Source organism: Pollachius pollachius (assembly GCF_949987615.1).
Source record: "Pollachius pollachius genome assembly, chromosome: 17".
NCBI lineage: Eukaryota > Metazoa > Chordata > Actinopteri > Gadiformes > Gadidae > Pollachius > Pollachius pollachius.
In genome coordinates this window covers 3,190,708-3,262,556 of record NC_136950.1, presented here as the reverse complement: position 1 = coordinate 3,262,556, position 71,849 = coordinate 3,190,708, and the positions used below count along the sequence as shown (strand labels likewise).

General features: G+C 42.2%; 4 protein-coding genes across 7 annotated transcripts in view; 2 read left to right on the top strand and 2 right to left on the bottom strand.

Moving 5' to 3' along the window:
* Nucleotides 1–5,768, bottom strand: part of arhgap29a (Rho GTPase activating protein 29a) — a 44,521-nt gene extending 38,753 nt beyond the window's left edge. For 2 of the 3 annotated variants that reach the window (XM_079754857.1, XM_079754859.1), the window contains exons 1-2: nt 5,639–5,768; nt 4,648–5,109 (exon numbers count right to left, since the gene is read on the bottom strand). In XM_079754857.1, coding sequence (XP_079610983.1) covers nt 4,648–5,008 — 361 coding nt within the window. In that variant the 5' untranslated portion in view covers nt 5,009–5,109; nt 5,639–5,768. Of the gene's footprint in view, nt 1–4,647; nt 5,110–5,634 lie in introns of all 3 variants that reach the window. The other variant, XM_079754858.1, reaches the window with a different exon arrangement.
* Nucleotides 5,769–17,038: 11,270 nt separating this feature from the next.
* On the top strand, nt 17,039–33,977 carry LOC307089065 (ATP-binding cassette sub-family D member 3-like). Its single transcript, XM_079755157.1, has 23 exons — nt 17,039–17,164; nt 17,698–17,731; nt 17,847–17,945; nt 19,732–19,820; nt 20,953–21,022; nt 21,416–21,513; nt 21,698–21,821; nt 23,921–23,977; nt 24,073–24,215; nt 24,663–24,732; nt 24,829–24,898; nt 25,000–25,097; nt 25,181–25,272; nt 28,825–28,916; nt 31,177–31,252; nt 31,335–31,398; nt 31,709–31,786; nt 31,914–31,979; nt 32,148–32,237; nt 32,359–32,478; nt 32,712–32,816; nt 32,988–33,044; nt 33,185–33,977. The coding sequence occupies exons 1-23, from the start codon at nt 17,055–17,057 to the stop codon at nt 33,260–33,262; spliced, it is 1,980 nt and encodes a 659-aa protein (XP_079611283.1). The 5' UTR covers nt 17,039–17,054; the 3' UTR covers nt 33,263–33,977.
* Nucleotides 33,978–34,635: 658 nt separating this feature from the next.
* LOC307088508 (tartrate-resistant acid phosphatase type 5-like) lies at nt 34,636–41,591 on the top strand. The gene is made up of 6 exons (XM_079754428.1): nt 34,636–34,843; nt 35,036–35,226; nt 36,291–36,418; nt 36,759–36,950; nt 39,891–40,038; nt 40,588–41,591. The coding sequence occupies exons 1-6, from the start codon at nt 34,744–34,746 to the stop codon at nt 40,825–40,827; spliced, it is 999 nt and encodes a 332-aa protein (XP_079610554.1). The 5' UTR covers nt 34,636–34,743; the 3' UTR covers nt 40,828–41,591.
* On the bottom strand, nt 41,448–48,315 carry f3a (coagulation factor III, tissue factor a). Of its 2 annotated transcripts, none has more exons than XM_079754429.1 (6): nt 48,035–48,315; nt 47,624–47,738; nt 46,786–46,979; nt 45,185–45,366; nt 44,570–44,735; nt 41,448–42,384 (listed from the first exon to the last, which is right to left on the bottom strand). In XM_079754429.1, exons 1-6 carry the CDS (start codon nt 48,108–48,110, stop codon nt 42,248–42,250), a joined length of 870 nt encoding a protein of 289 aa, XP_079610555.1. In that variant the 5' UTR covers nt 48,111–48,315; the 3' UTR covers nt 41,448–42,247. The 2 variants fall into 2 exon arrangements, with proteins under 2 accessions (XP_079610555.1, XP_079610556.1); XM_079754430.1 differs by having other exon boundaries at nt 47,624–47,735; nt 48,035–48,312.
* Nucleotides 48,316–71,849: the final 23,534 nt, after the last annotated feature.

Sequence of the window (71,849 nt, the reverse complement as noted above, 5' to 3'; positions counted from 1 at the left end):
TTCTTCTACTGTCACAAACGTTAACCTATCTGAGTTATGGGATTCATAGTCTTTGAGCTTTTCAGCGTTAGTCATTACTTTGAGTCATGCTCCCCATACTTGTGGAATGTTCAGATTCCATCTAGACGCAGTTTGTAATTGCATTTTGTACTACTGGTTGTTTATACTACAGTCTACAAATAAATAAACTAATATTATTAATTTGAACTTGATCATAGCATGTATAGTTTACCCGGCTCTTCTTTACCACTACATCCCTGCAGGGCTCCATTTGCTAAACTTAACAAATCTGCATATTGTGGTCAGAAACCGCCCCAGCCATAAGTCCCCTGACCCCAGGCATGCAGCTTTGCACCATCATAAAATTACGAGGGGGCCTTAAGAAATCACAAGTTATAGACCAGGTCAGGACATGGGAGACCCAAGCTAGATTTGATCTTGTAAATTCATGTTTGAGGTTATAATGCCTGGTTGTTCTGCAGCCAGGCACATTGACAATGGCTACACTGGTTGTGGCGACCATAAAAGGAGCTTTTTTTGGAGGAAGGAAGGTTCTTAATGCTTTATGTTTGATAGCAGACCCAGAGGGACTGGCCATCTAAACAGAGTGCGGTCTCAGTCATTGAGAAAGCCTTGAAATGGGCACTGAAAAGGAATAAGTGGAGCTAATTTTAGGCTGCCAATTCACAAGGGGTGATTTAGACCACAAATCACAAATACAGCGTTTAGGTTTCCCTAGGTTTCCCACGGCTTTCGCTTTCCCACAAAGCTTTGGTATTATGGAGAAGTGCCCCTCCCAGCGCTTGAAAACCATATATGTCCTCGAATCTTACTTCATAATTAGTTTGAAGTATTTATCATACTTAAGTAAATATCTAATTATAAGAAAACATTGTTTAATTAATTTAGAGTTATCAAGAATTGGGAAATAAAAACAAAAGTAAGTGAAAACAACTGCTAGCGAACTGCTTAGGAATGGCCAACATTCCCACAAGTCCCTTCACAGTGCAGCATTATACATTACACAACATCTGTACGGTCATACAGACCAGTTAGTGTGGAAGCGGAAGAAGCTCTCACATGAGGTCATCAACACTCCCAAGGTGTCACGGCTCTCCTAAACAAGATAAATGTGCGTTGTCCTTGCGCTCCGAGCAGCTGACGCGACGGAAGGGAGGGGGGCGTGTGTATGAGTCATATTGTGGCAGCATGGGTATCAGTTAAAGTGTGACTAATGGTGACCAGTTGAGCAAACCTTCTCTGGTTTAACAATGCGATGCGGAATGCAGGGTCGTAAAAACCGGACTGTGTTCGAATGGACAATCGTCATAAACTGCTTTCATTATATTGGAAACTACGAAGCCGGCATATTTGAATTATTCCAAAACTTAAAACATATTCAGAGCCCAGTGGACAACTTACATGAATGAAAAAAAAACTAAATAAATACTTAGAGGAAGGTTGGAACTCGTGGAATAACCACCAGTACCACCACCAACCCTCCCCAAACACACCCACAACCAACCGACCTCACACTACAGGCCAGCATTATCAGAAGATACATGGCACTCTGGTCCCCTGGCAGACAGCCTAATAATACTGAGCGGCCAATGATACCGCGTATTGCTCAGTGTCCCTACACACTGCACTCTTGGTGTTAAAAGAAAGTCAGCCGCAAAGGAAGACACCAGAGAAACAAATGGGTGTTTGTTCCGTAGGAATGCGGAGTATGTAAGGCAAAGGGGGTAGAGGGAGATAGTGGTAGAGGAGGGGTATCAAAGTAGTCTGGCTTTGGGGCGCTAGCCCCTCACCAACCAGAATGATGAAGACTATCAAAACTATTTGCTTAGCAAACGGTGGACATATTTAGGTTGTGTCACAGAACCGGCCAGCTTCTTTTCCTTTGGTCTATTTTACTAATCTATCGTCAGAAATTATGAAGACAGATGACAGATATTTATTTTCTCCCATCTTACGGTCCTATCTCGCTGCGGACAGTTTTAATGTTTAAATCTCCAGCTCTGCTTCCCTGAGCTAACAGCGCCGGTGTTGTTGTCATTGTTAAATGGCTGACGCACAAAAGCCATCATTTTCTGCTTGGTGGAATAGAAGCAGGATATTACCACTGGTCACACACACACACACACACACAGACAAACATAGACAGACACATAGACACACATACATGCACACAGACTCAAACACACACACACACACAGCTCTGTATGTTGCAAAACAACATGGGACAAAAGGTTTTGCTTTTGTTTTCGTGTTCCCCCTCCCCCCCCCTCAAATTAAGACATACTAGGAGACATATTAGATATAATGGTTTTTTGTCATGCTAATCCACCACGAGCATGAGATGTTTTCCAAGAGAACCCATCCACCGCCTCTGAGTCTTACCGTCCACAACAAAGGAGCTGATCCCCGAGCCCTTTAGGTCACCAGGCGTCCTCCGTGACCGCGTCTGCACAGCGACCCCGTCCAACGCCTGACACGGTGCCTCAGCACCCCCACTGGCCCACCAGCCTACTCACATCACTATAGCCCACGGTCACTTGTCGACCAACACACATAACAACAGTTTAGAGGCAACAGTTGCTTAATACAGGAAAACAAACAGAGAAATCTTCCTGCCCCGGAGTTTACTCCACCAGAGACCGGCCAGAGATGAGGGCCATCGGCTACGGAGAAACAATCGCAAGTTTATGTGAAAAAGGAAAAAAAAATCGTAGTAATAAACAAACAACCGTTAATGGGAATGGCCAAGAGGACCCCCCTCCAGTCCACCAACCCCTGGGAACAATCCCCCAGTGGATGTGGCTATTCTTAACATGGGAAAATAGCATTGTGGCCAAGAGCGAGCGGCCTGTACGTCTGAAGATGCCTCCCATACAATGGGTGTCAGACTAACACGGGTCACCGCAGACACCGTGCCGGCGGGAACCCACCCCCGACCCCCCAGGACAGAGACGATATGGTCATAAGTGTGTGTGTGTGTGTGTGTGTGTGTGTGTGTGTGTGTGTGTGTGTGTGTGTGTGTGTGTGTGTGTGTGTGTGTGTGTGTGTGTGTGTGTGTGTGTGTGTGTGTGTAATCTGTATTTTGTCTATCACCCTCCTGCCTGCAGCCCTATGAAGATAAGCAGTGAACCAGAGCCCTAACTGGCTCAATATGATCAGCCTCATCATGGGGGCGATTAACTGATGTGCACTTCCACTGTTTACTGCAAGGAAATAACAATAATTTTGCAAATGAGCGCTTTCCTGTAGTTAGCCTCAATAATCTGCAGTCACATGGAGTAGATTGGAGCGGGCAGAGAGGGAAAGCCAGACCATCATGTTTTCAATCCAGTATGTTATATTGGTTATATTTTGCCTTGAATAATGGGATGAACAATATCCACGGGGTGGTGTCTTCTAGGCTGCTGTACTACCAACACCCTGCTATTCAAAGTGTTAGTTTGAACCATGTCGTGAACCTGTTTGACTCTGACAAGAAATACAAAGCACTGCAAGAGCAACACTTCTACTATGCCAGCTATGCAGACCAGTGTGCATCATAACAAAACATTAGCCACTATTATAATACGATCAGAGATATAATTAGTTATAATAGTTATAGTTATAAGGAATAGTTATGATTAGATATTGAATGACAATGTATTTCTCAGAGTCCTAACCAGAACTTGAGATTACACTATGCATGCAGCTTTCACATTTGAGTCATGTTTGCATTCCATCATTGTACAACCACAAAGAAACAATCCCTGCAGAAGTCACCTATATGCACTTCTGATCAACTCCTTTTAATAGAACCAGAAGTATGCCACCCGCCGGAATGAATGAGTGCACAAATAAAAAAGAATGCCATTCCACAAGAGACCTAGAGATGACATACAGCACTTGATCTGTATGGATGATGGAGACAGAGAGACACTCAAAAGTCCCTTACGCATGAAACAGCCAGACCTGTTCAAACCCTGGTGGAACAGCCAGACCTGTTCAAACCCTGGTGGAACAGCCAGACCTGTTCAAACCCTGGTGGAACAGCCAGACCTGTTCAAACCCTGGTTGAACAGCCAGTCCAGGTCAAGCCCTGGTTGAACAGTCAGTCCAGGTCAAGCAGACATGGCCCTCTCTAACCTCCAGGGACAAAGCCTCCTCAGGATTGCTTCATGGTCTGAGGGTGTTGGAATCCAGAGTGTTGTAGCACTAATAGGAGGCGAAACCAAGCTAATACCTTTCCATCTCACACAGGAACACATGCATTTGTTCACTGGTATATTGACCTGCGTATCACGTAGCAGGTGTAGCTCACACGATCTTTGCTTTTGCTCTATCTAGACAAAGGGATCTATGACTATTGAATTATAATCTATTACACATTACAATGGATGTGTTAGTCAGATCCTCACATGTCCCTCATACATAAAGATCAAAACTGATCTATTTTTCTTTTTTCACTCTCTCTCTCTCGCTCTCACTCCCGCTCTGTCGCTCTCACTCTCGCTCAGTCTCTCATGCACACACAGACAGATAAGGTTGGTTGACTGACCGTTCAGCCAAGGCCAGAACTGTACAAAACAGGTAGAGGGTCTGGGAGGGGGAGGGTAAATCCTCAACACTATATTTGTTGTTGTCCCTTACCTTCAGAGGAGAACACTTCCTTTAGATGCAAGAGAACGTCAGCAAACTTGCGCACGTCGCTCACCAGCTGCATGATATAGTCGGGGTTAGCAGTGGCTGGTACTTCCGAGCCCTCAGAGCCATGGTTCGCAGTGCTCGGGGCCCGGGCCTTGGACCCTCTGCCCGGTGGGCCAGACCCCAAGGGGCCCGCACTCGACACAGACCCAGCCACGGTGGTTGTACCAATGCTCGCAGAGTTTGGGAAGAAGTGTGTGTTGGAGAAGCGGGGTATGGACAGGGAGAGCTTTGCTGCTCCCCCACCACCCATTCCTTCTCCTCCTCCACCGCCTCCACTGCTCTGCCGCAGCATGGCCGCCAGCATGTCCGGCGGTCTGGGTTGACCCCAAAGCTTGACCTGTGTCCGAGACCTCCAACTGGCTCAGGCCCGATGGTGTACCGGAGTAAGGATGTGTAGACCTATACCTTCCAAAACATAAGTAAAGAGAGAACAACAATTTCTCTTAGATCCAATGTTTTAGTGGAAATGCCATTTTCTGTCCGATATGGAAATATCGTTTGTCCGCTTTCTTAGCTTTAGGCCTACGATTAAAGGTGCTGTACATAAGCAGGTGGCCCACGTTAATCAGAGCCAAGAGAGGAGCATCTCTACATGAGAACCATATGTATAGTGGCAAGATACGTTTATCGGAGTCAGGGATCCCGTATAGATGAGCACTGCACTGTATCATACCTGATCACTTTTAATCAAACATTACAATCAGTGCGACATCTCAGACAGACCTTCTAGACACAAACGAAATCAGATCAACCCTTAAAATATATGAAAACGATGTAGCAACATACTGATTTAACGAACAACACATTTGTATGCATGAGAGTTGTTTTAAACAACTGGCTGTACGCTGACCACCAACAAATCAAACCCAAGTTGTTTAACGTATACATATATGTATATTTTATATACGTGTTTGGATCGTTGTAATGTACAGACCTGCTGTTGAATCCTGAAACATTGCAACAGGAAGAGTCTTATTGGGGTAACAGTGAGTCCGTCTGAAAGGGAGACGCGGCTTAATCCAGCTGTATTAGCGGTACCCCTCACCGGTCAGTCGGCTCCGGATCAACACCACTGGCTGTGCGGACTTTAGCAGCACCGCCGGCCGGTAAACTGAACTCTAGAGTGGATGGAGCTCCTCGGCTAACCACGTGATTTAGACAATAACTTGTGATTTGCGGAGGGAGGAGAAATGGGGGCGGGGATTAGTGTGTCCCTCCCATCACAACAGGTGTCTTATTTGGTACAGCAGTCTTTCCTTCTTCAATACAGTTGAATTCAAAGTTATTGCAGTTTGATTTTATGCAATTATTAGGCGCAGGGTATTACATTCGTTACGTAATCTACACCCTAACCCTATTAAAATGTAAGTTTCTAGTTTTAAATCATTCCAGGTCATCCCGAAAGCATATATTGAGGAATGTATTGAGGGTTTCTGTGTAGGCTTACCTATTAGAAGAGAAAATATGAATACAATAAATGTGGTCATTGCCTATCCTATATACAAAATGCTGCCTGGTCTGCTAGCTTACATTACTATAGAATGTAGGCCTACAAGTTGAACAGAACACCGTCTAGGCGTATTGCCCTCATAATATAGGCTGAACAGAGACATAGAAAGTCGATTATCTGGTACTTCAGGGGCCTTTCACCGAGGAAACATGGCACAGCCTCGATGTATTTATCTCAATATAAACAGACAAATACAATTAGGTAACTACTTTAGCATTCTTCGAAAATGCGATTTATTTACATAATTTTTTTGTGGTATTTATCGGATAAAATGTGTCATTGCCAGGCCTATAGGAGGGCTATTTATATAGGCTCACAAGTCAGGACCTATAACCCAAGTAAGGCATCGAACTATTGTATTTTAGTCAGCTGCAGACCGCCAACTGTTGTCAGGAAAGTGGGCCTCAGTCGGACAGGGTTAGGAGCCCCGGCCCTGGCGCGGCGAAAGGAAATTAGGTTGAAAGTGCATTTTCCTTGTATATGGCTCCCTCATGTGTTCTTTTAAGGTAACGATTCTAGGGAGTGGCGAAGGAGCTGATTATCTGAAGGGGCATGGGCAGAACAGGAGGTGAATGTCTGCAGGGGGAGAGGGAGTAGGTGAGTGTCTATCTCCTTCTATGTGGAGTTTGTATGTTGTCTCCAAATGCCACAGGGTACCCTGGGCCTTTGAAAGCATGTCAGGTCTAAACAGAAGCGGCCATGAAGTTCCTGACAGAATTGACAGAGAAGGCTGATCTAATGGCGTTGTTTCCAGAACGGGACTATTAACTTCAGATGATGGGAACAAAAAAGGAAACAGGTGCCCATTGCATTATGTGATTTGCGGCCCAGGCTCTCTGCTGTTTCCACCAAGAAGTTCTGCTAAAGAATAGAAGCACGGCTGGATCTGAGATAACATTTTATGTGCCATTGATAGGTTTCCAAAATCACATAATTCTATCAGGCTTCCATGTTGACCACTTTCTGGGGGGGGGGGGGGGGGGGGGGGGGTTGAAACGTCTGTAGATCTGTAGGTCTGTCTGTAGGTTTGTAGGTCTGTCTGTAGGTATGTGTGTCAGGGCCAGCAGACACTCAGGTTTGGTCTCCTGCCTAACTGAGCGTTGTCTGAAGCCACTGATGGACCAAGTGGTCGGTTGACCCCAGGGTTCACCACCTCACCATGACCTGAAGTGAAGTGTGACAGACAGGCTTATAGAATTGGGAACATTTTGGGTACATTTTTATATTTGTTCCAAAATTAGTCCCCTATTACGGTGGAGCTGAGCATTCACCAAATACAAAAAAGTTCCACACCTTATCTAGCCGTTAGCACACCAGGATCTCGTTATTACGACATCAGTATCACGTAATTCCGAGAAAAGATCGGCTACATAAGGTGTGAAACTTTTTTTTTTTTGGTGAATGCTCAGCGCCACCGTAACCTATAAGGTGACAACTTATTGTTTAAACACATATAAACCCATACAAACACCCTCCCCCCCCCACCGACATACACACACAAACATATACACACGCACACACCTACACAAACACACACATATACACACACACACGTACATACACAAAATACACAGTGATTCACAGAATAGATTGTGGCTCTATGGTGTCATAAGGCCATTTCAGCAGCCTGTAGGATGAGTGTTCCAGCAGGCATTTCAAGTTCGACGAGCAAAGAGATAGCACAATAATAATTCAGCAGTGAACTATTATTTTAGATATCTCGAGATAACTTGAACCCTTCTCCGAGGGCAAAGAGAGCATGTTCTGCTGGCCGTGTTCGGCGTAAGGTACGTAATCAGAGCGCCAGAGAAGAACATCACAAGATGACCTTCAATGTAAGAATCCAACGGATTGCTGTCTAAGATAATGTGTGAATGCTTCTACTGATGTTCAAGTGTCAAGTTCAAGTTCAAAATACTTTATTGTCCCCCAATGGGGCAATTTGTTGTGCAGTAGATGGTATACAAATCCAAGTCACACACAATAAAAAACACTATACAATCAATAAATGAGGAATTTATGGGACAAACTTGTGTTCCTTCTTCTGTCAACAGAAAAACGTTCATCCTGAAGCAGTTGAGGATGACCCTACAAGTTGCCAGCAGGAGAGGGACCACCACGTATTTCTTCACCTTGAGTCTATCTATGTGCTTCACAGTGCACTTATAGGGGGACTCGTTCAATATTTTCTATATTACTCACCATGACTATTACATACTATATTATCTATATTACTAACCATGACAGTTACGTCACAGGAGAAGTACACACAATTTAGTGTACTGAGCCAGGCACCAAAGCCAACTCAAGTGACACACACACACAGGCACGGACCTTCAGAGCTTTGTGTATGATTTTGTGTATGATATTATTGCATAAATGATCACTGACGATTGTATGATTGATTATTAATGAATGATTATTGAATTATTGATTATCAATGATTGATTATTGATGATTGAATGATTGGACATTGATGATCGTATGATGTCCATCTTTGAACCCACCCCAGGGACATTACATCAGTGAGGGGGGCCTATAAGGAAGAGGCCAGCGGCCTGAAGGACCAATGGCTGTGCTACAACGACTTACAGGTGTCACAGACCACTGGCCGTCTGTCGCCGGCGGCAACGCAGCGCCTACCTGCTTTTCTACAAGCGACAGGTAGGAGGATGATTTGCATTCACATTCACCACCGCGATCAACACTGTGTAGGCCTGCCAAAATATACACTTCCCATTCTGAGAGCTTCATCACTTGCGCTAATTAGTTTCTCTTAGTTAGAATATCTCGTAACAAACCAGGAAAGGATCTCTAAAAGTTCTGCTGTAACATAGAGGACTGCTGGATCCAGGATGAGATCCAATGTAGTAATGTGGGACACCTATCTGCTGCATTCTACAACACCTGTTGTTTTCTCTGTGTCCCCAGCAGTAGAAGAGTCTGAAGACAGGGGGCACAGGGACCTCAGGTATTGGGGGGCTGAGCAGACCATCCAGAAACCCAGAGCACCCCGAGGACGCCCTGAGTCCCCCGCCCCACAGACAGCAGCTCTCATGGCAGCCAATATGACCTGCAGGATGAGTAGTTATGCCCCCCGAGGTTGAGGTTGAACTCCAAAAGAAGGCGAGCTCATCATGGAGTATTTAGTCATCGCTATGGATAATGCAAAGCTGGTCTGGAGATCTATGATTTCAGCCTTTCGTGAGCCTGGCCACTATGGCCCAGGCTTGAAGCCACTCCTCCACTGCACTGGTGGCAGACATTTTGGGCTCATTAGCCTCTGGAGACACTGCCATGTGGAGCGTCAGCTACACATCCCTCCCCAGCAGCACAGCTCTCCTCGGGGCTGGGCCAGCCGGCAGCACACAGACTATTGTTCAAATGGCCAGGGTGCAGTTAGTTTCGCAGACAATGTCAACAGGGCTGGAGAGCGGTGTTGGGGAACTCTGTAGACTGACAAACACAAAAAGAAAAAATGTTCTCACAATTTTACTCTTTGTATCGTACGGTAAAATAATTTGAAAATTCTTATATGCACAACTTTCTTACCTCAAGGACGTGAAGCATAGCCTCACTAGCATGTCCTAACCTCTTGGGTGAAACTACAGGTGATGGGAACATGTCTGGCAAAGCCTTCAGCATGGTGAGTGACTGCATTACTGTTAAAAACAAAAATAGTCTCAGTGTTTTCCTGCAGCCAGTTATTAAACAAACATTAATACTTTTATGGAATTATCCATTATCAGTCGATATTAATTTAACCTTTATTTATACTCGAGAGATCAAATGAGGGGTGACCCTCATTTGTAATACTTGTACATTGCACTTATTCAAGGTACTTAATTGTGTAGCATCTACAGTAGCTGCTATCATTGCTTTACACGGGGCATGGGTTAGCCTAGCGATTGTAATACTTGCACTTGGTTCTATGAACATCTTTTCTGTACCGACAGCGATATATTGTTTCACTTCTTATGACAAATGTACTTATTGTAACAAATGCACTTATTGTAAGTCGCTTTGGATAAAAGCGTCTTCTAAATGCCCTAAATGTAAATGTAAATGTAAATGCAATAACGTCGAGTCATTCACCTTTGTCCAGCAGTGGAGGTCTCATGACTTTTTTGAACACTCCATTAAACTGAGCCATTGCATTTATGTCCCCGCACCGGGTCTTCATTTCAGTTATGAAGTGGGAGTTCCCTCGACTGAGTATCTGCTGGAGTTCATCCATTAGCTAACACACAGACAGACATAAGATAAAGAAATATTACAATCTAAATTATAATTCAAATCTGGCTATAAAACTTTCTATGAAAGTGAAAATATGGGGACCAAAACTAAAAAATTAAATTGACAAATAGGTAAAAAAACATTATAGAATCTTCCCAGACCGAGATCTGTAAGAACAACCTGAAGGAACCAAAACATCAAACCGCTTAGCTGAACCCCCTGATATAAAAAATGAAAGTACCAAGGACTGTCATTGACAGAGCTGGCTTCAAAGCAGAGTCAATGCTCTGAGTGTAACAGAGAGCATCTAGAGTCAGAGCTAAACTTTCTCTCATGTCCAACGCACCAAACTTTAGGGGAGAAATATTTTCCAAATAAGACCAAAAGACATCCTGAATTTGAATCGAATGACTCAATCAATTTACTGGACAAAACCTCAAATGTGCTTATTGCAGCAAAATTAATCTCTTAATGCCATAACTTGAACACAAACCATTGGAACTCTTACGAAAACAGAAAATGTATACTACTTTTCTTTTTTTGATGCTAAGAATTAAAATAATTATTTATGTGTGTCAGAAGCACATTTTTGGAAATGTATGTTTTATATTTATATACAATAAATATTTGAATGCAATAGAAATATTTTAGTCATTTACTGTAGACACACATAAATCATAAGATGTAAATCTAGGCACGATTTTTAATCTGATATCTCATATTGTCACACTATTTGCGACTTGGTCTACTGTTAACCAGGCTGAAGAAGCATATAGGGTTTATACATTGAATAGATTTGCTAACATGATCTAGTTCTCTGAAGCAGGGATAAGCTTGAAAGATCTTGGTAGGCCTGTCCTGCTCCTTAGAGACATTAGAGTTAATGAAGGCCTGTCTTGCTTGGAATTCAAGGTCCAGGAGCTGAGAAACATCCTTCTTGTTGGGTCTGGCCTTGGTTTTGTACATCTCCTGTAAACTTTTATAATGTCTTGCCTGGTTCTGTGGGCTCACAGTAGTTTCAGATGCTAGAAAATATAAACCCCACCAATTAACATTTAAATGTAGCCTATCATTAAGACCACTATTACCATTTCTAGACATTACAGTTTAAATGGGGTATTAACAAACAAACACCCACAGTGATTAAAATAGGACAATATGAGTAATCTGTTTTGAACCCAAAAAGGGTTTTGAACCCAAAAAGGGTTCAAAACAGCATGATGACATTGTAGAATATTCCTAAAAATATGGAATTGTCCCTTGTTAAATATATCATTAGAAGTGGCATTAATACTGAAACACAATCTACTGTTTCAATTTGTGTACAATGCAACTGTTCAAACTCTGGGGAGCTGGAACTGGATGGTGGTGATCTCGTCAAGATCAAAGTTGAGGAGGTGGACTCGTCAGTGTCGGTGGACATCTCCTGGCTTCCTTGAAAGCTAAGGCTCCGTGGCCTCTTTCTTGAAGGAGTCGCCCCCTGCTTCTTTTTGGGGTTGACACATTCTGGACCCTTTTCGTAAGCTGTTTCTTCACAGATTCCTGACAAGACAGACACACAACAGATTGAAATCACTGAAATCATACAAATTTTAAATCACATTAAACAAAGTCGTATCCGGAAATTAAGCCAAACCAGCAGATGCACGTTGCCTAGATTGAACTAGATGAAACACCTCCCATTTGAATTGCCAAATGTTTGCATTTTGACTGCCATGCAGTGGAAAACTATGCTGCATCTTACCCACATGTTGGGATACCTGAATAGGGACTTACCCACTCAGCTCCAGTGGTCGCAGATCTGTCCCGAAGCATTGGGTAGTAGTCAATGAGACGCTTAGACATTACAGTAAGTTCACGGCTGCATGGATACTCGAAGTCATCACCTGCTGCTCTCTTAATAGTATTCATGCTTGTTACTGTATTCCTGATTAATCGACAGCGAAGCTCTTTGGAAAGCATATATTCTGCCTCTTCTCCAGTATGCTGTTTTTCAAAAAAGGTGCTTCTTGCTTGCTCCAATTCTGTGTCTGTGTATACAACATACTGTGGGCTGACAAGCTCTACGATTCTGCTGGCACCATGTTGGGGTCTTGGGCTTGGAGAGCAGAGGGAGGTGGAGGGAGAGGGAAAGGAAACTGAGGGGGTGGGAGTGGGGCTGAAATCACTGGTCCCAGAGGAGGTGCCTGGTGCGCACAAGTCTGATTCCTGACCCTGTATAAAAGAAACATTTATTTAATGGTAATAATATGGCAAAGAACAGTACACTGTGACAACAACCAAACAACAACAAAAAACTCAATTTTTAAAACCATCATTACCATATCTTCATCGTCTCCAAATGGTTCTTCTTCTTAAGAAGTGCTCTGGCCCAGGAAAGAGATCACGCAAGTCCTCCTTAGAGAGGCTGGGCAGCATGTCTGTACTTAAATTAGCAGCTGAAAAACACATTTAACAACAAAGTAAATATTTAGGTAAAAGCAACAAATACATAGTTTATACAGGCAAACTGATTGATATGCTGATGGACATAATCCTTCCATTCGTTATGGTCCATTATGCCGGGAGCCAGCACCCAGCTCTCGCGCTGCACCGATGGTTGATATATTTTTTCCGCAAGCGATTCGGACACATATATCATAATCGTTTTTCATTGATTTTGCGGTGGTCACCAGGGGTGATTCTAGGTTTCATAAACATCCGGGGCTTAGCCCAGAAGGAAAAGAAAATTATCCTTCTGGGCATACAAAAAGATTATTTATTTTTTTGTATGCTTTATTGTGCATGCAAATATTTTCATGCTTTTCCCCAAACATCTAAAGTTCCATTCAAGTTATTTCAGAGTAAAATGAATACAAGTGAGACCGTCTATATATATATATTAGTACTGTCAAGCGATTACAAATATTTTATCGCGATTAATCACATTAATGTCATAGTTAACTCACACATTTCTATTCTAAATAGGCCTATCCCTTGATTTCGTGCTGCTAGCCTTTAGTGAGATCAGAGAGTGTTGAGAAGGACAGTAATAAAATATATTTGGTAAGATGGATATGAGACCTGCAGTGATGTCAACCCGGTCCACTTGACATCGGGTAGGTGCATGACAGTCGTAGGCCTTTATTTGTTTCAATCACTGAACCTTCGAACAAAACTCTTGCTCAGCAAAGATGGGAAATATTATAAAATGTATTATTTAAACCAGTATGAATATTCCTACCGTACGTAGGCCTATACACATTACCAGGCTATTGAATAACGCCTACACACACACACACACACACACACACACACACACACACACACACACACACGGTGGTGGAGTGGTAATCGGGAGAGTCGGGAGAATTTCCGGTGGGCCGTTAATGTTTCGGGGCTGTCGGGCTGATTACTGTGGGATAACAATATTGTGTTTATAGAAGTTCCTTGTAGCGCCGTCCGGCAGCCTGAGCTGTGCGCCCGCAACCTCTCACTCACTCAACAGACGCAACAATCACAAACTGTCAATGTCGCAACCAAGTTGATTTTTTCTAGAGGGGAGTAAATGAGCAGCCCCTCCCGAAGTGGTACAGCCCAGGTGGGCCTTGAACTGCGATTGGTCAGAAAGACGTAACAGCTAATGACAACATTGAACTCTCGTGCAGGCTCGATCAGAGTGACACACAAACACACACACACTTTTAAGGAGTTTTTCACCCGTTCTGTATCCTTGCTTGCCCCAACAAGTTTGTGCGGCGCGCTTGTTGTTTGGTTTCCGGTGTAGCTAGATCCGGTATGGTGTTGTAGTATTTCTAACGTGACTAGTTGTTGCTAGACAGCAGGTGATAAAACTACAACGTTTGCCAAGCCAAAAGAGTGTTAATCGTGCGATAAAAAAATTAACACCATTAAAATTGGTTTGCGTTAACCCCGTTAATAACGTGTTAAACTGACAGCACTAATATATATATATATATATATATATATATATATATATATATATATATATATATGGATGGATGGATGGATGGATGGATAGATAGACCGATCTGACTGGGAATAGGATAGGTTAATTCACTTGAGGTGGTAAACAGTCTGGTTATGTCGTTAAACTGTTTATCTTTCTAGAAGGACTAGGGCCAATTTACCCAAAAATTATATTCGGGGCTAATTAAATAATGTCCGGGGCTTTAGCCCCGAATTAAACAGCCTAGTGACGCCACTGGTGGTCACTAATAGCAATGAATGCCCTTTGAGTCGGTTTTGGTGAAAATAATATTAATAAATATTAATGAATATTCACGACATGCAAATGTCTCACCTCTGATGGCTAACAACACTGTCCATCACTGTAATAAACCCAATTAAACTTTCAAAGACACGGGGGGAGGAGCGCGAGCGCGAGAGAGAGATCGATCTCTAAGCCAAGAAAGAAGAGTTGAGGAAGAAATGTTTGGATTGACCAATCATTCACCGTGACCGCGGCCCGGGCACTCCCGCGACTCCCGTCCGCCACGACTCTCGTCGTGCCCCGGCCGCGGCACCCCGCGGCCTGGGCACCGTGACCTTGGGCATCGCGGGCACTGCGGAACGGGCACCGCGACCGTGGCCACGGCACTCCAGCGTCTCCCGCGACTCCCGCCGTGCCCTGTGAACGAATGAATGAATGGCCCGGGAACCGTGGGCACCGCGTGCACCTTGAGCACGGCCACGGCACTCCCGCTTCTCCGGCCGTGACCCGTGAATGAATGAATGGCCCAGGAACCGCGGGCACCGTGACAGCGGCCCGGGCAACGCGGGCATGAGAGAGATGAGATGATGTAGGTGATCACTCACTTTTAAGTTGGATAACTCAATCACTTTAAGGATAATACAGGCTGGACAGAAAGTTTGTTCTTAAAGCAATGGTTTGAAGTAGTGTCATTGCTCTGTACTGTATTAAATCTCTGGACATTTGTAATTGCTGTGGTTTAAGATTGACAATTAAACAATGAATTCCATTTGATTGTTATCTGTTTTTAATATGTTAAGAGATAAGATGCTTGAAATAAGAAATTCAGATTTTGATTAAGCAGTTTTGTACTTGTCAGTATTGATGTAACACCTTTGGAATAATGATGGGAATAATCTTTGCTAGATTTCAGTTTTTGCAGTGTGATGCTCTTCACACTGAAGTGGCTGCTCTCCCCACTCAAAAAAAAATTGTTCATCGCCCTAAGTGGCGATAGAAGCATTCTGTTTAATCATATTGGATATGATTCCCCATGGAGGCCTTCAAATGCAGGCTTCTAGAGCCAACTTAATGCAGGCTAAATGTGAAACGTTAAGAGAACATCCTGAGCATTAAAATGCTCAATCCGAATTAGCCAAATCAATATAATTACACACAATCATGATGAGATGCAGGGTCATAATTATCATAAAAAAAAATTCCTGGCATTTTTGGGTATTTCTTTAACAACTTTTCAAGTTGTAGTTGTCGATACTAGACACTACATTTTTCCTCTCCTTTTAAATGAACATACATAATGTTAGGTATTTGTTGTACTATATTGGCAGGAAAAATAGCTAAAGTTTGAAAAGTTTTGTCTCTCATTAAATTAGCCAATATTACAGGGCAGTGAGGGCACACAGCACAGTGAAGTATTTATAAGTACAGGTTTTTCTTGACAAGGTCATAATGAAAACGTGTGAGTTACCTCTGCCACCAGGCGGGGTAGCTGAGCTATATTTTCTTCCTTCCCTACTCCCAGAATGCAGTTCGTTGATAGCGGACTGGACCGTTGAACTGGAACTGCATCTGGAAGTGGACGGTGCAAAACAATGGGCGGTACACCAGGTTATATGTGATTGGTTCGCTAATAATGTCCGTCATCTACCAGTACTATGATTCTGAGATTCTTCAGATTGTCGTGCAAAAGCAAACCCTGTTGAAGGCCAACTAAACGTTAAGGCGAGAAAACACCTTCATCTCACATCAGCCGGGGGGAAATTTAACCTTTTGTCTCTAGGATATGAGAACTGTTGGACTCATTTGTAGTCCTCGCCAATAAACTAAGAATGTCAAATTACAAAGTAATGTAAAAAATATATATAAACTGGTTGACCGCCATTAGGATATGTGCAGCCACATAAGCATAACTTATCCATGCAATGACAGAAATGATTGAAACATTTTCACCTTTCCTCACACAACTTTGACAAGTCAAGGAAAAAATATAAAGTCTTAAAACCCTTCTCCTTTCTGGAGGACGTAAGAAAAGATAAACTTAAAAGCATTTGAGGACAACCGGGGAAACTCCTGCCAAAATTTACGTTTGACTCTTTTAAAACAATGCGGAGTAACCGTGCCTTGCCTTACAGCCTCTGCTCTTTAACCCAGAAGAATCAACCTCGGTCTCTGGTTCCCTTCTCATCTCACAGCCGATTGGTTTCATGGTTTTAATTGTATGAGCCTAGCCTATTGGTCGGAGAACAAGTCACAGGCGTCTGACGTTTTTCAGGAACCATTCACAGAGAACCTGTCGCCTCCCCAACATCTCTTGGCCCCGCCCACTCAGCCTGTCCCGCCCCCTTCCAGAGCAGTTCAGGGCAGCAGAGACCCGGTCGGCCTGTCGACACCATGGCGGCCATAAGCAAGTACTTGACAGCGAAAAACTCCTCCATAGCAGGCGGCGCTCTGCTCCTGTTATACATCTTAAAACAAAGAAGACGGGCGAGCCAGCTCAACTGGTATGTAGCTCCGTAGCCTTTGTTCGAATGTCAAGTTTGTCAAACCCAGACGTGTATGTGTGTTAAGGGTCGCCGTATATGATGAGCGATGCTAGCACCACTAGCATAAAGCTTGTGTCTGGGTCAGCCGTGTTCGGCTGAACCACAGGACACTGAGTCCTGTGAAGTTGTGGTCAATGTTAAGTATTAAGTATCAAAAGGCACAACCGAGGACATATGGCATGATTGATTCTTCAGCTTATATCTCCGCTCACATTTGTCACCAATGAATGACAGTCTTTGTTGACAAGCTGCCAGCAGGAGTAGCAAGTTACCTTGACTTGTTGCTAGTGTTGCCAAAGTAAAGTGGTTTTATTTATGTGCAAGTTAGTACATGGGCTTTGCTTGATGCAGCAGTTTGTATTGACACGAGTTGTCTTTCTAAGAACATGTTTATTAACAGTTGGAATAAATAGGCAACGCAGCTGATCTGCTTGGGCTATTCTATTATGATAAATATGTCTGAATAAAATATTCCAATTGTATTCCCACAGCAAAAAGGGCTCAGCATTGGTCCAGAAAAATGACGTAAGCTAAATGTTTTCATATAATTAATCTATAACACTTACTGAGTCTACAGGACTACTCCAAAACAACTTCAACAGAAGAAAGTTTAACCTAAATATTGTTTCTGTTTCTACAGAAAGAGGGCAAAAAAGAACGGGCAGCGGTGGACAAGCTGTTCTTCCTCCGAATCTACCGCATCCTTCGGATCATGACCCCTCGCTTTTTATGCATGGAGGTAGGAATGATTTCCCATTTTCAGCTCCTGGCTCTTCCCCTCAATTCACTTGTAGTTCAACCTATGGTCAAACAGAAGAAAGGCTTATTCACCAAATGATATCTTCTTAATAGTGTATTAATGACACGTATTTGCAGACTTATCTTACAGGAACTAACAGGGTCAAAGCATCGTAATCTTCACGTGCAGGGAGTGACCTTGACCGAGCACCAAAGCAGGCAAATCAAGATGGCCTTTGTACTGCCTTCCCTTGTTAAATATCCAGAAGCCGGTAATGCAAGACAGAATGCTGTAACAGGCAACGTAGAGGGTCAACCAGGCTTGTGTTGTAAAGCGACCAATTGGTAAAGCTGAATGGAGGGGCAATTAATGTCTTATGTATGTGCAATAACCCATCTAGACCTGTTCCTCTTCCCAATACAATAATAAAACATTTCCCCTAGTGGCAATTTAGTCAGGGAGTAAGTTGACCATTGCCATAAGGAGTAGGTAATGCCTAGGGTTGCAAAGGGGTGGACAATTTCCGGTAAATTTCCGGAAACTTTCCGGTATATAACCATGGGAAGTTAACCTTGGGAATTTTGGAAATATTAAAAATCTTCACAAGCGTATTAAAATGGGAATTAATGGGAATTAACTAGGAATTTAGGGTAATTTAATCAAACTATCATATCCAAGCATATATATATATATATATATATATATATATATATATATATATATATATATATATATATATATATATATATATATATATATATATATATATATATATGCACAGTGCATGTAGGGGGCGTGGTCTCAATAGCCCTGCAGCAAGCAGTGTGCTAGCGTGGTGAAGTTTACTTGCATGAAATCTGGTTGTGTTAGTCAAGATAATGCTAAAATATATATTTCCCCAACTATATTTAAGTCCCCTGTTAAGAGCCAACCTTCAATTTTGTAAATATACATTTATTCCTATAAATTCCCTTTAATTCACATAATTTCCCGTTAATTCCCATGGAAAGTTTCCAACTTTGAAAATTCACGGAATTTTGCAACCCTAGTAATGCCACTTTTCCCCCTAACAAGTATGAATAAGAATCAAACAATATCAGTTCCTAACCTAGGGGTGGACGAGAATTCAATATTAATAACAATCATGATAAAATCTGCCGCGATACCCTGAATAATTTTTTTAATACATTTTGAATCTATCGTTTGTGATCGACCACTGACTCGGTGCAGTACCCTGAGTTAGTGCCATGTGTTCAAGCACTATACAACAAGCCGTGTTGGAGTTTGATGACGTACATGCCAGTACAGAACGCCGCTCAGGGGATTCTGTCATCATTACTCTCCGGAGTAATGATGTTCACAAAGATGGCATCATTGTTGTTTTATCTATTTTATGTTTAATTTGATCAAATAAAACATCTTTATATTTTAATCCTAATAAAAAAAGTTGAAAGAATGATCATTGACAAACTAAATGTAGGTGTACTGTATTTTGGCCTCAGTCAGCTCCAAAAAATAGTCTTCTATTAGACTATTTGACTGATATCGTAATAATTAACGTATCAGCTGATATGAAAAGGCATATCGTGATGTTGATTTTGGCCATATCATCCAGCCTTAACCTAACCAATATATTGCAGGTATAGTAAGGACCAATCATTAGAAAGCCCCTTGATATGCTTGATATAATTTTGCATCATATCCTACTGAGACAATGTGCTATTTTATCCTCCCTGTTCATCACCTTCCTCACCCTTTCCACATTGCTGTGATTCCTCCCTGGCAGACGGGCTACATGGTCCTCATCGCGGTCATGTTGGTGACCAGAACCTACTGTGACGTGTGGATGATTCAGAATGGGACCATGATTGAGAGGTTAGTAGCACCACTGTGTTGACAGCGTGTGATTAGTGGAGTTTTCTTTTGTTTGGGTCCAATATGTTTTGATCCAAGGAGCAAGCCATTGACCTACATATCTTTTTCAATAGTATGAATCGGTGTAATTTGAAGCATCTCTTTTGTGTGTGTGTCTGTCTTTGTATGTGTGCGCGCTTGCGTTCAACGAGACTGTGAGGGCCAAACAGTATCTCTAGCTCTTGTTCTTGTGTTGTGATTCTCCACAGCGGTATCATTAACAGAGATAGCCGACTGTTCAAGCAGCACTATTATCCCTACATTGCCGTCATCCCTGTGGTAACGGCTTTTTACCCTGCTCTTTGGTAGAAGACGTGTTTGTGTGGGGGTGGGGGTGCATCAATATCGAACGCTTGTTTGTTTGCTGCTTTGTCTATACTCCCTTTAACAACAACTCTGGGCTGTGTTGGCCCCAGGCAGGGGTGTTGTATACAAGGGTGTGCAATGAGGGAATCCTACTCAATCTACTTTTTCCTCACACTCCAATATCCATTTGTTCGGTTGCTGTTTGAATGTACCGGTCATGCTGACGGAGGAAATTTGCCTAAAGGTAGACGCACACACATGGGGGTTAATCTACCCATTTGCAAAGTAAGTGACAAACAAAGTGAACTGTTACTATGCAAGCAATGGGTGACTGGATGGTTGACAGTAACTGACTCAGTCAGAGCACTGTATAAAGACACATTAACATCCTATGGCATGACTTTCTTCAGCTCCAAATCCTGTTTGCAACCGATGAAATGAATTATTAAGCAAAGTACTGCCACAGATCAAGTGGGCTTGGTAACACTGCCACATCACACTAACAAGCCACCCCATTTCACTTTAAGAGTTTCTGATATCCATATCTAGAGGACATCCTGAAACACAATGAGATTCACATGTTGTATACATGGAGTGGGATTCCCTGATCGAGAACCGGTCAGGGCTTCTCTGGTGCTGTGTATGATCCCAGTACAAGGACAGGTCCAGGTCTACAGGGATTTACCTAAGCTACAGCAGCATTGATGATATGCTTGTGTAGCTCCATGGTTTTCAGACTTGCTTTACGTGTGTTGTGCTGATCCATTGTGCGTGTTGTGGTTCACAGTGCAATTATCGGTCGCTCAGCTAAAGATTTCAAGACCTACTTGATGGGCTTCTTGAAATTCATTCCAGCTGTAAGTTTATTTCCCCTCTTTGTTTACCCCATGGTGGCCTCCTGTTGTCCCACAGGCCGTTCTCTAATAAAAACAATTAGACCATTTATTTTCACCAAGAATTAACAGAGAACACCTGATTTGTAAAAATAATAATAATATATATATATATTATATATATTATATAATCCCTAAGCTATACTGCCATAATAACGTTTCAGCATTATTTTATTATAATTAATGAGCCAATGATTTTTGCATTGTTATGTGTTTGTCTGAGTGGTATAATTATAATTGACTTGAAATTCTACCCTGCATGAATATGCTTACATTGGTAGATGCAAAAAATAGTGTGCGTGTCTGAGTGTTTGTGTCATATTGTGTGTTTTTAAATGTAAATTTCATGTTTCCCAGATTGCCTTGGTGAACAACCTACTGAAGCTGGGCATTAACGAACTCAAGCTGCGGTTCCGTGAGAGGCTAACCCAGTACCTCTACGACCAGTACCTCCAGTGAGTTACGGTCATCACACTCTCTTGGACCACTGATGTCAGTCTTTGGCGCTCAAAGCTGTCTGGGTTCCAACCCAGGATTCTATGTTCTTTGGCCTCTCTGTGATTGGCCAAAGTCACAGAGAGCCCGGCTCCTGCTCTTCTGTTCTCTGTGGGGTCTATACTTACACCAGTGCTTCTACAGGGGCTACACGTACTACAAGATGGGCAACCTGGACAACAGGATCTCAAACCCGGACCAGCTACTGACACAGGACGTGGAGAAGTTTTGCAACAGCGTGGTGGACCTCTACTCCAACCTCAGCAAGGTAGCATATGCAGGCCTCAACGCTGACATTTCTGACTTTGAGCACTTTGCGCTTAATTTAACATTTAAAAATAAATAAAAATCATAATAAATATAACCGCAAGCGGTGATTAACGGGGTCCGAGCAAAATTAAAAGTCAAGAACACACTAATGGAAGATATTTAAATGTGACATTTTATTATGAAGGAAAGATGTTAATGAAGATGTTCCACTTAATGCAATACTGTGCCTTGGCTTTCAGGTGAGCTACAAAGCAATGGCCGAATGTCATGTTCAGCTTGTTCATAATGCTATAATCGGGATTCGAACTCTCAACCTAAGGATCACCTTTACAAGGCATTATCCCATTGCGCCACTGATAACCCTGAACTGCAGCCTCATTCACATGGTCAAAATGTCTATTGATAAACATACAACATCCAGAAAACTCCAAGCACACAATTCTCAAGTGAATTAAGGGCTTTCTTAAAAGCATATACCTGAATAATCTTTGAAATTCTTGGGAAATTAAACCTTTGTAGTCAAGAACACTAACGGAAGAAATATAAATATGACAGTTAATTATGAAGAAAAATGGTTAACGAAGAAGTTCCCCTTAATGCCATGCTATGTCTTGGCAGACCGATTCTTGGAAACTAATGAGCCGGAATGTTGATTGCCTGATGAATTTCAGGTGCTGTTCAATGTTGTGTTTCTTAAATGAGTGGCAATGACAGAATGTCATGCTCAGCTTGTTCATAATGCTCTAATCAGGATTCGAACTCTCAACCTAAGGATCACCAGTACACATTATCCCGTTGAGCCACTGACATTCCTGAACTGCATGAAGCCTCATTCACATGGTGAAAATGTCGATTGATAAGCACACAACATCAACAAAACTCCAAGCACACATTTCACCAGAGAATTAAGGGCTTTCTTAAAAGAGTACAGATCTGAACATTTGCATTGTTAATGGTATCCACCTAATGATAGCCGTATGGTAGTTATACAATAACAAAATGGTCATATAGGCAAAATGGGTTGAGACTGTGGCAATTTGGCTTTTCTATGGAATTGTGGGAAAAGTAAACATTTTTAGAGTAGAAGACCAGGGTGAAAAAGATGCATCTGATTTAGAGATGCAGCAAGAATTTTGAGTCCAGGTCAATCTCGTAAGGAGAAATAAGGCTAGTTCATAATTTTTTAAATAGCGCCACCTTTGGGTGCAGTACCACAATTTGGGTTTATTAGTAGTGGGGGGTATTGGTATCCACCTAATAGTAGTTGTATGTTTTTTTATAAAATAACAAAATGGTCATATAAGAAAAATGGACTAACTGCTCCAACTTTATTGGCCAATATTTCTCAAATGGAACTAAGTAAAACAAATTCTGTTCGATGATTTTTGTGAGGCTTGGTCTATTCTATGTGGCGATTTTGGTGAATTTTTGATTATTTTTGTAGCCTGTGAATCTTTTTATCATGTTTAACTTTAATATGAAATTGTGGGAAAAGTATACATTTTTAGGGTTTTATAAATGCGTCTGATTCTAGAGATTATTTTCTGAAAGAATTTTGAGTCCAGGTCAACCTGGTGAGGAGAAATAAGCATAATTCTTGATTTTTTTTACAATAGCGTCACCTTTGGGTGCAGTACCACAAATTTGGGTTCATGGGTAGAGGGGGTTATCGGTAACCATACCTTCGCTGCTCGGACCCCTAATAATATCAGTCTACAAAAGAAGGCGCACAACTAAATAACATGAGCGCAGTCAAAATAATACAAGTTTATATCACCCTTATAATAAAGAACTATTATATTTAGCTGGCATTTCTCTCAAGTGATTGAACAATAGAGATGCTAATAAAAATAAAGCATAACTCTATCAGTGCACATCATCGTTCACAGCCATATCTTTCGTTGAGAAGTTTTTGCAGTAATTATTCTTCTGTTTGTTTAGTCAAATGACCTTAAACACACAAAGCCACAACGCAACAAAAACACAACAAATATTTACCACAGGATTCCTCAATAGATTGAAGAAATTGTGGGTGTTGTCCTTTCAAATAATTGATCACGTGTTTGTAACATGTGGACTTTGTGCCTCACTTTGCAGCCCCTCCTGGACATCGGATTGTACATCTTCAAGCTGACCAGTGCCATAGGCGCCCAGGTGAAGCCCCATGGCGTCATCCGTTTGTGCGCTACGAGCCATGCACTCCTGTCCAGGCGGGCCTGACTGCATGTCTCTGTGCTTGTGGTCCCCAGGGTCCCACCATCATGATGGCCTACCTGATCATCTCGGGTCTGTTCCTGACCAGGCTGAGGAGGCCCATCGCCAAGATGACCGTCACAGAGCAGCGCTTCGAGGGAGAGTACCGCTACGTCAACTCCCGCCTCATCACCAACAGGTCCACGACCTCTCCCCGCATTCACACGCACACACGCACTCACATACTGTCCTTCAAGGAGACATAAAACCGAGGTCCTGAGTAGGGGATTCTCCTGTGTCCTGGCTAAAACTACCCAACCAGGCTCATTCGATCTGGCCCCCTAATCGTCCCCCTGTATAATTGGCTGACTCATTAATTCCCTCACGCTCCACCTCAAGCTGGAGTGTGGTGAGCGTTCTGGCGCCGATTGGCTGCGGTGCATCACCCAAGTGGGTTCACATTGGTGGTGGTTAGTGAGGTCCCCCCTTCACTGTAAAGCGTCTTTGAGTGTCCAGACAAAAGCGCTATATAAATTCAATCAATTATTATCATTATTATACACACCCTCACACAAACATGGCCATCTCAACCGTTTTTTTTATCTTCTGTCATTCCAACCACTTGGTGTGGTTTTGTACTCCTCAGTGAGGAGATTGCCTTCTATAATGGGAACCTGAGGGAAAAGCAGACCATTCACTCTACGTTCCAGAAACTGGTGGGTTCATCTTTGTATTATAGTCGTAATATTCCCTGCACTTTTTAGGTTTTCTTCCAGGTTGAATTGATATTAAAAGACAGGAAATGTCTCTAGGTGGACCATCTCCATAAGTTCATCTTCTTCCGCTTCTCCATGGGCTTTGTGGACAGCGTCATCGCTAAATGTAAGTGAATTGTAGCCATTCCCCCTGACCAGGGACTTTCATATTGCTGCCGGTGGGGGACAACGCAATGACGTGGCCTCCTCTTCGCTGTCTCATTGCAGATATAGCCACAGGGGTGGGCTACCTGGTGGTCAGCAGACCCTTCCTGGATCTGTCGCACCCCAGGCACCTGCACACCAGCCAGTCTGAACTGATGGAGGCATGAACGTTTTGGGTCTTATTTCAGTATTGGTTTTCCAACTTTCCAATTGCATGTACTGAGTCCTGTGTTGTGTGCCGCAGGACTACTACCAAAGTGGGAGGATGCTTCTGAGGTTGTCCCAGGCCCTAGGCAGGATCGTCCTAGCCGGCCGAGACATGACGCGTCTTTCTGGGTGAGCACCCCCACCCCGACCACCACCTGCCTCCTGCAACCTGTTCTCAAGTAGAAGCCTCCTGTATGGATGGGCAAACACAGATAACTACCCATGTTTGTTCTATGCAAATTAACAAACATTCCTAAACCTTGGAACAAACATCTTAAAGGTTTAGCAGTGTTTCCCCTAGGATGGAGTTGCAGCAGCTGAGGTGAAATGTTACTTTTTCCGCTCGCAATTGTTTTTGTGTGCTCGCAAAGCGTACCATGCAGGGAGGTTTCTATGTGTCTGCCAGCACCAGGAGGGTGTACATACAGTACATTGTTGCACAGTAATGAGCAGGGGAAATATGGAGAGATTGAACATAATTCAAGTATAATCTTTCAAACAATTATTTACATTTATTTAACAAACATCACATAACACAAATACTACAACAATCGAAAAGGTCTGGGCCTCCAACCAATGCATCTTCCCACTCCCTCCCCTCTCCCCATCACAAAGGTTGTAGTAGGACCATAAAGAGGCCATGCCTCTATTGAACAAGTTTTGGGGCTGTAGAGTCAATAATGGCGACACTACTGAAATTGTTGCTTAAAAAAAATGTATACTGACATTTTTGCTAAAACGAAATTCCTTAAAGAAGTAGAGATATATTTTTCAAAATTAAAGGTTGCAGTACGACCATAAAGGGCCCATGCCTATATGGAAAACGTTTTGGGGCTCTAGAGTAAACAATGGCAACGCTATTGAAATTGTTCCTAAATAAAAAATCCTCAAAAATGAGATGAGATATATTTTTCAAAACTGAAGATTTTAGTAGGACCATAAAGAGGCCATGCCTCTATGGAACGAGTTTTGGGGCTCTAGAGTCAATAATGATGACGCTATTGAAATTGTTGCTAAATAGAAAATCCGCAAAAATAAGAAGAGATATATTTTTCAAAACTAAAGGTTGTAGTATGACCATAAAAAGGCTATACCTCTATGGAACACGTTTTGGGGCTCTAGAGTCAATAATGGCGACGCTATTGAAATTTTACCATTGTGGTCGTTTTCAGTTTTGCAATTTGCAGATGGTCCCTAAACTCGCGGCTGAAAGCCGACAGCTCATAGAAGCCAATGCATTTCACCGTTCGCTAAAGACGGCTCGTTTGGATGAAAACGATGTTGTAGCTGGTTCTCTAGGTTACTTCATTTAGCTAGAGGTGTCATTTGTGTCGCAACAATGTTTCACTGATGATCTATTGAACCGCAAACTCCGAATCTGCCAATTTCTTTCCAACTTGACGCAAGTCACGGAAGTTCCTCTCCGTTTATAGCTATGCTTTACTCACAGGTGTGTGAATTGACCTGGTTATGAAGCGTCGGTAGCGCAAAATAATATAACATTTGTTTTTTAAAGAGATAAGACGGAGCTCTCCTCTCCTTTTATATGCTTTACTCACAAGTGTGTGAATTGACCTGGATATGAAGCGCATATCCAGCGTCCGTAGCGCACGGAATGTTATATTATTTTGCGCAACGCAAATACCTATATCATTCGTATTTTAAAGAGATAAGCTGAAGCTCTCCTCTCTTGTTAAAAAAAAGAAATTCAGCAGCGGCGGTCATATTTCAGCACCTAGCATGGTGCATATAGGGGAAACACTGGGTTTAGTGAGGAATATACGTCCAATTAATTAACATGTTTTTTAGTAAGTAAACTGCCAAATCACTATAACATTCTTAAGCCCCTCGTCATAAGAGGGGTTTAGCCGTTCCTCCCGCCGATTTCAAAGATGTCTTAAGGGATTTTAATACATGAGAAAGCAGTCATGTGACACACCACTAGAAAGATTAGTGTCAACTTTTACTCTACCATAACCATTGTTAGCTAACTGACAATACCAACCCCAAGCAAAATAAGATTCATGCAACAATAAGAGTAATGTATTTCATAACTATCATACTTATGCGCACATGCACATTAATAGCGATCTTTTTTCTAACCCTTGAACTACACAATATCATATGAAACCTAAGATTCTACTTATTCCAACAGTTGAAACCATACCACTCTGTGACTAAAACTCGCTGAACTAGAGGCAAAAAACAAACAAGAACAAAATTATCATTTTCTTTTTTTAAGCTAAATATATCCTTCTTACAATTTATATGACTAATAATGTCGCATAAAACCACCAAACACAGGTAATCTAATGTCCGGGCACCATTTTGCAACTAAACATGGTGTTAACAACAAATACCTATTCCATTGGAAATAGGTATATTGCCCTCAATCAGAACACATGTCCTACATCGCCATCTGGTGGACGTATGGGGTAATAGCGGTTATTTGGCTTGGTGTCATTTAATATATTTTTGCCCTGATCTTTTAATAATCAAATGTCAAAATTGTACAACTGGTCCCCAAGATATCTACCGGTTTATGTCTCATCAAGTTTATATTGTCAAATTTGCATTGGATTTATGTTTAAATTTGGAGAGTTCGCCTAAATCTACCCTTACTAAATCCTCTATCTTTGCTGTACTTCATTACTTTACTTAATACTTTATTGGCATCATATATTGACCCAGGTACTCATAATATCTTATGATAAAGCACTTAGGGCGACCAACTGATAATACAGTAGGTGAAATTCACTCTAGTCTAAATAATGAAAATTATTTCAGACTAAAAATAAAACCTTCCACCTATGCTGGGTTCTTGCTCAGTTAGAATACAGTTCAGTTATGTTTATTAGTTGTGTTTTATTTTTTGCTCACCAAGATGACCATTTTTCTGTTAGTTTTTATTTAATGTTTAAAGTTTTTGAACCGGGGAAATAATCTGTAAAATACTAGGGCCACTTCAGGGTTTCCAGAGTTTTGATTGGCTGTGCCCCCTTGCTCGAGCGAGTGACGTTCCTACACAACAGCCCTCACGCCACACCCAAATGTGACCTATTTTCCACAAGTACGAAAGTTTGAAACGTTTTCTAAAACTGAATATAGCTGTGCATCAACTTTTAAGAGTAGGTTATGGTTGGTTAATTTCTGCTATTCGCTTAAAGCTGTTTCATTACAACATTTAATATTTGTTCAGCCTAACTTCGAGTAGTGACCACTTTCAAACATCTGTAGATACTCTCACAGTATTTCACAGTATTACAATCTTTTGCTTAGATCTTGGTGGTGTTGCCATTTTTCTGCTATTAGAATCAGAAGCAGTCTAATTAATTTGATGGAAAGATCCTTTAGGATTAAGGTCAGAATGAACACGTCTCAGTGGAGAATGAGGCCTGGCTAACAGTCAGTGTAACTGTTCTCCAGGTGTCAGTGGAGAATGAGGCCTGGCTAACAGTCAGTGTAACTGTTCTCCAGGTGTCAGTGGAGAATGAGGCCTGGCTAACAGTCAGTGTAAGTGTTCTCCAGGTGTCAGTGGAGAATGAGGCCTGGCTAACAGTCAGTGTATCTGTTCTCCAGTGTCAGTGGAGAATGAGGCCTTGCTAACAGTCAGTGTAAGTGTTCTCCAGGTGTCAGTGGAGAATGAGGCCTTGCTAACAGTCAGTGTAACTGTTCTTCCAGGTTCACGTCTCGCATCGCTGAGCTGATGAAAGTGTTGAAGGAGCTCAACGCGGGCAAATACGAGCGTACAATGGTCACCCAGCAGGAGAAAGGTATGTCTCCATGTATACCGGATACTACAACAATTTATCATATAAAATGACAGCTTACAGGGCTCCAGACTAACTTTATGCATTGGTTGCACTGGTGCGCCAAACTTTTTTTTTTTAGGTGCACCAGCACAAAATTTAGGTGCACCAAATATTCCATTGCGTCGCCTTTAACACCATAAGGTCACCTTTTATGGCCCTCCATAACTTTCATATAATGTGAAGGATTTTTGAACAAGAATAATGGTGCGTTCCAGGCAACCCGTAACCCGTGTTTTCACAACCTTCTACCCGTGAAAATGCCCTGGAACGGCACACAAACCCGCAACTCACTACCCGTGAACTCGTACCAGGCCGATTCACTCCCAGTTCCAGCTCATAACTTACGGGCTGAAAAGTGTCCCTGGAACGCAGCATGAGGTGTAGAGAAATGCTTGTCTTTATTTGAAGCACAATTATATATAAAAATAAAAATAAAGTGTTGCAAGTTTTTCACTGAGCTGAAATGGAACATTTAAACTAAAAAATTAAGCAAAATAAAACATTTCCAAATAAAAGGGCTTGTGTAGGTAGTTCAGACTCTCTGAATAACTACTCTCAGTAGTAGGGCAGCTTGGAACAGTAGGCTTAGTTCTTTTTAATGAAAAAACATTCTATGTTTTTACCTTGCTTAATTTTCCCCCTCTTTTGTCGCGTTTATTTTCTTTATTCGTTTCAGTTACTCTGGTGCTCACATCGTTCGCCATTTTTAAAAAAAACACAAGCAGTGAACAGGACCAGAGCCAATCAGAGGCAAAGAACCGACCGAGCTCTTTCTCTTATTGGTTTAGACCACGATATGATCCTACCATGAGTAGGGATGGGGATCATTAATATTTATTGATATCGATACCATTTTTGATACTCCTTAACAATCCGATTCTTTATCGATACCACTATCGATACTTTTCTATTAATTGGTGGAAATACGAAGCGTTTTTAGTGATGAGGAAAATATTTAGGAAATAAATAATTGCATTTTAAATTAAATATGTAATTCTTAATAAATATTGACATCAGTAGTTTTAGTTATATAAAATAAAATGATTAGAGCACTATACAACTGTATTAGTAATACAGAAACCTGAGTAATACAGTATTACCATGTTTCTCACCAAAAACTCAATTTACCGTTTCTTTATGTTACATTTGAACGCATCATGATAACCTGACAGTCGTTTTACTGAGCCAACCTCAGCACATCATCACGCAGCACATCTGAAATTTATTTACTTTTTAAGATAACTAGCTTGTATGCTGCTGATTACAACACCGATTTCACAATTGGATTACTATTTTTAACTGACGGGACTAGCGACAATGTCTGTGTGTGCGATTACCACTCGTAGTTTGAGTGGATGATTAAGACGGGCCCGTCTGTGGTGCTCGGAGACAGTCGAAGGTACTGCATTTGGTCTTTATTTGATGGACAATGCTAATGTGCTTGGCCATTGAGGTTGTGTTCCCCCCTATACGCCCGTTCAGCCATCCTCGTGAGCAAAGTTAACTGCCAGACTTCACTTGTTTTACTTGTAATACCTGTTTGCTTACAATTCCATTCAAAAACATTGGTGGCCACGCTGCAGTGATTGGATTGATTTGATTTAAATGCCGTGACACGACTCGAGGGACACAACATTACGTTACAGGACTATAAGACAAAAAAAATAATAAATGAATGACGGGACTCTATGATTTTCGGGTTTTGAAAAAAGTGGAACCAGGTCCTTGATAGAACCGGGTTACGATTCCCCATCCCTAACCATGAGTGTGAGTTTGATTACAGGAGAACATAGAGAGATGATGCGATTGCGAAGGAAATTTATTTTTTCACCCGGGCACAGTCAGGTGCACCAGTGCGACCTATAAAAAATATTAGTCGCACCCTTAAATATTTTTGTCGCATGTGCGACCAAATTGGGCGCACTCTGGAGCCCTGGCTTATCAGCATATCTGTTCGTTGAAAGATTTTTTGAATATCTAAATATTTTAGGAATAGGTTATAACTTTTTGGTATCATAACCTGATGAAATGCTTCATTGTTCTGAACCTTGGTTGTACTGCTTGATTTATTTTATCAAGAAGCATATCAGGATGTACATCGATTATCATACCAAATTTCCTGTAATATCATTAATTGTTCTCATTAATATCTGGGCTATCTATCATGGTCCTGCATTAAACTGAACTGATTAGTCTTTTGCTTGTGTCCATTCCTCGCCAGAACCCGGGTCTGTGTTGGAGAAACTAGCCCTGGTTCCCGGAAGTGGCCGGGTCATCAACGCAGACCACATCATCAAGTAAGACCAGCCCAAAACAAGCAGTCCTTACAAAAACAAAACCAAGCTCTAATGCCATGACCCAGGATGCCTTCCTCTTTAGGTTTGACCACACACCCCTGGCAACGCCCAATGGAGAGATCCTGATCAAGGACCTGTCGTTTGAGGTAAGTCCTCTCCGCTGGGCTCGTCATACTAGAGTGGCAGCTTCCATGTCTGAGCATTTCATCCTTTCTTAAAGCGTTTGAGGAGCAGAACTGCGCACAATTGCAAGCATGCCAAATAACCGTTAAACCGACACGTTGTTGTTGTTGCAGTCATCAGTCAAAGAACTCAAATGGTCTGTACATCTGTTTAGATTGTCGAGAACCATGGTGTTTGAGCTTCTTAGTTCCTTCATTATTGACCTGAGGTTCCCATGTCTCCATCTCCCATTTCTCATTCCCATGGTTTTGTTTGTAATTCTTCATTTTGAAGGTGATGTCTGGTGCCAACGTGTTGGTGTGTGGTCCCAACGGCTGTGGCAAGAGCTCCTTATTCAGAGTCTTGGGAGGGGTGAGATTTACTGCCCCAAGCCTGGGGCTTTACTATTGCTCGATGCAACCAGAAAAACGGTCCCCTTCCTCATATTACCCATGTAGAGCAATGCAATGTGTGGTATGTCTGCTTGTGTGTGCCTCAGCTTTGGCCTCTGTTTGGGGGAGAGCTGACCAAACCAGAGAGAGGGAAGCTCTTCTATGTTCCCCAGGTAAAACCATCCCTTCCCTTTTCTCCTCTGTGGTCATTCTTAAGCTGACAAAAGAAACCTAATGTGTGTGTGTGTGTGTGTGTGTGTGTGTGTGTGTGTGTGTGTGTGTGTGTGTGTGTGTGTGTGTGTGTGTGTGTGTGTGTGTGTGTGTGTGTGTGTGTTGCGTAGAGGCCTTATATGACGCTTGGCTCTCTGAGGGACCAGGTCATCTACCCAGACACGTTCGAAGAACAAAACCGTAAAGGCATCTCTGACCAGGTAGGACTCACAAAATGTGGTCACATGATCACGGGTTTGACTGGGAGACCCTCCTCATGGGTTGGACTGGGAGACCCTACTGGTAAGTTTGACTAAATCCCTACTCGCTGGGTCCCTGCAGGTGCTGAAGGAGTACCTGGACAACGTGCAGCTGGGCCACATCCTGGAGCGGGAGGGGAGCTGGGACATGGTGCAGGACTGGATGGACGTGCTGAGCGGAGGGGAGAAGCAGAGGATGGCTGTAAGCACCCCATAGACATGGGGTTGGGGGGGAGAGAGAAAATGGAATAAGACGTGTGTGTGTGTGTGTGTGTGTGTGTGTGTGTGTGTGTGTGTGTGTGTGTGTGTGTGTGTGTGTGGTGGAACTTTATGCCGCTTTACACATCTCTAAACAATAAACCTCCCAGAATAAATTGAATATAGCCTTCTAACTTTGGTGGGCACACCTAAGTGAGACTGTTGTTTGTTTCCCAGATGGCTCGATTGTTCTACCACAAGCCCCAGTTTGCCATTCTGGATGAGTGCACGAGTGCCGTGAGCGTGGACGTGGAGGACTTCATCTATAGCCACTGCCGGACGGTAAGGACCTCTGATGGGAGGCCCTAACAAAATAATGTAAAAATAACTGTTTTCAGTTAGGAATTATTTAGATTTGAGTATTGACTTAACTATTTAAGCCGAAAGTTGTTTGGCTTGTGAAGGTTTATCCTTTTTAAGATGTTTATTCATTCATTCATTTTGGACCAACAGGTTGGCATCACCCTATTCACTGTGTCACACAGAAAGTCCCTCTGGAAGCACCACAAGGTAAGCCTGCTTCGTCATCAGGCGAAATTTATTAATGGGCTTTAACCCGTAAAGTGGAATAGGTCTTAAGACTACTATATTCTGGTGTAGCTGGCGTGTTGAGAAGAGCCTGATGGAACCTTGTGTTGTTTTGTCTTCAGTTCTACCTGCATATGGACGGGAGAGGGAACTACGAGTTCAAGCCCATTACAGAGGAGACAGTGGAGTTCGGCTCCTAGTCCTGTCCCCAGACGGGGCCGCTAGCCCAGAGACCAGGATCACCCCGGGCACAGAACCCAGTCCACTAACTGTATCTGAAGATAGAACGTTGTCCACTAAAACTTAGACACAATCTTCTTTTTAATCAAACCTAACTCATTTGTTTTGTTTTTGTTTTTTCGAGTTATTTAAAATTGAAAAATCTGTTGTTGAGTAATTTAAGCCCCTTTGAGAAGGGTCACATTTTGTAGAGATGAAGTTAAAATAATGTGCCTGTTAACTGGGTGAGCGGTGCGGGGCTGGTACAGAAGATGTGGTGGGAGGCAGTGAGCGTAGGGCCAGTCCTCACAGAGGAATGTGATATAAAAGTGAGTTTTTTTATGAATGGTAATGCTGCTCTAATCAAAGTCCCTCAGAGCTGAGGGGCTCCTAATGGGTGTATTTTGTGTCTTCTTTAATCTAGGATCAATGAAATGTTAAATGGGAATCTGGGTTATGTGTAGATGCAGAGATGTTTGAAGGTCCTGGTAGGTTTTAGAGGAGGAGGCCTATGACGATATGCAGATGATGCCATACGCCTTTTACCCCCCACCCTTCCTTTATGTACCTCCATTTGTCACTGTAAGGTAACACTATTATTGGTCCTTTTTTAATGCAAGGAAGTCTCTGTATAAATTGTATATGGACGTTAACTGTATTAAAACACAAGGCGCAGGGACCTGAAATAAAATTATTGACAAGAAATTACAACAATCATGGCCTTCTTCTGTTGTCATGCGGCCGGTCGATCATTGGCGATGTGTTCGCTGGGTGTGGTGGCAAATGATCCACGTGTTCGGGAAGCAGATCTCCGGACACTTGGTATCTAGACATCTTTGTGGGGAAAGGGTCAGGACTAAATAACGATGAACATTAGACCCCGTAAAGACTGATGTCATTATATGTCTCTTTTGAAGAACTTCTCAGATTTATCTGAAGTATTACTTCCAATGAAAAAGTATAATTTTTTAATGTCAATTTACAATATGAGACTCCTTTGTGACAAAAGTGCCCTTTTTTTGTAGTGTTGAATTGAGTAACTTTTTGACTCACTGCCTAGAGACCTTTGATCGCATGTTCCCATCTGTCTGAGCAACCTTCCACTGGGTGATAAGGCAACACACTAATCCACATCTATGGTGGATTACATGGTGTGTGGACATGCATGCAATAACTAAATATATTTTTGTTGACATTTTCATAATTTATCTAAAATAGATTAAGCGCCTGTCATTTTTATTTTTTTATTTATTACAAAGTCCAAAGGTGTGTTAGATGGCTCGAACGTCAGATCAGGGTGTGTTATGCACCCCTCGCCGATCAGGTTTTTCCGTGTTCGTTCACCCAACACAGGAAGTCGTACCACACCGAAGCTTCCTTGTTTTGCTGCTTTCTCACAAACCAAAATACAAACGAATGTAGATTATGGCTTGACGTTTATATTCATGCAAAGCTAACTTTGATGGTTTTCTCTGTACGGACAGTCATGGGTGGCTCGAACATTGCTCTACTGATCTGCAGTCTGTCGGCCTGCTGGCCTCCTGGCCAACCTCTGGGACAAGGTAGGGGTCTGCACAAAGACAAACAACACTCGGAAGAGCACACGCCACTCATCTTATTTGTGTTGGATTTACATTACTCAAGTGTTGCCCTTGAACGCTCAAATTGCTTTATTTACCTTTACTGCCATGCATTCGGCAGCGACATAAAGTAGTCTACTACACCAAACTTATCATCGCGTGTGTGTGTCCCAGTGCCCCTGAGATTCGCTGCGTTGGGGGACTGGGGTGGGATTCCAGTGCCTCCGTACTTCACTCCTCACCAGGAGGCCATCGCAGCCGAAGCTGATTGGCTCGCCCGGACCGCGGGTCTGGACTTCGTCCTAAGCCTCGGGGACCACTTCTACTTCAACGGAGTGAAGGATGTGGCCGACCCCCGCTTCAAGGCCAGTCCACGCACCTGTCCATCCTAACCTCGTTGATTTGTTTACTTTTAATTAACCAGGGATAAACCCCCATTGATATTAAATGTACATTTTCCAAGTAGGGATGAATGGTGAAACCTGACTTACAATGCGACACTCATTTTCGTAGTCTCTAGCATTTATGAGGTATTAATAGTTACATTTGTTACATGTGTTACTTGTTTCAGCCGCAGAGGAAGTTTGTTAACACAGAACGATGTAGGCCTAATCTGTTACGGAGTCTGCAGGGTTTATATGTATCCCGAACAGGCAGAGGTTATGGTGTGTTCCTGAATCCTCGAACACCAGACTTCCGAGTCGAAAGTCGAAGATCTCCCAGATTTCTTGCGGCATTTCTCGAAGGCACGCCCCCTTTTTGTCTTTATATTTTGAAAATCTGACAATAGACCGAGAACAGTGACACTCTCAACAGAATGGCTGCGCCCTTGAAGAGATCTTTTTTTTTTGTATTTGTACCACGTAGGTAATTTTAATGTCGATTTTAAATGCTCTTACACACTTGATTACATTGCTACTTTATTCCGGTCACCAATTTATACATTGCATGGTCTGGCCGTGCGTGCAATACAATGTAAATTTGGGTTGTTTGTTTTCGGGCTGGTTTGCGAAAGACGCTAATGTAGCTAACAATAAACAAAGACTAGGCAATTTCATGCCACAATCACAAAGACGACCAGGAACGATATGAATGCTCCGAGACCGGAAGTGACGTCAAAACTGCAACTCGGAAGGCTGGCGTCCGAGGATTCAGGAACATACCATTATACTTCCACACAGAGCATGCCATTTGACGACGCTGTGTACTGTAGAATGGGGAAAGGTCGCCTCCTTGTGTTTGGAAATCGTTAGGTTTCCCTCTAAACTGCCTCTAGTTGAATTAATTCTAGCATTGATTCAGGGTGTTGTATTTAAGAAGTTATTCAATACAACAATGTTAATGTTTAACTTTTTTTTTGATAATATAGTAGCTCTCTGCTTTATTTTCTGCCAATAACTTATCTAGGTTTTTCGTTGTTCCGACACAGCACACATTTGAGAAGGTATTTTCTCACAAGTCCTTGCTGGCAGTTCCATGGTACCTGGTGGGAGGGAACCATGACCATCTCGGGAGCATCTCGGCCCAAATGGCCTACTCCAACATCTCCCACAGATGGTAGGGCTCAAATCGCCAGGCAGACCGACTAACCACATGTTGGCAATAACGTACCTTCTTCTTGACTGAAAAACAACATTCCGTATTGATTCCACACCTGGGAAGTTAACTTCAGTAAATTGGTCAAATACTAGCCAGTTTATTTTTTAGGGCCAGTGATATCCACTCACAGAACCAACGTTTTTTTTTTTTTAATCATTTTAGTGATGAAACTAGAAATATTTAGTTCATAATCAATACAATTTACACATTATTACAATTGAGGGTTTTCCATTGTAACAGAGACAAGGAGAAGGTCTTTCTAACTCTCTGTGTTTCCCATCATATTTGACCTGGGAAGGAACTACCCGTCCCTTTACTATGAGCTCCTGTTCCCCGTTCCTCACACCAACGTGTCGGTGACGGTGCTGATGATCGACACGGTGGTGTTATGTGGGAACACGCACGACCAGGAGCAGCCAAGCGGGCCGGAGGACCCCGGGGCGGCAGAGACCCAGTGGATGTGGATCCTCTCTAGACTCGCCAACAGCAAGTAAGCAACATGGCCCTCGTTTCTATCCCCCTAAAGGTGCTGTAGGGAGGATTTAACGGCTGTCATTTGATGGCTACAGCTACAAATGATAGCTGTTAAATCCTCCAGCCATCCGTCGGCCATCCGTCAGCTGTCAGTAAGTCAAGTGCTCTGAGAATATCTGTTCTGGTTGACTACTTATGCCTCTATGAGACCATTTAGATAGCAGATCACTTCTGGGTCTTTCTGGCCAATCATCTCTTCCCTCATTGGTTCAAGGAATCCCTCTTGCCTTTTTGGGTCGTTAATTTGGCTCTGTTTTTCTCTCTTTGGTTCACTCGCTTTACAACTGAACAGTATTTCTGTTTGTTCACATCCCGCAATGAACCGGTTTACATTTTATCCAGGATTTAATCAAATGTATTGTATTCAACCCCTTATTGTTCACGTTCAGCCTCTATATGGCAGCAGAGCTGCATATGTGCTCAGAATTGTAAGTCAGTAGAAGCTCTTCAATAGTGGACTATGTCCCTACTGACGGACTTCACTAGCTGTCATTGCTGGGAGATTGATCCTATGGAATATGTTTTTTGTATTCCTCTAATGCAGTAGAATAAAATAGCTATATATTGCCTTCTAAACGATGATAATGGCATTCCTCCACGCATGGCTGAGGAGGAGGAATCCGGGCAGGGTGATTCAGTCACTGGTTAAGAATGTAGCGCCACTGTCGTCGTTCATTTCTAACCCTGCTGGACGTGCACTTACAAGCATAGATGTGGTTTCGGAAGAATCTCAATTTTTATTGTAGATGGCTAATGACACACTTGATGGTCGCCATGTGTGCTGAACAAGAGCACTTCTGAATAACCGCTGACGTGCTTTCCCTTTTGAATAAACTGGAATAGCTTACATATGTTTTGTGTTACATAATTGTTATAGAAATGGGGAAGATAGACTATTCAAGGGAAGTTGGGTTCACTATACTGTAACAGGGAACAATGAATATGGTGCATGCTGCATGTTTTCTAAACAAGGCTTAAAGACATTATTTTAGCAGTGATGTTTAGGCTGTCTGGCATCAGCAACTAAGAATCCCTGCAGCAGTAAAACTTCTATTCAGTATAAGATAAATACTTGTTCACTGGTTAGAAGGAACAGTTCTTCTCACTTTGCCTTCCCACATAACTTTCCTGTGAATGAAAGATTTATCATATGTTATGGTCAGGTTGAGATTTGAGATCACGTCTTCTGAAATGATTCTGTGTTGGTGGTCACTTGGTCAGAAGAATGAGGTCAACCTAAGCTACCTTGCCCAGGTGTTAGTCTATAAATGTATTCCAGTTTGAGGACTAATTGCAGTTGTTCAGCTTTCTATCTTTGTAAATTAGATTTGGTGAGAAGTCTTTAGTCAGTCAATCCATTAATCGTTTGTGTACTTTTTTTTGTGTACTCAATTATAGTATAATTTTATAGCAGATACTCTGTCTCTCCATGTCATCTTGCGGTTGTTAATGATTATTTAAAGGTTGAATATGTCATTTCTGTCCAAAGTGCTGTCATCACAACAATAACAAAATACGTGGTTTGATGACATTATCAAGTAGCGTGTCATTTAATTCCAAGTAGTATAACAATAACTGAGGATAATGTTATTTGAGGAAGCCCAGTGCTGTTATCTGTGGTCAGAGCAATCATATTCAAAATAATGATGAAATGAATCAAATGTATCAGCATGAAAGTTGTAACGTTATAAGGGTAACGTACACATTACAGTGTTGCCCACTGAATTTCATTTGATTGACTAATTATGGTGGTAGCTGACAGAGGGGTGACAATGCTTTCAGAAAGATATTGGACATTCACGCTCTGAATTACAGCGACTTGAATCTGGAAGCAAAGCCTGTATCATCGGTATGAGTCCTGTGTGTACTTGGTGTGTACTTGGTGTGTACTTGGTGTGTACTTGGTGTGTACCTGGTGTGTAGCAGTGTGTACCGGCCCAGCTATTTTCTCTATAGAGCCATCATGTGGTTCTAATTCATACACAATAGGCAAATTATAAAGTGTTTTTCCCTAAATAATTGCCAAATCAATTAAAAAAGAAACGTATCAATTTTTCCAAACATTCCCAATGGTTTTAAATCACTTTTTATCAGTGTATCCCGCGAGCTCTGCAACAGTAAAGAGCAGGTAAAGATCTGCTCTAGCTCTAGTGAGGGTGTAGCGCAAATGGACTGTATGCTATACAGATTAAACCGACCCAATCATATGTGTACAATGTGTCAACTATCTCAGACTTTCTTCACACCAAACAAACCAGCCACAATAGGAGTAAACGGTTTGTAGATTCGTTGAGATTCAGACTGTGATTTTGTTTTTCTGGCATCCCTTATACTGATTTGTACAGAGCTAAGGAGGTTGTTTTTTTTTTATAAAACTTGCATGTGATTTGTAACTTGCACACAAGCTTTAGTAAGTCGCCCACGGACTTTAAGTTAATCTGTTGTGTTGTTTTGCAAAACACTGTGTGTTAAGTGTGAGGCTGAGAGTGTGCTTAAAGTTTTGTAGATCTAGGTTGATGTTTTCTCCTTGAATGTTAGCTTTCCCTTACTGGGAAACTGATCTTAAATGTACTGTGACGCACACATTTGCTTTTCATGTTGCACTCGCATCCTTACTCTAACCCTAAAATTTTAGGATGAGCGATAATGGACCGCTTGTTCAAGAGGTTTCACAGCAGAGTAAACAGCAGCCTAGTTTCTCACATTCACAGGTGTTCATCAGGTGTCGTGTGTGTCATCTAGGTCAACATCGACTCTTTTCACTTTCTGTCTTTTTGTTTCTACTATCGGTGGACACATGAAATGAACCTCAGTGAAATATTCTGTCTTTGTCACTTTGGATTTAGCTCGTATGGCCATTACTAACAACCAGGACTATGGTGGCTACGTTCCGCAGGTCGGACTACCTTGTTATGGCTGGTCACTACCCTGTGTGGTCCATCGGCAATCACGGGCCCACCCCCTGCCTGCTGAAGAGGCTGCGTCCTTTACTGAAGAAGTACCAGGTCACTGTGTACCTGTGTGGCCACGACCATGATCTGCAGGTGAGGAGCACTTCAGTGGGACTGGGGAGTTTAGTAGGACTGTAGTTTAGTATACCTGTGGAGTTTAGTATGGCTGTGGAGTTTAGTATTACTGTAGTTTAGCATGACTGTGGAGTTTAGTATGACTGTGGAGTTTAGTATGACTGTGGAGTTTAGTATGGCTGTAGTTACTATAGACTGTAGTTAAATGCTTTAGTATCATATTGGTGTAGACAGTGGGGTTTCGATGACTGTAGTTTTGAATGACCTTGTAGTTTAATATGACTGGAGTTGGGTATGAGTGTGGAGTTTGGTATGATTATAGTTTTGTATGACTGTAGTTTAGTATAACCAGGCAGTGTAATAGGAGTTAACTATCAGTTTAGCATGACTGTGGAGTTTTGTTTCTCCTCAGCCTTAGTGACATTTTTCCCGTTGGCCATATTTTATATAATCATAACTCTTCAGGCTTACAGAATATTCCAGTGAAATAGTAGTAAGTAGTAAGTAATCAACTGAAGATGTATTTAGTTTGTTTTGATTGCACCTTTACATTCATCTTCCCGTCAGTTCATCAAAGAGGATGATGGGAGCTCCTACGTCATCAGTGGCAGCGGGGTCGTCAGCGACTACTCCTCTGATCACACGGACAGCGTACCGTTGTCCTGGCAACTCTACTCAAGCCCTGTCAATCACACATCCGGAGGAATGTCTTACTTTGAGGTCACAGAGAAAGCAATGTCCATCAGCTTTCTACAGACGGATGGGAAATGTGTGTACCGCGCAGAACTGGGACGTCGCAACACTTGAGGGGTTGGGTTCATTGTTCAAATGTCGAATTCAATGCTTAGAATCAGCAATTTATTAACCATATTCACAGTTTGATAACTTAAGCTCCTCATTAGATATACATTCCTTAACATGGGCAGAGAAACATGTATAGAGTTAATGGATTCAATTTATATTCACCTTACATTTCTTTCTTTTTTATTCTGATGAAAATTGTCACAAATCACATCAGGAAAACTTGTAATGTCTGTTATATTAATGGACAAGCCAGCAGCCGTAGATAATGTTATGTTGGGTAGCCCAGTCCTGTTTTCCGCAGTTGTAACTTTATAACGTTACTCTACACATTAGTGTTTGTCACATAATTAGATTCTAGCTTTTCGTAGTGGCTGAAGGAAGAGATGATATTGTTTTTAGTTTTTTTTCTAAGTTTGAAGGAAGGATACTCAACCCTCTGAATTGCAGCGATTTGACGCGGGGGACTAAGACTCGATCAGCGGTATCAGTCCTGTGTCTAGCAGGGAATAACCCACTACTACTACCACCATTACAACTACCACTACTGTCATTGTATGCGTTGAAGGATAAATGAGTGAAAGCTATCGCTTTTGGGGGGTCATTTGCAAATCATAAACACAAGGTACATTTATTTTTTGTTTTATTGTGATGTATTGTTGAATCAGTATTAGTTGTTTACACCTACAAATGATACAAATTCATTTCATAACAGTCAATCAGTGTTCAAATCGATGTAAACCTATTCAAATAAAAACATATTTTTTCTATTTTGTATTCTTTCTATGACATATTTTAATTGTTTTAGTTTTTTAACAATACAAATCATGCAAACTTGCGTGAACATTTTTGAACAATATAAAAAAACACCATCATACATAAAGAGCAATTTCATTGCTTTTTTTAAATAATAAATTATAAATACAAAAATATAACATACTAGTTTTTGATTTTCCATTATTATGTAGCCTTTCAAGATCATACCCTTATCTCCCATAGTTAATTTAAACTTAGCCGTAAGAACAATAAATAAATAAAAGCCAATGGTACCGTAACCAGAGAGAGAGTTAAATTCAGCAGTACTATTCACCAAGGATATACAATAAGCTCACCAGGGACCTCCCATTAGTCTTCCTAAGGATTTGTATAAAAATATAAACTATTCACAGAAGCTTAGAGCGAGTTTTGCTCACTTTTTCTCACTCAGGTCAGAAAAGGAGGTTTCACAGAAACCAGGGTTGAGAGTACAATTCTAGCGTCCCACAGTGGAATGTTGACTTTGCTGTGGCCCCTCTGTGTTTCTCCCCGCCCTTTGAAGAGGACTGTTGGATCCAACCCAGCAGCTGTACCATGCCCATCAGCCCCCCCCCCCCCCGCACACACACACAGACACACACACGTACACACACACACGGCATTAAGCTGATCACAGTAGGTCGCGCTCTTTTGTGTTCTCCTTGGCTTTTCTCCGCCGCTTGAGGCAGACTACCGCCACCACGATGGCCACGGACACAATGACCAGGATGAGGAGGACGCCCCCCGCGATGACTGGCACTGAGTACACTGGGATGAGGGGGAGGGGGGGGGGGAGGTTAGTATGTGCTCTGTACATTACAGTACATACAGAACAATATCAGTCTGGCCAATGGAACTAGTGTCTCTCCTGACTTCACTAAAACATCCGTCACTAGTTTGTCAAAATGATGCTGACTGATTTTGCCAAGAGCATTCAGCATCAGCATGTCACAAACAATAGCACTGTGGTCTTTGACATTAAACATTCTGTAAGGTACTAATGTCCTGTAACAAAGAACAAAGTACTATTCTTTGTTCTTTGTGATAAAACATTCTGTAAGTTACTAATGTCTTGTTACAAAGAACCAAGTGCTATGCTTTGGTCTTTTGGATAAGACATTTTGTAAGAACTCATATGGCTATTCACTTTACTTGTCCACACACTTCCACCGACTCCGTGCTGACCGGACGCACAGTGATTCCAAAAGACAGATTGTTGCATCACTTTAGTTTACATTGGTGGCATGAGCATGCTCAAGCTTCATGTTCTACTGCACAGTTTTTTTTTTACAAATTGACCAACTATTTTAGTAAGGCCAGGGGCGAATGGTACAGTGGTTTAATCACCAGCAGTGTCCTTTAAATATACTTTATTTTCCTCCTTGTCATAGCCATGTCATTTTAAAGCATGCATGCAAAAAGTTACTTGCAATGACAGAAACATGTCGTACGGCATTTATAGAAATGTTTGAATCTTTATAGATTATACGCTTGGGATTTGAAATCCTAGTGGTTGATGTTGATATCATTCCAGAGCAGCCCGGGTGAGAGCATCAATGTTCACTAGTGATTGGTCGTTTGCGACCGAATCAGTTTGAACAAATCTTTAACAACAACGAACCAAATTGATTCTTCTATCTCATTCGTTCTCAGATTCGATTCCTCCCAGACACTCTAGTCGCTGTTCGTTCACTGACTGTGAAGAGGGAAGAGCCTTAGTGAGCGAGCCTACGATAATACGATTCAATATCAGTGAAATGGTAAATGCATGCTGTCTTTGTACTTTCTGTGTCATGCCAGATTAATAAAATATTTGAATGTCTCGTCAATCTGTCTCGTTCTTTCATGGTTCGTTCTCAACCCGGGCCTCCCACCACCATCATTGCTAAATCAAGTCTATTATCTTGCTGATATGTTAAACATCCAATAATCAACTACACCCCCCCATCCCGCTGCATTTGGTTAAAGTTGTAACGTTGATTGATGACCGACTTCCACGATCGTTTGAGAATTAGAACAAGGGAGGAACTGAGTCTGACTGACTCAGCTGAGAACTGTGCATTCCATGATTCGATTCACCGCTACCGGAAACTCAACTGAACGAACAAAGGAACGAACGATTCTGAGCGACTCTTCTTGGCGAACTGACCGACGTGAACTGAATAAAGGAAAATAATCATTGAACCCATCACTAGTGTTCACAAACCTCCCTGCTCCGAGCAGGGGGAGTTGGCCACGGCTGAGTAGCACTGTGTCTTATTCTAAGAACACAAACACAATTCATTCCCTTTAAGTACTATATCAATATTGACAGAGCTATGCAGATCCCTAGGATGGTTTAGTAGATTGGATGTATTGACATCAAAATGGCGGCTCTGTAATACTTTCACCCTAAAAACTATTCATAGCGCCAACCACTGATTGTGCGGATGTATGTATTGTGAAGCACCACATTTCTTCCCCCCACACTTCCTTCCTTTTTACCTGGTAGCGCTGGTGAAGGAATCTACTTCCCCTCTGTGAAACCCCTCTGTGAACTCTTCACTCCCTCATCTCTACTTTCATATCCACTTTAGAGCCACGTTGCCTTTAGAATCAGAAGATATTCCAGACATCGTACATATTCCCTTATATTAAATTATCTATTCCCTTCAGCGCTTATTCTATTCTACCACCTTCACATCAATCCGCTTGTTGTTAGCCAAGATGCAGCAAAGCATTATCCCATTCTACTCCATTCTATTACAAGTCTGCAAAGAATGTGGAACGATTCAGAGCATACGTTCTTCTACCCTCTTCCTTCTCACTCTACGCAATCTATGGGATTAATTCATATTCTATATCTTATTGAATCATATCACGGACAAGGGCGTTAATTGATCATGTTAAATCTCATTAGACAGTGGGGGAGTCATCCAGGGTACCATCATGCTGTGATAAGTCTCTCTCTCACCATCAGTGAAGGACTTCTCCCCTTCGGAGCACTGGGTGTGGCTCTGCGCCCCCAGCTGCTTCCCAGGTGTGCGACTGGGGATGTAGGCCTGCACCTCGAAGCAGTAGCTCTCCCCCTGGTCCAGCTTCTTCAGCTCAATCAAACTGCCCGCCGAGGTGTATACTTTCTGGGGGAGAGGAGCCAACAGGTCGGGGGGTTAAATGTCTGGATGTATTCTTTCTCTTTGTGCCGGCATCCTGTTCCTGCTAGAGGGGACTGATCTTTCACCTTGTATGTGAAAGGAACATTTTCACAAGATCAAGGTCTAAGGGTAGGGAAAGCCGGGGGGAAATATCCCAGGTTATTGCTTAACTGTTTTCAGTTTTATGTATTATAAATAAATGCATTATTAATCAGATTCCAATTTATATTTTTTCTGTAATCTTTAGAATCTAGAAATCTTTTTTTATGTTGGCTCTTGCCTCGTCCTGACTTGGTTCTTTGGAGGGCTTAGGGTTGGGGGCCTAATGTGACGTGTGATCGGGGTCTCTGCCAACACACCAGACACAACTCACGCTTTACGCTGTACATTGCTCCTAACTGTCTGGTGCTAAACACAAGGGTCCATGGCCATACCTTGCCGGTGCTGGAGTGTCTCCTGTAGGTGACCCTGTACTGGAGCTCATCAGCAAACACGTCTCTGATGGACAGCTGCTGGTTCCCGTCGAACAGCGCGGTCAGCGGGTCTGTAACCTTCAGCGTGACCGACCGCTTGTCCTCCCCCACCACAATCGTAAAGTCTGGTCTGTCGATGTCAGCTGGAGAGCAAAGAAGAAGAAAGAGGAGAAAACGTTAGCGTGACGGTTTGCAGTATTGCCTTTTGGGCATTGGCAAGGGCGGGTAAACCAACCGGTCCACTGGGTTATGTGATATGACAGCTCTGTCCTCATCGCTGCTCCTTCAACACAGCCTGATTGTCTTATTGAGGATGACAAACTAAGGAGGAGAACAGGAGAACAAACTAAGCCTTCATACTGGGTCGTTCTCATGTGCTTCAAGTCACGTCAAATGTATTTACACTGCCTGTAAGAGCCTTATTTAATTCTCAAATTTCGGATCAATTTATTTCCTTCCTGGCTGCTTGTAAACCTGTCTACCTGCTTAACCCCCTACCTGCCTGTCTGCCTGCTTTATCACCTAGAATCATCCAGGATGTAGAGTTGATTAGACAAAAGCGCATCAAAGTCCCAAGTTGAACAACATCTTTATAGGTTTAAGAACTTTGAGAAGTTGTAAAGGCCAAGGCAGACACTCACATGTGAGAACAATTCCCAATAGTATAGTCCAGACCTCGCAAGTACTTTTTCCATTTATGAGAATTACACCTCAAAGCTGCCTGTCTGTCACTGTTTCTCTAAAGAAGAAACAGTGACAAAAAAAATAAATAAAAAATTGTCGTTTATGAGATATACGTCAATGACAGAAGCACACGATAGTTGTAGAAAATTCCAATTTAATCTGTGCATACGCAGTCTCCTCTCTAGCAGAGTGAACCCAGAATAGAGTTTCACAAAGCCTTTTAACACAGTTCCCCCCTGCGATGCCTTTGTCCATACATCATGTGAGGGGAATGTTGACACACAGGAGTTTTCCTGGTATACATAAGGGGGACATAAGGGGGTCCTGAGGACCGGTCCACCCCAGGGAAAAGGCTGACAACAAAGGGAAATGGATAACAATAGTTAACGGATCGGGTTACTAGATAACAACCAAAAGAAATCAAAGCTTAAATTAATAAAACTAAACAACATATGGATTTACTATCACACCTTTGTTATATTGTGCCAGAGACAGGACAGAGGAGTGAAGGTGGAAAATAAGAACAATAATTCAGTGCCAGCTGTTGGCAGATATGTATCCAATGTTCACATGAAGTGAAGTATATCTTTTTTTATACAATTTAATAAATATATTAGGGCCAAAAGTCGGGTTGCGCAGCATATCTTGGGCCAGGACAAATGTCCTTTCTACAGGCAATGAATTCCTGGCTACGCCCTTGGATGTGTGCTGTACATGTTTGTTTCTGTGAGCTGTGTGTGTGTGTGTGTGTGTGTGTGTGTGTGTGTGTGTGTGTGTGTGTGTGTGTGTGTGTGTGTGTGTGTGTGTGTGTGCGTGTGTGCGTGTGTGTGTGTGTGTGTGCGTGTGTGTGTGTGTGGGGGGGAGGGGACGACACCTACTGTCTTTGTAGGGGCAGAATTCCTTGGATGTGGTGTGGGGGAACTCGACCAGGTCAGAGAAGACTCCACGCGGGGGCTCTGACAGGACCTCGGCGATGTACCTGTCCTTCAGCCGGCTCAGGGAGCCCGACAGATCACACATGGTCTCTCTGGTCTTGATACAGTGGGGGCTAGGCTTACTGTCCTGGCCCACCCTGGAACACAACAGAACACATTTAACCTTTACATTTAGGGCATTTAGCAGACACTTTTAAATTTACATGTAGGGCATTTATTATTATCATTATTACTACTACTATTATTACTACTATTTTATCCAAAGCGATTTACAATAAGTACATTTGTCGGAGAGAGAAAGAGAAACGACAATATATCTCTGTCGGTACAGTAAGGCTGTTCATAGAAACAAGTGCAAAGCACTAGCAATCGGTTAACCCCTTCCCTGTTAACAACAAGGATAGCTAGGATAAGAGGTTACACTACAAGAATACATGAATACAAGAATACAAAATAAGAACAATCCATTTAAAACCAGCTCTTTATGGAATACATATTTAATTTAGGAAGGAGGCGGCAACTATCTGAAGATCCAGGGTCTAAATCAATTATTCCCCTAAACCTTTTAGTGGATCAATGTCTTATCTCCCAGCTGCTGTCTTCCAAGGTCATTGTTCAGTATGTCTATTCCTGAATACAACACTTCTGGGAGGTTTCTGTCTGCTTAAGTCTTATTGGGGGATTGTTATGGGTTATGACTTAATAAGATCTGAATATTAATAAGTTATTTAAAACACTGAGGAAATGTAATCTTTGTATGTCAATATATGACTCTACTTACACAGAATATACCACGGTGTAGGAATAGTTTTCAGATGGTTTGGGTCCCCATGTCAGCAGGGTTTTGAAGTTAGTTGATGTCCAGGTGACATTTTGTGCTCGTGGAAACGAACCTGCTTAATGAAATGAATGACTTCAAAAACGATGGACTAACTTATATTATATATAGCCATAATAATACAATAATATTGATATTATTGATTGTAAATTGTGTTTGTGTGTCTGTGGGGGTAGGCTATGTGTGTGTATGTGTGTGTGTGCGTGTATGTGTATATATATATATATATATATATATATATATATATATATATATATATATATATATATATATATATACACACACACATACTTCACTAAGAGTGGTGCACATGGTAATTCATTATATTTCCAAATACATGATCATAAATCTTACCTGACGCCAAGCGTGTGAAGAATAAAATGTCTATAATTAGCGCCAAAAGTGCTTCTTTTGCCCTGAATTTCTGCATTGTTTTTAAAAAAATTATCCGGGAAAATGATAAAATCCAAGTACCGTTCCGTGGGTCTATACTTCAAGTTGGGTGCAGCCTCGATTTTACAAAAATAAATAGTCTGTTGATCTCTCGGAAAAGACAAAATGAACCTGAGACCTCACTAAATGAACCACTGCGCTGAGCTTGTGCGAATAAGTTGAAACGTCTTTCGGCGCGTATTAAATACCTCTCTCCACGGTCCCGTCTCGACTTGATTTGTATGTGGGCATGCCTTATTACGAAGAGCGCCTACCATATAAGGAGTGTCTGGGTGTTCCGGCGTCAGAAGGGGATGGAACACATTCTGTCGACAATGCCTCGGATGGTTCATATATGCAGGGCACATATGGCGCATGTCCCCGTTTAGGACATCCTTACGTCATATCCAGACCGTTTAAAGGACGAAGGTCACAGAGTGGATAATAATTAAACAGTTTTCACTATTCTATACCTCGGTTCTACCATGCCATGGTCAGACAGATTTTAACTGTCTAATAAACAACGCAACAGAAACCGTGCCAGTTTTGGAATAAGAGATGCTGCGAAAAATCAACAAAATATTTTTTCAGAAAGACTTCTGAATATGGAATATTGCTTAGGTTGGCTACACATCACAGAACTGTGAAGGCTCCTATTTAGCTAGGCCTAAGAAATGACAAGCTTCAACACAGAACATCATATAATTTCTTCTGTGAACATGTGTCAATTTATTTTGAATACCAAATTTCATTGAAAATAAGGAGATCATCTATCATATTTAATACTCTAATATAGAGGTTTTGGTTCAGTGTCCATACAGAGACTTTTGGCGGTGTCAGCCTCCTGGCTGTGGACCGGTAGTATGAATGAGCAGGCTGGTATGTTGAACCACATGGACACCACGGTGATGTAATATGCTGAGCTCACAACGGTGCAGCCTGACTCACGACCAGGGACTTCACTGAACACTTCTCTCCCCTGGAAGTCCTGAGAACTGGAACTACGCATTGAACTCATGATCTATAAGCCTAAAGAAAGCTTCCGTATAAGCTTCTAAAATAAACATTATATAGTATCAGGCATGACAGATCTCCATACAGAAACTTCACTTCAAATGGTAAACGGTTAACAAGTTGAATAAGTCCAGGCATAATGTGATGTTTTTTTACGTGGTAACCACAGTAACATTATGCATGGCTGGCTCCCGACTCCAGACCGAGAGTGACGTATCTTTTTTTCCTATAGTGGCTCGGAAACGCTTAACCCCCCACCCCCCTCAGCCGTATTCTAGTGCCTCCAGACAGCAGCCCGCTCAGCCCTGGCTTTGAATGTTAAGTAGCCAAGTGACGGGAAAAGCTGAATGCTAATCCCAGGCACATGGAACCCTAGCCCAGCATACAAAGGGAGGCAGACAGACAGACAGGACGCTTTCAGGAGCATTTCTCGTAAATGGAAAAAGTTGTGCAGTCGAGTCTGGATTGGGATACATACACGTGACGTGATTTGAACAATTAATTACAAAAAACGTTCAAAAGAGATATATTTCACCACAGGGAATACATTCATTGGTTCTTTGGCCCAGTTTACCATGGTCTTTGAGGGATGGAGCACCGAGCCAGGCCAATGTTTACAGCTTTGTTCTCAGGACAAGTAGACAGGTCTGTTTATTTGTTAAAGTATGTTCCTCTTATCCAGTCTGAGCCTTGCTCAAAAACCTCCACTTGTAAAGACCCCCTTGAAAACGAGATGGGTTCATCTCAAGGGGTTATTCTTAATAAAATAATTTGAATATGTAAATGCTCTCATTGCAAACATTGTAAATGTTATACACAAATATTTGTTGGTATAATGGTATATAAAGTGGTGGTTGATAATGGTTGACCCACACACAAATAAAACACATACACACACAAATAAACGTACGCAAACACACACACAAACACAGCCAAATCAAACCACATTAAGCCTGCAATCTTAGACTGGGTAACCCCGCCCATTCTGCCAGCGATTTGAGTTCGCCCTGCACAAGGGTCTGGAGAAGAGCAATACATTTCTTTCTGCTTCCGATACGTTTTTGCGGGAGCCAATCACGAAGCTGGCTTTTCCCCTTGGTGCGCTACAGAGTCAGTTGAACGAGGCCCGTTGATTGCGTCTCTTGTGCAGAAGAAAATTACAGCAACTACCCCAGGACAACGTGCAATCTACGATTGAGCTTGGTCCCGGCAATAGCCAGACTAATGCAATCTTGTTTCCAATTAAACCAGTGATTCATGCCCATGTGACTCAGCCTATGCCCACTAAGACGTGTTTATCGTATATAGGAGACTTTCAGTGGGTCAGTCTATCAAAGTGCTTCCCAATTCCCCGCAGTGACACTAACAGCGTTCAACAACCCTAAGCATGTGAAGCGAGCAAGAAATGGAGACACACACAGTAATTCCCCCACAAGCAGGATGACTATTGATGCAGTTTGTTTGCGGGCAGAGCTCCTGAGTGGTCAGTAGTCCGCTGTAGAAATAGCGTGCCGTCGCTTGGCCTCCTTCCTTCCACCTATCCCAGTGTTCCTTCCGAATAGAAGCAACACTGATCCTTTACAACCCCTCTCTCCCGGAGTGAGAGCTATTCCACTCCATTAGCACTGATTACTTTCCCAGGCCAGTTCCCCAGGAAGTAGAAAGAGTTAGAAGCCCAAACAAGATCTTGGAGCTGGGACCACACTTCATCTGCTCTGCTTATATACTATTTGTTGCACACTATGTTTCCCAGCCTTTCTCGTCTCTGTACATCTATCCCCCATGGCCGGTTTGTACAGAGAACCCAAACCACAATTTATTCCTTTGAACTCCAAATATACTATTATAATATATTGGAGTGACAATGGTGTTTCAAATGGAACATGCAGAGGCTTCTAGCTCTGCTCTCAACAATCAAAATGTAATATTGAACAATCCAACACATATCCATACATCATATTTCTGTTTGGATGCTCAAATGAATGACTTAACCCCTGGAACTCACTCACGTACCCCCTAGGGTCAGCTTGTTCCCTGGGGTCCAACCAGCAGAGGACCTCTGCTGAAGACCATTCCTTATGGCCCAGTTACTCTGTCGTTCACTAGCAGCACCTTACAGAACCAGCAGACGTAGATGCTCAACCTTTCAACCCTTTACATTCCCTGCTCCCTTTGTCTCCCCTCCCATTTGACTACACGAGGCGGCAGTAGCTCAAGGTTTGTGTCGAGGTGTCCCTGAGCAAGACGCCTCACCCTGATTGCTCCTGACGAGCTGGCTATCGCCCAGCGGGGTTGACTCCGCTGTCGGTGTGAATAAATGGTTGCAAGTCGATTTGGATAAAAGCGTCAGCATAATCCCCTAAATGTAAATGTAAATGTATATTATGGCAGTTCTGGTCATCCAGGTTCTCCTCTTTCACGTCCCTTCTCAACATTTCTTTCTTCCTGCCTCACAGCAGATATGTGGGTGTTTGTACTTAAAAGTTTACCTTTGAAGTCCTTGGAAACGGCAACAGTTTGTATCCATAAAGTGGCCCACTACAGCAGTTGGTAAATGAGTCAACGCCAAGGCACTTCAACCTCCCCTACCCTCTATTGATTCTGCTCCCCATTTGTTTATTTGTGTTTTTTCTCCCCCGTTTGTTCCACTATGGATGAAGTTTCTGAGAACTCCTTCTGACCCAAACACATTCCATGACAGACAGAGTGGAACCCCATGGAGCACATGGGAGGTCGGGAGAGCCAGGAGCTCATAGTGTAATCAGTCTCACAGTGGCCTAGCAGGGCCAGCAGAGGGTTATTCATTTCATATTTGATAAGAAACGCACAGCTCCTTCATTAGGGTCTGATGGCAAATGTTTATATTTTATGGATGATTCTTCACATACAGTACCTGTTGTTTCCTATTACTATGTGCATTGCTCTATTTATTCTCATGGTTATGTACTGGACACCACGATTGTAAGTGTAAACCTTATTTGGCAATAAAGTCAATTGTCATTCTGATTCTTAAACTGTACTGCTATTTCAGAAAAGGAAAGCCTAGGCCAACGTCTACCTCTCTGTGTGTTGTGATTTAGTGATTTTTCAGTCCATTTTTTAATGAATTCTGCCAGTAATTTAGATCTTGTAATTGCTGTTTTTCTCTTATAAAATATTCACCATACCTTATTTTTTCTGGTAAAAGGGTAAAAAGAATGTGCTTTGTGGCTAGCAATTGGAATCAATCTTTTATGCCAATGATAGCACAGTTTTGTAAAACATAAATAACGAGATATGCTTTGATTTATACTTGACCATAGAGTCATACAAGCTTAAAGCTGGATTTATATTATGTTATCTACTATTATAGGAAACCTTAACACCCTGATTCATATAAAAGAGACCAGATGTCTATCTCACCGTGAATGGTGTGTTTCAACACCTCCTGAAGGTCTGCTATCAACAAGGTCTATCCATTTCTTTAAAAACAACAGCATTTGTCTTCCTTTAACTTTATTAAATAATTAACACAAAAAAAAAACTTTAAAGCGGGATTCATTTGTCATGATTATCTTGTACAACAGAATGTGTATATAATGAACCTTTGGAATGGATTTTTCCATGGAAGCAAAGCAGACATAAACTTCCTGTTTGCCCCACAAGAGCACGTTGCCCGAGTCCGTCCCGGAGACGTAGAAGAAACATGTCATCCGTGGGTCACTCGAGATTCAACGTTTCTACTGAAAGACCAAAAGGCGCCATGCAGGATTATAGCAGCCATACGAGCACGATGATAGATGCTGGGACAGCACTCCCCAGACAATCTGCTCTAACTAGTCATGGAAAAAGCTTTTCTTTCTTAGAAAATACAGTCTGGTCTGGTGGCTGATAAGGTCCACACTACCAGACTCTGGTCTGGAGTCTGGTAGTGTGAAACGTTGTGATAAATCACACCACAGTGATCACATTCCTCACATTTATAAACTTCAGCTTTGATTCACTTTTTTAAAGACCCCTTGGTCTTGGTGGGCATCATGAGAACAAGCCTTGTTTACATGGTATTATTAGTTCATATCATCATCTCACAGAGGGAAACATCTCTGGGCTCAAAACAGGCTGGGCTTGAATTCAATGTAGGTAACAGTCATGAACCTGCCATGAAGTGTTTTGAATGAGTAAGCGTTGTGGTTTAGAGATCTTTGGAGGCCAGGAGTGGAAGTTTCTGTTTGGTCACAGTTCCTCCTTTTCTCGGCAGTATGACACAATAAAAAGTCACTAAGTCATACAAAGAAATCACCCCCTGATTGGTTATCGGCTCGGCCCTTCATCACTTCGATGCTACATTCTGTGTTTAGCGACACATGATGCCGGGGCATATGGAGGTCACGACAAGAGGTTGGGTTTGTGTAGTGTAACTGTACACTACACAGACCCAACCTCTTGTTATGACCGGGCTCTCTGGGACCTTTTAACAGAAAATTCTGTCAACTCTGAGTTGACAGAGTTGAGTTTGAAGATAAGACCATCTTTTTAACACTGCTGGTGGACCATGAACAGCCCTGTGTGTTCATCCCGACACTTGTTAGTCAGGGATATAAGGTCCCTGCTCCTTTGTGTTATGTGCCCTTCCCACAACTCAAACCTCCGCCCAGCGGGGAAACAACAATCCCACTGGGGCCAGAACCTGAAGAGCAGCTCACTGCAATCACCAAATGCAAAGGATAACAGAGTCTAAGCTAAGGATAACAGAGTCTAAGCTAAGGGTAACAGAGTCTAAGTGATAATGGTAACAGAGTCCAAGCGCAAAGGGTAACAGAGTCTAAGCTAAGGTAACAGAGTCTAAGTGCTAAGGATAACAGAGTCTAAGTGGTAAGGGTAACAGAGTCTAAGCTAAGGGTAACAGCGTCTAAGCGCTAAGGGTAAGCGTCTAAGCGCTAGAGGTAACAGAGTTTAACGCTAAGGGTAACAGAGTCTCAACGCTAAGGGTAAGAGTCGAAGCTCAAAGGTTTCATATTCACATCTCCACCATCACAGATGTTTAAATTATTATTAATAGCATTATTCATTGCATTTAAATACCACTTTTCTAGGCCATCAAGTTCAGGAACCCATGATTGAAGTGTCATTTTTGGAGAGATGTTAAGATAACCAAGGAAACACAAGCTGATGCAGAATTCCACCCACCGAACCTCAGCCTCATTACTAGCCAGTATTTCCTAAGTTATCTCCAGAGGTCCAAGGGGTCCAGCTCTGACAGCTACCTGATACCTGCAGCCATCAGGGAGGCAGAGGGCTACTAACCCAGGATCCTGCTTCCACATTATTCTGTGTTCAAAGCGGGCTGCGGTGTATACAGAGTAGGTGTGTACAATGCAGAAACAGCCACGCATAATTCCTATCTGGGTGGGGCAGGAGATGCAGAGCCTTTTTCTTCCCGTTTAAACAAAGTGATTAAACATAACTCACACTTGGAAAAGACTTCTTGGGTACCCTATAAAATGATATGCCGGTGTATATCGAGCAATTATAATCTTAACCTTAACGATGGAAAACACTCGCAAAAAGGGTCAAGGCTTCGAAATGCGAATTCTTGGAGTCTGTTTTGGGCCAGCTATCGCTCATGTTTTCTTGGAAGACTTAAAAGTTAACACTTTAATAAAAAAAGGAAATATGTTTCTGAAAGGATTAGAAATTAGGAATGTCCTTCCATCAGGCATGAAGACGGTCAAATAGGTGTAGGCTAGTGCCCTGACCCAGTGGTGTATACGCTAAGGATTGGACACATACACTCCCTGATTGGATTAAGCTTGCTTCTCATAATTTTCCTAGAAACAAGGATAAGAGGAGTAATATTAGAAACATTTAACCAATAATGTTACCTCCTGCAGTGGTATCTCTCTCCAGATTATCATTATTTTCATTCAACCATTAAGATGCGTTGTAGATTCTTGGTAGATTTAGGCGTTGGTGAGATTTAATAAGCAGCTTTATATTTGTACAAACAAGTATGCACAGGAAAATCCGAGATTATTCAATGGGCTGATTCATGGGTAGAAGACGCATTTTTCCACATAACTATCTGCTTAGTTGGTTAGAAACTATGTGGACATGTGCATAGACATGTCAGTCGTATTTGATTATGCGCTAGGATCCTTACCTTTATTTTTATCTTTCAATGAAACTTTAAAGAAGTATTATATAAGGTAACATAGCTTATAATGCCTTGGTCTTGAAAATGAATGGCTATAAATATTGTCAACACACACACACACACAGACATACAGACACACACACACACACACACACACACACTAATTAGTATTTCCAAACACATTTGGAAATACTGGTGAACGAGCGTTGTAGACTTCTTTTTCATCTTCTTGTTCCTTATAATCAGAATCACCCCTGAGATATGTGTGCCATTCAGGGAAACAGCAGCCATGCATCGTTAAAACAGTCATGCAGGGAAACAGCAGCCATGCAAGGTTAAAACAGCCATGCAGAGAAAACAGCAGCCATGCAGGGTTACAGCCTTACAAGATTTAAGCAGTCATGCAGGGTCAAAGCAGTCACGCAGGCTTACAGCATTACAAGGTTCCAGCAGCCATGCAGGGTTGGATGGCGGTCACAGTAGATTTCTAAAGCGAACAAAGCTTATCGCCTGGCTTTGTGCCGATGGCTGATAAGGTCCAAACATTGAGCCAGCATTCCTGCAAAGTGAGATGTATGTTTTCTGGTAGAAGTCACCGGTAAAGTAAAGAGCTTTAGAGTAAAGTGACTTTTGAAACCAAACGTATTATTCGTCATTGTTTAATAATATGAGAATTCTGTGTATCCATGATTAGAAAAAATATTTGAACCATTTTCTAAAGTAAACCAAGACTGTTGCTTTCAACTTGTCATGGACGGCTGAAACTCGTATGGAAAAACAGTGAGGCAGACTGATGTGTGTGAAAGGATTTGATAAATCACACCAGATAAAGGAGTTTTAAATAGAGTATCTCCAACGGCACCAGTCAGATAGTCACTGTTTCACCTTGGACAGAGAAGACCCTTCCAGTACAAGCAGGAAATGCCTTGTATTTGTAACCTTTGTTGTGATATCATCCTGTTTCTAGGTCAGCATGAAACACATCTTTCTCAACTTTTGAAAAGATGTGTGTGTGAGTGTGTTTCTGTCTATCTGTGTGCGTTCATGCTTACGTGTTTTCGTGCAGTGTGTGTGTGTGTGTGTGTGTGTGCACTAACCAGGATAAGATGACCTTGTATGCAGCATCATGTGAACAAGCCCTATATATTTTTTTATTATCAGTTAATAACTGCATATAATCATATTATCTGAGCAAATATCTCTGAGCACAAAGTCAGCCGGACATCAAAAATAAATCACCCCTCGATTGTTTACCGGCTCAGCCGTTGTATGGCAACTGGGGCACAGTGTTCGGGTCCTAGATTACATTATGGGTTTAGTGACACTTGATGCCAGCAGTATATCGAGCTCACAACAAGAGGTTGGTTTTGTGTAGCGCAGTTACAAATTTACCACTTTCATACAATAATTTCTTGAGCTGAAAGCATTGAAAAGAAAGTGTTCTCAGGTCTCTTAAGTTTAGTTTGAAAGTAAAATCTTCTTATCACTGCTGGTGGACCAAGAACAGCCATGGGTGTTTATCCTAACACTTGAAGACAGTGATACTAAAGGTGTGAACAGTTACGGGCCCCTCCATAACTTGACAGTGGATAGTCGAGAGTCCAAGCACTAAGGGTAAAAGCGTGTTAGCACTAAGAGTAACAGAATCCAAGCGCTATGCGTAACAGAGTCAAAGCGCTAAGGATAACAGAGTTTAAATGCTGTAAAAGTGTAACTTTTTCTAAGCGCTAAGGTTAACAGATCGCAAAAGCTTAGGGTAACAGAGTCCAAGCACTAAGGGTCACAGAGTCCATGCATAAAGGCTTCGCATTCACAACTTTGCCATCACAAATGTATAAAATAATAGATACTATTGTTATCATTTATTGCATTTATATATATACATGTACTGTATATATGTATAAATATGTATATGTATATATTTACCTATTATTCACGAAGAAATCATGTTGAACTTGACTTTTTCTCTTGCATAAACTTAAAAATGACAATGAGTCAATATGAAGTATAAACAAACATGTGAACTGATGTTGCTTTGTCTGTGTGTGTGTGTGTGTGTGTGTGTGTCTGTGATCATCAAAGGGGGTTTTCAGGATGTTGTTGTAATTTTAACTTCCAGTGCTGCGTCGTCATTAGCTTCCCTTCCATTTATTCCCTTACACAATGCATTAGTAATGCTGTGCTGACTATAAGATATACTAATATGTTGTTAATCTTTTACTTGAGATTCAACTTTGTGTGTGTGTGTCTGTGTGTGTGCGTGTGTGTTTGTGTGGGAATGTGTATGTGTTTGTGTGTGTGTGATTTTGTGTGTGTGTGTGCGAGCGTATGCGTACACGTGTGTGCGTGTGTGTGTGTGTGTGTGTGTGTGTGTGTGTGTGTGTGTGTGTGTGTGTGTGTGTGTGTGTGTGTGTGTGTGTGTGTGTGTGTGTGTGTGTGTGTGTGTGTGTGTTGCCTGTGCATGTCCAGGAATGTTAAGGATAGCTTCTAGCTGGGTTCTGGAAAGTGGGATAGGATAGGAGGGGCGGGTAAACAGAGCTCACCTTTGGCAGCGTGTTTCAGCAGGACTGATGAAGTGGATAACGGACCGGATACTGGTTAGTCTGTGTCTGTGGGTTGACACAGCTTTGGTTGAAGTATGGATCAATGGGAAAAAAAACAAAATTGGTATCAAATCCAAACAAAACGTTTTCCCCTAAATATAGAGACTTATTGGCAGTGTGCCATGAGCCATGTTTACCAGAGTTAACCAGAGGGGGGGGGGGTTAAAGCCGGATGGCGAGAGCCGCTACGTCGTGACCTCATAGCAGCCAGTGTAGCCTGCTAATAAATCCAAGGAAAAAGAAGAACGCACACAATGAACAAAGATCAACAATGCAGGCCGTCCAAGAAGGACGGCAAACTTTTGCGCAACATTTTCTTCAACAAACTAAGCTTTCGCCGTTGTCCAGAAATAACTTGCGGGTAATGTGTTTGTTTGTTATTATCCCCCTGTCACAAGGAAGTGCGATTCTGTCGACCAAACAACGGACGGCGTGTGTTGTGTAGCTCGAACTTGCCGGCACCCTTCCGTGCTGCACCTTTGCTGACTGAACCGACCTGCGCCCTCCGGTGGAAACGCGCCATATGTGAATGTTTCCTTACTGTGTCTATAGGCATTACATGCTCTGTGATTGTTTCTGTGATAGCTGGTTTGATTTGGTGTTTTCAATGGTAGGCTAACAATCTTGTGTTCAAAGTTTTTATTTAAACTGGTCAGTCTGTAACTAACTGATGACTCGATCATACTCGCTCAGCCTAAAGCATCCACAATATCAGTCCTGGTCCCTTATCGACCAAATAAGCGATTTCAGAAAAGGAAAAAAAAATTCACAAATCAACTGAAGATTAATGTCATGACAATAGTCGTACATATGTACCTTTAGTCAGACCCTTAGGGAGGCCCGGTTGTGGATGTTGGTTGAGCAATAGACGCACCGGCATGGGGTTTTGTTATGGCTTTACAGTGGCTTCTCAACATGCCGAGACATTTGCGGATTCACAGCAACGTGATGTTTGAGATATCAGCCAAACATTTCCCAGAACATTTTGCTAAGGAGGATGTCCTAGCACGCAAAGCCTGTTTGAAGTGATCAGGACATACCCAGCTAGCGTTAACGACAACGTTTTGTTTTTTTTGGACTACGCCTGTAGTTTTTGACTACAGGCAGTGGTGTGGCCTGGGCACCATGATCCAGGCAGAGCATGCCCACAGTGTACATGCACACATCACCAGTGGCGGGGGGGGGGCAGCGACCGCCCCCCCTGGTGCCTCCATGGTTGAAAAAGTGCCCTCAAGAGTGGTGAATACGAGAGAAAGTGCCTCAATGGCTGCCCTTTACATGTGAAAAAAATGAATGGGTGCCCTCTGGTGCCCCTTCATACAATAAATGATGACGATGTGCCCTCTAGAGCAAGAATGTGGCCCTTTTATTTTTTCGCCCCTGCCCTTCAAACACTCTGAGTCCGCCACTGCACATCACCTCACACAGCAAGGTTGAGATCGAGGGTCTTCGTTCTACCTCAGTTCCAATCAACAACTACTGACTAAGGCCCCATCCACATGGGCGAAAACAATATTTTCCCCACTGTTTTCCTTTTGATCTGTTCAGAAATATCTCCGTAAAGACGGACTCATTGCGAAAATGCATCGAGCTGTAGAAACGTTGTAGTACATATTCAAGGCGCTGGTTCTCCACAAAAAAAAAGTGGAGCGCATCCAGCCAGCGCGCATCCAGCCTGCGCGCTGTATACAAACATTCAGTCGAGGAGGATATAGCAGTTGTTCAACCTTTTACATTGAACAGAAATACTTTTAATGTACAGTTACTAATTACATTTACCAAGGGGCTGTATTTAAAGCTACACAACTCTGACGTCGCCCAGCTGGTGGGGGGGGGGACTCAAAAGTTAGTTTTCGGGCACCGAAAACGCCGGATCCGTATGGACGGTCGGCCCAAACGCACCAGACTTATGCTTTTTCACCAAAAAATCGGTTCCGTGTGGACGGGGCCTCAGTTGCATCCCTTCAAACAGCAGACACAACAATGCAACACACAGCACAGCTCTCAACCCATTTTCTAAACTAAGCGTGTGTTAATAAAGCATTTTTATTTTAAAAAGATAATTTAGCATGTTTTATGTGTACTCTTTTTTTCTACAACATTGTGAAATAACTAGAAACTTACAGCCTTAGTTACAATGAAGAAATTACAATCAGCCCAAAAATAAGTTGTTCAATCAACTGAATCACATGAACAGTCTACTTCGGTATCCCAAACAATCTTTTGGATATAAAACAACTGGTATTGAGTAGTAGTAAGCAAGTAAGTGCTCAAGACAAACACAATTATCAGACAAAACATTCCTGCAAGCAAATCTAGCAAGTGGACATTATGTACTTTATTTCTCCCAAATTGCTGTTTAGGCTCAAGATGGACCTGAGAACTCTTTCCACCCACCAACACCAATTTCCAACTCTTCTGGGACAACAAAAATGTTATGTTTGGAAAGCAATGTTTAAATAAAGCTTGGTGTTTGTTATCTAGAACTCTCTCAGGAACACTCATGACTCTGGAGGTCTAGGCACAGCTGTGAGATACAACATTGATTTAGTTAGAACCTCAGTTGCTAAATTGCATTATACACAACTTAAATTGTTTGTGTCACTTTGTGTTTGTCCCCTGCGTCTCATAAGGGAACTAATCAGTTACAGTCGTCAAACCACATGACCTCCTGGTGACAGGTCTGTTGTTTGAGGCAGAACAACGTGGATCCCTCCTCCTTTCTTCTGCTCTCTGCTTGTCCTTGCAATCCACAGTTAATTGACTCGGGGGAGTTGGTAAACAACTTGAATGCTGTTTTATGGCTAATTGAAAACGGCCCTGTGAGGCCCAAAAGGAGCAGTGTGCAGACCTCAAGGAGCTCAGAGGAATGATTCCTGTCATTTCAAATCCTCATAGAAGGCTGTGTTGTTCCAGATGTTTGCTCACTGTCTGACAAAATAGAGATCACATGACATTGGGAGAAGGCGGGTCAAAGGTTGAGATAAAGCATGCTGTCGCGCCAATGTTGTCTTGAAGGTGTTTGTGGGAAAAAGGCTCAAATACATCCAACTAGCAGGGAACAGCAGTGATCATTCTTCCTCTGGCTCCCAAATCAAAAGCATGCGGTCCTTTACAAAACCCAGACATCTGATCTTCCAGATAAGAGACTTCCGAAGAGCAATCTGAAAACATAACATCATTAAATACAATGTGAGGGGATGGTAGGTTGAACCTGTGAATTGAAGAGTTTCACACATCCATTTGACTCCCTCCCATTGCAGGGACATTGTATCCAGGGGAATGATATAGATAGATATATTATAGCTAGCTGTATACGTGTATATATATATATATATATATATATATATATATAAAACTAAGTGACTAACACAATTCACATATGAGTGTGGACAAGGCTGCAGGAAGTGCTGCTGCTATATTGAACAAACATCAGAAGTCAAAGACTATTTAATCAACACAAACAAGGTATTTTTCTTAGTCAGGATGCTGAAAAGGCTGCAGAGTGCATCAGATAAAGCAGATAGCAATCTGGCTGGATGGATTCATTCCACTATTGCTCCTGGGCAGTGTGGGAGTTTAAGGGAGGCAGGCAGAACCCATCACACCAAGCACCCGTATCACCCTCCCCACATCCAACGGCTGGAATTTGGCTCAGTAAAGCTGCTTTTAATTAGCCAGATCAAAGAGAAAAGCTGGGTCTTTGGTGCCAGCAGGTTGCAAAAAAGACAAAATGGCAGTGGTGGGCTGTTTCCTTACTGTGGAAGAATGAGATGCATGAGGGAATGCACAGCACTAGTCAAATAATGGTCAGGAGTCAGCACACTTGATGAATGATACAGTACCTTATTTGACCAGATTAGATATGATTGATGGACCATGGGCTGCTGATGCCAGTAGGATGCATCACGAATGCTCTCAGGCTGCCTTTACAGTAGCTCATAGCTATCCTGGAAGCTGTGACAAACTACATTAGGCCTACCAACCACCAGCTTTTTAGAAACATGCGTAGCCTACTTTTAGCACAGCTATGACAGGCATGGGTGTGAAATGCCAGACACCAGCTAACTCCTGGGCAAAGGTGCATGCATCACTTAATTTGACCTCCATATTTCAGTCATGTGTCAGTTAAAGTCTATTTAATGTTGATTCAAATAAATTGTAAATTTGAAGTGCAGAGAACCCGAGCAACACGACAGAACACAACCGCACCCTTCAAAAGGCCCCAGCGTTGGGCTGTGTCAGAGCTGTCCTTCAACTCCCCGGTGGTGTACTGTTTGACAACACTCATAGGTTCTGTGTCTGTCGTCTGAACAAGATACATTCAGGTGAAAACAATTAACTTATTCAAAATATTTCATGCTTTTCTTGATAATTCTAACCTACTAATTCCCACTCACTGTTCTCTTCCTAAAAATTCAGCCTCCCCGAAACATGCCAATGATTATTTGTCTAGCAGCTGGCCAAATACAGTAATAGACAGTAAAGGAAGAAACATGCTAGCAACATGTAGTCCTACTATAATTGAAGTTAAATCTAGGAGGAAAGTATAAAAATATGAGACATTATTTAGTCCAGCATTTCAAATAGATTGATTCAAGGGGTATAGTAGGCCTAATTTAAGATGTTGTATGAGTCTGGCCTTAATTACTGGCCGTAACATCTCAAGCGGTCTGTATACTTTTACAACTACCATCTTCTTCAACAACATTTTCTTATTACATTTTAGCAATGAGTCACTCAGCTGCATCCACATCACAACATTATCAACCACTTCCTGGAAAGGCGTAACTTTGGAAGAAAACAAAGCAAGCTCACCACGTACAAACTGTGATGGAAACTAAAAGAGAACTTAGGTCGGCAAGAGAGGATATGACTATCAGGTGATCGAGTTTGAATGTAGGTCTGCGAAATAATGGAATAGAATGAACACTCTCAGGTGGTGAAATCTCAGTAGACCAGTAGAGTTATCTTTTATGGAAAAATATGTCAGAGGTGTATATTGTAGACATGCTTTGTTCATTGTGTGGTAATACAGCTGGCAATAAAGCAGCTACCTGCCATGACCGACTGTAAGATATCCCGATTGATGAAATTCTTTCGGAATCCAAGAAATCTTAGAACTTGAATTCCTGTAAGTCCAACTTTAATTTATATCAAATTTATATAGATTGGTCAGCATTGGTCAGCTTTGGCCATACACATTATGATCCAAGGCTTCAAATCATATGTTTCTCACAGCCTTTTTATATCCTAACGTTTTATACCCATGTGTTTTGTTTTCAATCTTCTTGTAAATCTATGAAGTATAATTTACACAGATATCGAACAATGAACTTATGAATGTCTAATATACAATGTTTCAATTAAAGCAAATGATGCTACAACCTCAGTGAGAGAAGACGCTAACTAGAAGGGTACCTTCTAGTGGTTGTTTCGTGAACTAAATATAATATGCAATGTTTTCTATAGAATAGGACAATAAAACTGATGATTAACTTAATAATAAGTAAAGGCAAAAGGATATAAAGATAAACCTTTTGGACACACACACACAAAAACACACACACACACACACACACACACACACACACACACACACAGACATTTACTGTCCATCATGAAATTCTTCTACAACAGCCACACAGACCCCAGGGAATCTGAAGGTTAAACAGAGACACTGTAAACCGAAGAGATTGATTCGGTTATTCCATCGCTAAATCATTACATTCCCCTCCATTTAGCAGGACATCTCTCCAAGTATTAAAGTGTTATGTAAAAGTCTGACCAATAGACAACATAGTTCATACTCCATCATGCACGTCACGTTCTATTTATACTTCTCAGAGGGGGGGGATAAGGAATGAGGTCTGAAACATGGGAAGTGTGTTTGTATTGGTATTCCCAGGATCCAGAGACACGCTGGGCCTGGAATGGATGGCTTTGAGGCAGAACCACGCAGGTCAAGTTCCCAACAATATCTTCAATGGTAATCCAAGGTTATTGTGTTCAACAGTAATGTGTGCATATTATGATTATAGTATACTATTATATTATACTATACTACCCAACTGTGAATCCATTTTGGCTCTCCTGCAGTAGGCTTGTACTTGTGTGTACATGTGTGGACCCTTCTTTCTATACATTGTTATTATGCTAGGACCCATCATCTGGTCTCTATTAGCAGAACTCCTTCCCTGAGCAACGCAGTGAAAAGCTGTTTTCCTCCTCAGTTAAAAGTGTTATTATTGCCCTTCCTCAGTGCTCAACGTTTGGCCTGTCAGCCTGTGCATTGTTTGGATGTCCCCTTTCTATTTAAGGTTCTTCAAGACAGGACAAATGTCAAAATAATAAGCCCATATTGCAGTTATTCTACACTGTTATCATAAATGAATATTTCTGATAAGGAAGTAGTAGGCTGTAGTACAACGCTTGGTCAAAGAAGTACTAACAGTAACAGTCATCTGCATATAAAATACAAAAAGCCGAAAATGCCACCCTGTGGTGAATCAGTGGAAATGCAAGGATCCATGTAAAAGACCATTTACTGTTACTACATGTATTTATTTGTTCTATTTAATAAATGTTATAAATTAAATGTTTAGGCCTATGTTGTTTTACTCATGAGAAAATAGGAGCCTGTAAAATCCATTTAGTTCCATTTTAGTGCTTAAAAAAACAACACAAAAAGTTTCAAAAGTTTGCCATGAATTAACCAAAACTATGAGAGTCTGGAGGCCTGGCCAAACAGAACAAAAAGGTGGGGGAAGTCTGGGCCAACCACACAATGGTCCGTTAAATTTTATATACTATATAGTTGAAATTAAAAATGATATATCCCAATCGTTGTTATTACTTATCAGCAGTGTGTCAATGAAAAGATGGCAATGACAAGTGAATGGTGAAATGGACCTGTTCGTGTTTTTGACCGTTTTGTTTAGAATTGAGCGGCTGTGGAGAGATGTATTTGAAAATGTCATTGATCTCTTCTATACCACTTTTCATCGTCTGGAAGCTGAGGGATGGCTTAATCCAGACAAGGAGACAGACCTCTATGCTTTACATAGATGTAACATGCCGCATATCCAGTCACATCTGCAACAATTCCAGAGAGCATAGAACAACCACTCCTTAAGACCCGCCAGTAACCAATCCCCTCTGCAGCTGAGGTGGAGCAAAGCAAGAGATGGGAACAGGACAAACTTTCGTCAGGTAATTTTTTTATTTTTTTATTTTAATCCATATAGTGACTTTTACTTATTTCAAAATATGTATCCTTGCCAGAAATAAAAATTGATCACTTTTACACCTAATAAACACCTAAATTCCAGGTACATGACGAATGCAGAGATGAATGGAGAGTTGGAGCTGCCCCGGGCCCTGTCTGTGGCAGAATTGGCAACACTGCCAAATCCATCCGTACCATTGCCAGACACAATACCAACTTACATTGAGACAGTACGCATACTTTGAGAAATGCTGTAGTCATGTATGATTTGTCATACAGATAAGAGTACTAGTGATTGACCATTTATAACTTGTAGTTGGGGCTGATATAACTAATATTTCTGAAGTGGACACTGGTAGTGAGGATTTCACAGAAAAGTATCACTAGACTCTGCAGTTCCCCTCAGCTCTACTCAACATTTCAGCATCTAACAAGTCAGTTTTGGGGTCTGTCCAACAAGAGGCCAGACTTTGTGTACATCAGGGGCTTAGCCGCAAGGGGGGTCTGGGGGTCCTCCCCCAGAAAAATTAAAATTTCTGAAATGCGATTTCCTGCATTCTATCCAATTTTAGGGTGACCTGCGGGACATTGGCAAATCCTAAATCTATCATTATCAATTTAATTTAATTTAAATTTAAAATAATAATCATAATGCACTGAAGTATTATACATATGCACACAAATAAGTACTACATTGTTTTAGAGGTTTGTCCGCATATATCACTCTGGTAGAACTCATTTAAAAAGGGGTCAAAGTTCAATGAACGGGGATATTGTAATGACCTCGCCGATGACATAACAATGTCCAGTCATATGTATTTGAAGGAACTTTTAATGTTACAAAAACCAGGTCACTGAAACGGGTAATCAACGGCAAAAATCCCACACCAAACAACAACCGGGGAAACCCCCAACCCGGTCCCTTCAACGTGCAAGACCCCACCCTCCTGTTCTCACAAGGCCCTCCCCCAGCGGACCTGATGATTCGCCCCCCACACTGATTGACAAGAAGAACACTGCAATACATGCACACAGAACAACTGTCATAACGGACAACGAAATACAATGCAACACATAACACACAAACTCTTTAAATGTCCCAGGGTCGCTACAATATGGACGCAAGCTGAAAGTAAACAAGACAGTCTAGCACCAGCCACGCATCGGTAACATCGTTAACATGTTGGCTGCTGGTCAAACAGCGAATGCAGCAACGCGATATCTGTACATTTCTTATCTAAATCCTTAATAAAGTTTGAGTTTAAAATAACCGATATGTCAGACATGGATATGTTTTACCTCTTCATGATATTCAGTGGACCTCAACATTTAATTTAAGGTAACATTTGGTAACACACAACACTGTACAATATTGGCTGAGACAGAATCGCAATCAGAAAAACGGATTTCTGACATTTTAAACAACGCTGGTAATCTATTTTGTGTGAAAGGAGTAATTATCATAGCAGCCTAGCTAGCCCATGAAGGCTAGTTAGCACTAGCACCAGCACATCAAGGTAATCTCACTGACCTGAAACATTTGAGAGGTCATTGGCAGGGGCTGCTGCTGCTACGGTATCACTGGATGTTGGTTTAGAAAAATAACTTCTAATGTCCATGGTAATGTTTGTTACACACCCTGAGGCTACTTTAACAAGACTGCTGAGAGACGTGAATGGTTAGAAAACGTCACGTTGTCCAGGCAACCGTTCTAAACAACCGAACGAGAGATGGCATTTTCCATTGCTTCCATGTGTTGTTGCTTTCAAAATGAAAATAAATCAATTTCAAGAGGTGAAAATCACTACCAGTCGAAACATGAGGGAACATGTCAGGGTTGTCATAACTTCAAAAGCTTAAAAAAGATCCGGGGCTTTTGACGTGAGATTCGGGGCTTCAGTCCCGAAAGCCACCCCCAAGCTCCGCGCATGTGTCCAACACAGCAGTGCTGAGACTGAGTTATTAATGAGTCCGACCCAAGGCTTTAATTTCAAATAAGTATACAGCTTTTAAGAAAACTAGAAAGTAAGATTTAGATGTTCACAGAGCGTCTTTATTATTATGACAAAAAGTGGTTCATATCAAAGAGGCATAGCCTATGTCACGCATGCTCATATGGAGGGTGTCCCTTAAAATTCTGGATATTTCAGTGTTGGACATTTTAAGAGCGTGAAAGCCAAGGCATAATACGGCTGGCACATAACTTATGTTCTAAAAAGGGTCTTCTTGGCGCCTTAACAATGTTAAGGCAAGTGCGGCTCTCTAACCAATCAGAGAGCTTGTTACATCCCATGGCTAATTTGCATTGTTTTACCTCGTTTTACCAGCGCAAGGCCCAAAGTGTCACGGAGAGGCTAAATGGAGAGGCTAAAAGGAGAAGCTAAATGACCAAGCAAATCGAATAGCTAATAGGAAAAGCAGCAGGGAAATGGAAATTTCAAGGAAATCTCCCTTTTAAATGCCTGATTAAAATCTGTATTCTTAATCCAATTTGTGAATCCAGTTATTTATTTCTCTTTTTAAACTGCATTTTCAAATATATTTTTAAATTGCATCATTTATTTATGAATTCATTAATGTATTTTTAAATTATGTACTTGACTTGACTGACTTTTTAAGTTGTTTTTATATATATTTTTTAATTTGAGCTAGTTATTAATGGATTAATATTTCATTTAAAATATCAAATAATGAATTACTTTGTAATTGAATCTATTTCTTTATTACTATATCCGTGACACTTGTGGTCCTCCATACTTGTGGTCCTCCATAGCCTCCTAGTGGTTGTTTCGTGAACTAAATATAATATGCAATGTTTTATATAGAATAGAACAATAAAACTGATGATTAACTTAATAATAAGGAAAGGCAAAAGGATATAAACCTTTTGGGCACACACACACACTTGAGATAAGTGGTCTTCTGTGTTATTTTATGTTCTAAATTGATAAACATTCACCCATAATCAGTAAATGTATATAGTAGTGAGTTCATGTTGTTGTGCACAAATCCTTTATCAAGGGACTGTGCTGGTGTGCGTGGGTGTGTCTATGTTTGTGCGGGTGTTTGCAGGTGTGTCTGTGTGTGGTTAGGTAATATTATATTGTTGTATGTTTTGTATATTGTTGTTGTAACATTTCGTAAGTTGTATCCCTATGTCAAATAATAGAACATGAATAAATACGTTCCCTATTGAAACATTTTTGAGGTAGGCAGAGCGGTTCAGGAGGGAGGTGAGGCAGAGCGGTTCAGGAGGGAGGTGAGGTAGAGCGGTTCAGGAGGGAGGTGAGGTAGAGCGGTTCAGGAGGGAGGTGAGGCAGAGCGGTTCAGGAGGGAGGTGAGGTAGAGCGGTTCAGGAGGGAGGTGAGGCAGAGCGGTTCAGGAGGGAGGTGAGCTAGAAAGAGGCTTAAGGTGGCCGGCAGAAGCGCTCAGGAAGCCGGCGCCGTAGGAGAATCCGTTCAGGGAGGCCTGCAGTGTGGACAAAAGTGTGCAGGAGTCAGCGTATAGGCGGAATATCTCAGGAGGGCGTCGGCATTGGCGGAACCCCGGCGGAACTACGGCCGATTCCGGCGTTGTGAGACGGCTCTGGATGGCCTCGGCGTAGCCACTGGGCTGAGTCGGTGGCGACGGCTGACAGGGTCAGACTGCGTCTCGGCGTTGTCTCAGTCTCTGGGCGGCTGCGTCTGCCAGAGGAGTCGGGAGCCATTATGACCATGCCTTCTTCTTGAGACTGCACGTTTCCAATTGAATATGGCCATGCGAGTCCCTGCGAAGGAGCCTGCTGGGCATCAGGGTCCAATAAATGTGAATGAAGCAAATTTACAAGTTACAGACAAAGTCAATGCAAGGACGCAAATAGAAGCTATTGGCAGGTAAGCTATCTTACCTCAAAGCAGGTAAGTAGCCAGGAGGGCGACCGCATATCACAGTGGCTTGTTAAGGACAAACGGCCACCAACAGGTGACGGTTTAGGCAGAGAGAATAAAAAACTCAAATCCCGTCCAGAGGCCCTTCTCACGTCTATGGGGGAGCTGAAACTACAGATCAAGTCGCTTAGTTTGCAGAGTAAGCAGAATGAGGTCAAACTAGACCAGCTCAGAGTGTTTTTGAGATGGATGAGTAACAGAAGCCGGTAGAGCACCTCAGAGGTGTCCTTCAGGATCTAGCAAACCCCAGCTCAGCCCTCCTCCTGGATCCTCTCACTCAGCCCAGCGGCAGCAGCCTGAGGCAGTAATAGTGGGAGAGGAGCATGAGGCTGGTCTGTTCTCATAGCCATGCTCGTCACTCTTCCTCCCGCAGGATGGATAGAGAGTATTCAGCAGAGCGCTGCTTCTGTCTGCTGTCATTCCAACAACGCCATACACCTGCATATGAGGATGAATACACATCAGACAAACACAGCAGAGCGTGGTTATTTATTTGAGAGGCAGGACTTCGGCCCTGAGCTCCATCACTGAGTGCCAAGCCCTCACACATGTTCAGACTGCTCAGCAAATGACCTCAAGATTTGAGCCCAAGCTTCCACTCTCCTCGACTTGACTGATTGGTAACGTGCTGATTGGTTAGTACTGATTGATTAGTACAAGATCCTGGTCCAGGAGGAAAACATCTCTCACACGCCCATGCTCCAGGCTCCACACAGATAGGACAGGAATATTGCCCCTACTGTGACAGTAATAAACATTCACTGACTGAACAACGGCTCTAAATTCAATCTACTAACTTAAGTCAAACAGAAACAGGATTAGATCAAGACTAACTACCGGTACTGGTGATGTGGTAGGGGTCACAGTGTTGCGTGTCATCTAAAAATGGCCTGCAAAACATGTACAGTAGACACCTGCTCGCTCTACATAAAAGAAATGAGAGTGCCCAGGAGAAGCTGGAGAAGGGAGAGGCCTCCAGAGGGGTGTAAGGAGTTGCTTAAATTTTAACCCTTTAACCCTAACAAGCCATTCTCATCCATCCGGCCGCCCGGCAACTGGGCCTACAAGGCAAGACTGAACTCTTACCCATAATAACCGTCAGACAAAAGCCCCAAGTCCTACAGGAGCCTACACATTTAGAGAGCCTTCACAGCTGGGCTGTCTAGGGACACCGGGGGGCCTAGGAGCCATTAGGACTTGCCTCGGAAGTACTGTTACTACAGTCGAAGCTTCTCATCAGAAGGAGTCAGCAGCTTGCTTACCATTTCTGGAAGCATTTATTACTGCCTATCTAACAGGCACAACAAGTGCCTATCTAACAAGTGGTGCTCCGACACACCAAGCATCCAAGTTGGCACCACAGCGATGATAGTTAATTCCCAACTACCTCGGACATTGTGGCCTGTGGGGAGAGTCACCCTGACTCTTTCAGGAGTGGATGGCAAAGTAAGGGGTGTCCAGGTCAAGGTGGGGGACCGCTCCTTTACCTGCCCTGTGGCTCGCCATGTCTGGATTCCTGCCCTACCTGACTAAGTACTACTGGACTAAGAGCACAAGTTATATGACATTGGCCTTTATGACTGCTCAGATTTCCTTCCGAAAGTAAGCAGGTCTCAAGTTGTCCAGTGCTGTAGCTCATTCTGTTTTCTTTCCTGGTATGCTTATACTTGTGAAGAACCATACCGAAAGTAACCCCTGTACATAGAAGTACAGAAAACGGTAAATGGTGTGGTAGTGGCTCTGTTCTAACAAATTGTGATTCAAACTTGTGATTCTGACCAATCCCCTGTAGTAGGCTTGATTCTCAAGCTAGCACATATGTTTCAATGTCAAAAAGCTTCCGCAGAATCCTTCATTTCAGTTCGCATTTACAGAAGGTAAGCCCCAGGTTCTTCACACGACTAAATACTTGCTATTCCTGTTTCCCTGTTAAAAATAGGTTATCAAGGTTTCGGAAGAAGTTGGCATCCAAAACTTAACCTTTGCGCTTCAACTCCACATTGCCATGTTATCAAAAGCACCCTTTGTCTACCTCTCGCATTGCAAAAAACGTGGCTTTTAGTGTCAACTGCTATCAAGATGATTGATCAACAAATATAACACAAAGTGATAATTACAGTGGGGCAAAAAAGTATTTAGTCAGCCACCAATTGTGCAAGTTCTCCCACTTAAAAAGATGAGAGAGGCCTGTAATTTTCATCATAGTATACCTCAACTATGAGAGACAAAATGAAAAAAAAAAAATCTAGAAAATCACATTGATTTTTAAAGAATTTATTTGCAAATGATGGTGGAAAATAAGTATTTGGTCAATAACAAAAGGTCATCTCAATACTTTGTTACATGCCCTTTGTTGGCAATGACAGAGGTCAAACGTTTTCTGTAAGTCTTTACAAGGTTTTCACACACTGCTGCTGGTATTTTGGCCCATTCCTCCATGCAGATCTCCTCTAGAGCAGTGATGTTTTTGGGCCTTCGCTGGGCAACACGGAGTTTCACCTCCCTCCAAAGATTTTCTATGGGTTTGAGATCTGGAGACTGGCTAGGCCACTCCAGGACCTTGAAATGCTTCTTACGAAGCCACTCCTTCGTTGCCCGGGCGGTGTGTTTGGGGTCATTGTCATGCTGAAAGACCCAGCCACGTTTCATCTTCAGTGCCCTTGCTGATGGAAGGAGGTTTTCACTCAAAATCTCACGATACATGGCCCCATTCATTCTTTCCGTCACACGGATCAGACGTCCTGGTCCCTTGGCAGAAAAACAGCCCCAAAGCATGATGTTTCCACCCACATGCTTCACTGTAGGTATGGTGTTCTTTGGATGCAACTCAGCA

What these genes read in the sequence shown, in the direction of transcription:
- LOC307089065 (XM_079755157.1), top strand. Translation starts at nt 17,055, where the DNA reads ATGGCGGCCATAAGCAAGTACTTGACAGCGAAAAACTCCTCCATAGCA. An exon ending in CGGGCGAGCCAGCTCAACTG is followed by an intron (nt 17,165 to 17,697) that starts GTATGTAGCTCC and finishes GTATTCCCACAG; the next exon opens with CAAAAAGGGCTCAGCATTGG. An exon ending in ACTCTACGTTCCAGAAACTG is followed by an intron (nt 24,733 to 24,828) that starts GTGGGTTCATCT and finishes AAATGTCTCTAG; the next exon opens with GTGGACCATCTCCATAAGTT.
- LOC307088508 (XM_079754428.1), top strand. Translation starts at nt 34,744, where the DNA reads ATGGTTTTCTCTGTACGGACAGTCATGGGTGGCTCGAACATTGCTCTA. An exon ending in TGGCCAACCTCTGGGACAAG is followed by an intron (nt 34,844 to 35,035) that starts GTAGGGGTCTGC and finishes TGTGTGTCCCAG; the next exon opens with TGCCCCTGAGATTCGCTGCG. An exon ending in TCCAACATCTCCCACAGATG is followed by an intron (nt 36,419 to 36,758) that starts GTAGGGCTCAAA and finishes TGACCTGGGAAG; the next exon opens with GAACTACCCGTCCCTTTACT.
- f3a (XM_079754429.1), bottom strand. Translation starts at nt 48,110, where the DNA reads ATGCAGAAATTCAGGGCAAAAGAAGCACTTTTGGCGCTAATTATAGAC. An exon ending in ATTCTGCCCCTACAAAGACA is followed by an intron (nt 45,367 to 46,785) that starts GTAGGTGTCGTC and finishes TTTGCTCTCCAG; the next exon opens with CTGACATCGACAGACCAGAC. An exon ending in GACACTCCAGCACCGGCAAG is followed by an intron (nt 44,736 to 45,184) that starts GTATGGCCATGG and finishes CCTCTCCCCCAG; the next exon opens with AAAGTATACACCTCGGCGGG.